This window comes from Macaca thibetana, chromosome 5 (genome assembly GCF_024542745.1).
Source record: "Macaca thibetana thibetana isolate TM-01 chromosome 5, ASM2454274v1, whole genome shotgun sequence".
NCBI classification, from domain to species: Eukaryota; Metazoa; Chordata; class Mammalia; order Primates; family Cercopithecidae; genus Macaca; species Macaca thibetana.
Genome location: NC_065582.1, coordinates 86,451,693 through 86,523,781, shown reverse-complemented (window position 1 = coordinate 86,523,781; position 72,089 = coordinate 86,451,693). Strand labels below are relative to the sequence as shown.

The 72,089-nt window shown below is 38.0% G+C and overlaps 1 pseudogene; it reads left to right on the top strand.

The window, feature by feature from the left end:
- Positions 1–30,928: 30,928 nt before the first annotated feature.
- Positions 30,929–69,962, top strand: LOC126954412 (zinc finger protein 705A-like; annotated as a pseudogene).
- Positions 69,963–72,089: the final 2,127 nt, after the last annotated feature.

The window sequence follows — 72,089 nt, the reverse complement described above, 5'->3', positions numbered from 1 at the left end:
GAATTCCTGATTCCTCCATCTAGCTAAATTCTCTTTCCATCAGACTAAGGCAAGTGGGGACTCCTGGAATAATGCAAGGCTTTGATGGCAAAGTCCCTGAACATGGGGAGGGGAGTCACACACATCCCTCTCTTCCTATCAGTTTCAGGCCAAGGAAGGATAAGTCCAAATTCTTCCTATCAAACTCTCACTAGAGACTAGAAATAGAGACTTTGAGCTGTGCCTTGGGCATCTCCTCAGGCACTGGAGCAGGTATAGTTCTGAGAAGAAAGCAGCATGGCCACATCCTTTTACCCAGCTCCTGCCCTATAAATTGGCAAAGGGAACTCATCTTTTACTCTAGTTCTACAGAATTTACTCCAAATTAAGGGGAAATTCTTAATTATAAATTTTAAGCATAAGTTGCAAATATGTAAGTTTAATGCCTCTGTTTAAGAGAGGCATTAATAAGAAAAGAATGATCTTTCTTCTAAGGGCACTGGTCTTTCAAGAGAAAAGTAATCTTACACAATTGATAGCAGAGGTTAGTGCTGTCATAAAATTTAATACATCCATTGTGCACCATTTAAATTATTTGACTTCACTCACTGACTGCTGTTTCTGCTAAATTGATGCCTCAGATCTAACAGTGACTTGCCATATTCTAGATAGGACTGAGAGGCCTGGTGCAAAATAACCCTGTAGTGTTCATGACTGACCCCTCAGCCCAGACAAAACCATGGAGATGCAGACCACACACCAAATTGAAGCTGACAATGTGAGGCACCTGTGATTACCACAGCCATCCAGAGAGCATCCTTCTCCACACACACAAATTTAGGCATGTGCCCTATGCCCTTTCTCCAATATGATTTTCCTCTCATCCATGGAACCACTAGAAGAACATTAACTGCCTAACTCTCCTGTTCTCCTGATAATGCCATAGATGAATTAGGAGCCCGTTTTCCTAATTATCCATGTATTGGTTTGTTTGGACAGTTACTCTAGTGAAATCAAGTCTTAGCAACAAAAGATAGAGGACCCAGACTAAGCAACTTGCCTAAACCTGAGGAGTAGAGTCACTTTTATCATGGCTCATTGACATGATACATTGACATATAACGCTCTCCTAAGACAGTTACACTTCCACTTTCTCCCTCCATTCCTATTCCTGGTAATTCCAAACCTCTCCTTCTCCTGTTCTTCACCTTCCAGATGTACTGGTTAGCACCTTCTCCTCATGGCTGAGACACAATGGCTTACTATCCTGTTTGCCAAACTTGCTTCCACTTCCTCCAAGTCTTTCTTCCTCACTCAGAGAATGAATGTCATTGCTTCTCAGTTTTTTGGCTAAGATTAAGTGAGAATGAATGAGTGAATATTAATTTTATCTTGTACTTATTGTAGTAACTTCTATATAAAATTTTAAGGAGGACAACATTTCTGTCTCAACACCCTCTTGCCTTTGGCAACTCAGACAAACATCTCAGGCTTCCATATTTTCCCTACTCTCTACTCTAACGTAACATGATTTCCAGGAAAGATAATAAATTACTCACTGTAAGGTACAAGGTTGCCAAGTTTATGCCTTTCCAAAGGTATCTGCTTCAACACAGGACCAAAATTTCAATTTCCAATTCTGGAAATGCAACATCAGTAAGAGATCTTGGAGGAGGACAATTTTCTGGTATCGTTTAAATTATACCCCTGTAAGCATTGTGTTCAAATAACAACTCACTCATGGTTCATAAAATCATTTCAATGGATTAATATCAGTTTACTTTTTAATGGAATGGAAAGAAACAAATATCAATGCACGTCAATTAGAGTAAGCATAAACATTCTTTTTTAGAATTTTCATTTCTGTTTTTTATAAATGTACAACATATACATGTATATGTAATTATAAATGAAATATATAAATGCATTTCTTGTCATGATCATCATCAAAAAGTTCGAAAGTTACCTGCCCCTCACCCCTAGATCAGGTTACCAAATGCTTTTGATTCCTCTTGTGCAACTTCACTAACATCCATCCCTGCTTTTCCATCCCTATCACTGTCCACATAGGTCAGATTATTCATTTCCATTCTGAAGATCCACAGTAATCACAAAGCCTATGTAACTGCTGTCTCTTAAATTTTCTGGGTGTTTACAGTTTCTAAGTCAAATTATTTCCTAATTCAAACTCTGAAATCTTTGCAAGACAAAAAATCTGAATTCCTGTGCCCAGCCCTCAACCATCTGACCCATTTTTACCTTACCAAACCTTATCTCCTGCAGTTACCCAACTTGCCCCCAGGCATTCTTCTCCTTTCTGCAGCAGATCTCTGCTCAAACCCTCCTCCTCCCACTTTTCAGCTTGAAATGGCTCCCATGCCTCATCCTCGCAGCATCCTATCAGTCCCCTGAATCCTCCAAGGCCCAGCCCCCTTCCCATGTCCTTCATCTCCCAGTGAATACATTCACTGACCACCCCATACTTCTGAGAAAGCCTTAAATCTTATTATTTTTAACCTTTTCACTAGTGCACATTATTGGTGTCCTCATATTTTCTGTTACTTTCTACGTTCTTATCTTATCTTTCCAAGGAGATTGTAAGTTCCTTAAAAGAAAATATATCTTAAGTTTTTCTCACTTGTTGCACTTAGAGCAAAGGTCCTCCATAAAAATGTTTTGATTGATTTTTCTACTGTACACATGATGCTAAGGTCACTGTGACCCAAGAGTTGAAAAATTGGCCATTAAATTTAAAAATACTTACTATCGTGTTCATTTTTTATTTTCCATATTATTTCATTTTCTAAACAAATAGTTATTATCCTTAAATCACTTGCGAGCAATTAATTTTAACTTTTTAACCAACTGTACTACTACTACTAATAATAATAATCTTGTCTCATTTTCCTTGCTTCAACCCTCTCTGCAGGAATTTTTAATATGAAAAATAATTTAAGTCATTAAAACAATAAATACTCTGAATTGAGGTGTAATGGGTGACCTTTATGATAGTTTCTTCTCACTAGAGAGATTGAATCACGGGTTACGTAAATACTTCGAAAAGGTACCTGTAGGGGGAATTCAAACATCAGATAATGATTGAACTTTGTGAATTTATCATTCCAACCTTGAAATCCTGTAATTCTAAATTCCACTTGCTGATTAAGTAGATTCTGAGCAACCAAAAGTTGCCTGTTCCCTCCTTGCCACCTCATCTCTGAAATGTGTCCTGTAATTTACTTACATCACAATGGTTCATTAAAGTAACGATAACAAAGCTTACAGTTAAGGATAAATTACAAGAAAACTAGCTCTTTAGTCTAACATTGTGTGGATTATCATTTGGATTTGTAAAAAATTATTATGTATATAGGTATTATAATATTTATTACCCTTGTCTGGGTTTACTTATATTTTAACAAAATGAATACTTATTTTTTATATTCTTAAAGTGGTAAGATAATGGACAGCCTGAGAAATGATAACAGTGAACCCCCACAGGAGAGACAGGGTTGAAAACACAGTGAAAATATAGTCCACATTTTATAAATCTCTGATTAAAACAGAAGAGTCATCAGTAAGATCTGTAAAAAGAAAAGGATGTCTCCTTTCATAACTTCTATTCAGCATTACACTGAAGGTTCTAACCAAGGCAATTAAACAAGAAAAAGAAGTTAAAGACATCTAAACTCAAAAGAAGAAGTAAAACTAGCTCTGTTTACAGATGGCATGATCTTGTATATAGAAAATCCTAAGGAATACACACACGAACACACACACACACAAACCTATTAGAGCTAATAAATTAGTTCAGTGAGTTAACAGGACACAAGCTCAATATACAAAACTCAATTATATTTCTGTACACTAGAAATGAATAATCGGAATACAACATTAAGAAAACAATTCCGGGCCGGGCGCGGTGGCTCAAGCCTGTAATCCCAGCACTTTGGGAGGCCGAGACGGGCGGATCACGAGGTCAGGAGATCAAGACCATCCTGGCTAACACGGTGAAACACCGTCTCTACTAAAAAATACAAAAAACTAGCCGGGGGAGGTGGCGGGCGCCTGTAGTCCCAGCTACTCGGGAGGCTGAGGCAGGAGAATGGCGTGAACCCGGGAGGCGGAGCTTGCAGTGAGCCGAGATCCGGCCACTGCACTCCAGCCTGGGCGACAGAGCAAGACTCCGTCTCAAAAAAAAAAAAAAAAAAAAAAAAAAAAAAAAAAGAAAACAATTCCATTTAAAATAACACCAAAAGGAATAAAATACTTAGAAATAAATTAAACAAAAGAGTTGCAAGACTTTGTACTGAACACTACAAAACACCATTGAAATAAATTTTAAAAGGCCTAATTAAATGGAGAGACATTTTATCATCACCAGTCAGAAGACTTAATATTTTTTAAATGGTGATACTCTACAAATTAATCTAGAAATTCAATGAAATCCCTATCAAAATCTCAGTTGGCTTTTTTTTTAAGAAATTGACTAGCTTATATCATAATTCACATAAAAATTCAAGGAATATAGAATAGCCAAAGCAATAATAAAAAATGAGGAACAAACTTGGATGACTTATATTCCCAGATTTCAAAACTTGGCATAAGGATACACACACAGATTAATGAAACAGACTTGAGAGTTCAAACACAAACTCATACATTCATTAATGAGGTAACTAATTTTCCACAGGGGTGCCAAGAGTGGAGAAAGAATAGTCTTTTTCAACAAATAGTCCCGTGACAACAAGATATCCACATGAAAAGAATGAATTTGGACCCCTAACTAACATCATATGCAAAAATTAACCCAAAATAGATCAAATGCCTGAATGTCCAGCTGGGAATATAAAACTCTTAGAAGAAAACATCTGTATATAAATCTTCATGACCTTGGATGAGACAATGGTTTCCTAGATTTAACACCTAAAGCATAAGAAAGAAAAGTGTATACACATTTGACTTCATCAAAATTAAAAACATTTTTACTTTAAAGGATACTTTTCAGAACATGAAAAGACAACTCACTGATAGAGAAAGATATTTGCAAATCATGTATTCAATAAAGGTCTAGTGTCCAGAATATATACAGAGGTTGTATGATTCAACAATAAAAAAAAACCAAACACCCAATTTAAAAAGGAACAAAGTGCTTGAATAGACATTTATCCAAAGAAGACATACAAATTAAAAATAAGTACAGGAAAAGTCATTCAAGATTGTTAGTCATTAGTGTTAGTCATTGGGGAAATCAAAACCACAGTGAAATATTACTTCACAGCCACCAGGATGGCTATAATGAAAGGAGGAACAAGATGTGTCGGCAAAGGTGGAGAAATTGAAAACCTCACACATTGCTGTTGAAATGCAAAATAGTATAGCCACTTGGAAACAGTTTGTCACTTCCTCAAAAAGTTAAACATAGAGTTACCATATGACCCAGCAATTCCACTCCTGGATATATACCCCCCCAAAGTGAAAATGTACGTTCACAGAAAAATTATACAGAAATCCTCATAGCAGCATTATTCACAGTAGCCAAAAAGTGGAAATAACCAAAATGTTCATCGACAGACATCTGGATAAACAATATCATTAGATAAATAATAAATCAGAATGTCATTCAGCCATAAAAAGGGATAAATTACTGATACTTGCCAAAATTTGGATGAACCTTGAAAACATTACGTTAGGTGAAAGAAGTCAGACACAAAAGGCCACATACTGTAGGATTCTATTTATAGGAAATGGCTAGAAGAGGCAAATCTCTTTACAAGGACAAAAGGTAGATTAGTGTTTTTGCCAAGGGCTTGGAGGAATGGGGACATGGGGAGTGACTGCTTATGGGTTTGGCGTTTCTTTTTCAGTGACAAAAATGTTCTGGAATTAGATAATGGTGAGGAGTACACAACCTTGTGAGTATACTAAAAACTACTGAATTGTACATTTGATTTAAAGGGGCAGGTTTTATGGTATGGGAATTTTATCTCCATTCAAAAATAATGAAAAAGAAAGATCAAACTACTTACAGTACATCAAACCACCTGTAGTTATCTGTGAACACACTTGACTTATGCTTGTAACCAGTGCTATCAAACTATCATTGGTGTAGAACCAATTTTTTTTTCAATTTCCTTTCGGTCTTGGACCGAAAAATACAATAAAAATAAATTACTAGCAGAACAAAATGAACACACTTAAAATTACTCTGTTAAATTGCTATGAGAGTTTCTAAAAGTTTACTCTCAGTTGCTGTGCTTATTTCATTATGGACTGGGTAAGAAACAGTCTGTAGACCAGCATGGGTCCACGGCCCAGACTTTGAGTATCACTGTTTTAGACTATATATTCTTCAAGGACGGAGGCATGTTTTATTAACCTTTGAACCTGCTCAGGTAGCGCAAAGTGGGCACCGGTAGGAAAGATTGCTCACTAGTTAAATTGAATCAATCAACCTACTTCTAACGGCAACTTCAGCAACAAACAATTCAATTGATTCAGGCCACTGGTGTTAGAAACTTGTTAGGATCAGCTCAACTCCTATTCAATAGTGTATAGGGCCATAGGTTCGTAATAGCAACATTATGCTTGCACATTAAATGGCAAATGTGCTTTCTTCATTTCACATGTTTATACCTTACCGCCATTAAGTGGGTGGCATCATTTAGGAAATAAATAACATATAATCAAAACAAAGCCAAACATAGAGGCAAGAGTCATTTCAGCTCTAAAATGGCAAATAATTTCAGTGTTGAACTTTGATATACAATTCATAGATTATTTACAGAAAGTGCTTCCAAATGTTGCTAAGAATAGCCCCAGTTTTTTTTTAAAGATGGAAAACAGTGTGGAATTTGAAAAATGTTTTAAAGTTCCTTTACCTGAAATGCCAGCAATTATGCAAGTAGCTACTAGACCTACAGAGTAAGTGTTTATGAAACAGAGTTGAATACTGGGCTAGGGTACCGTAACAGATTTTCTAATACCTGTTGATTATTATTGCAAAGGGCATGTAGAGCTATTATTTTAAATCTCTACACACCCTCTCAGCTAGTCTGAGAGGATTTTAGCTGAGAAGGCCCTGGGGACAAGATTTTTTCAGGCTTACTTATGTTGCTGATTCTATCTGAGGCCTGAAAAAATACACTCCATTAACTTGATCACCGCCAGAGAGGAAACAAAGACTCCTATGCGTGGTCTCCTTTAAAGAAGTTGAGCAGCGCTATGCTAGGTACAACGGAGTCAGCCAGCCTGGAACAGGAGCTGCAGCAGCTTTGCCCAGAGTAGAGCTGTAATTCCATGTTCCAAAATGTCTGGCCACCAAAGGACAACCTTTTCATAGGAGTGTGTTATTTCTTTTTATTTGTTAGAGGGGATGTTATTCTACTCCCTGAATGAAATAAATAAAGTGAGATTATGTGAGTCTGGCCAACTTTAGATCCTGACATATTAACTCTTAATTAGGCAACGCTGATCGATTATACTGCTGAAGAATTTGGAAAGCAAGTAAGTGCCTTCGAAAAGTTTCTCACATAAGTATAAGGATAGAAACTTTCATAAAGATGATTTAATATAGTGCATTATGTCATAGTACAGACAAACAGCAGGAATTTGCCTTGTTTTACAGAAATTTTACTGTGTGGAAAATGAGAAGTGCTAAGTTATATTAGCCAAGGAACAATTACTTGTCAATGTTTTTTATAATGACAGTTTGTTTCTCCTTTGGCATATGCGCACACACACAGAGAAGGACACACACAAACACAGAGGGACACACACACAGTATAACTTGACAAAGAAGACATTCCTTCAGAATGCTGGTACAATTGCTAGCATTTCAGGTAAAAGAGCTTTTCCAATATTTTTTCAAACTCCTTCCCTCTCTTTTTAAAAAACTGTGTATATAAAATCAATAGCTTAGCTTCAGAGTATAATATAGAACGAATGTATTATCTTAAAAACAGGTAAAGGGCTAGAATCAAACATTTATTTTGCGTTTCTTATATAAACTGCACTACTAGCCAAACAGACAGAAGATGAAAGCAGCATCTCTTTATGACAGGTATTTCAACTAATAATTGAAAAGCAAATGATAGAAATAGAACATCACCCTTTCGCAATCTGCAATGATTTAATGAATTGAGGCAAGGAGCATCAGTGTCTCCTAACATCAGAAAAAGACAAACAGCCAGGAATTATGGGTCAATAAAATCAAACCTGAGTCTGATCAAGTCCCTGGATTTAGCTGCCAATTTTCAGGACATACAGAAGACAAAAGAGCATGTTGAACTTCACTATGAGGATACTAAACAAAAAACAAAAATCCAGACTGCAGGACACTTCGTGTTAAACGTCCTAAGTTTTTCAACAGATAAACTATAAGGCAAAGAATGAAATGGAGGATAAGTCCATAGATTAAAAGACATATCAAATTTTTTAAATAGACAAAAACAATTCCAGTGTCTAATAATGCACACAAGTGATGAAACCATAAAAAAGGAAGCAACCCAGCCCGAGCAACATAGTAAGACCAGCATCTCTACAAAAAAAGAAACAGTTAGCCAGGTGTGGTGGCACACACCTGTGGTCTCAGTTGCTCGGGAGGCTGAGGTGGGAGGCTTGCTTGAGCCCTGGAGGTTGAGGATGCAGTGAGCTGTGATTGCACCACTGCACTCCAACCTGGGCAACAGAGTGAGACCCTGTCAAAAAAAGAAAGAACCCAAAACCCTAGGTAATGATCTACATACTGAATTATTTAGGAGTAAATATACTGGAGTCTGTTTATTATTTTGAAATAGATCAATCTGACTGATGAGTGGATAGTTAATGAAATGAACAAATGAATAGATATGTGATAAGACAGGTTTTGTAAAATATTAACAGTAAAATTTATTGGTGAGCATACAAGTGTTCACTGCAAAATTCTTTCCACTTTGCTGTATGCTTAAAATTACCATAATAAAAATGTTGGGCAGGAGGAGCAAATGAGATCATATCCTTCCATATTTAGAAATCTACAGACACTTCCCATGTCATTCAGAAAAACAAAACAGGAACTCCTTATGCCTGTGAGGACCTATGTAACTGGGCCCTAACTATCTCTTTGCTCTCATTCCATATCACTCTGCTACTTTGTCATTTTTTCCCAATGACCTTGGCTTTCTTTCTGTCCTTCAAGTATAACCAACTTTGTTTGTCCTCAAAATGCCTACATATGTGTTGTTTCTACCTGGGATGCTCCTTCTCCCAGATCTTCTCATTACTGCTCTCTTTTGGTTCCCTCTTGGCTCACCTGTAACCTCCTCAGAGGCCTTCCCTTATCAACTAATCAAGACTAACACAAATGCTCCCACATTCATGCTGTCACTTTTGCCTGATTTGTGTTCTGCATACCATTTATCTTCACTGGAATTATTTATTCATTTGTGAACTTCCTCACTTTAGAGTTCTTCCCAATGCATATTATATAATATCCCCAAGGAAATTTAGCGAGCTGCTGACATAACTAATCACCTGAAGAATATAACCAGTATGAAAGAAAAAAATCAAACTGAAAAGAATATACCACATGAAGAAGAATTTAAAGTCAGAACAATAAATATTCTCAATGAAATACAGAGGGTATAAGTAATATGAACCAAAATAAAGATGTCCTAAAACTTAAGGAAATATTATAATTGAACTAAAACAATAAATTCGGTAAATAGGATATACTACTAATGAGTAAGTCAATAATCTGGAAGAAAAGTTGAAGAAACTCCTCTAGAAAGTATCAGAAAAGGATGATCAGACTGAAAATTTTAAAAAATAAGACAAAACAAAACTAAGAGATATAACGAATAGAAGTAGAAATGCCAGCATCTTGAAAATAAGACTTTCAGAAAGAGAGAAAATAGCAATTTGAGGTGAAGAATTATTTCCCTTGTGGAGAAACTTAAGACTCTATGAGAAGACATTTTAAATGAATAATTAAAGTGATATCTCATGCTCTTGAACGGGGCAACTTAATTTTATAAAGTTATCAATCCTCAGCAAATCAATCTAACAGTTTTGAAATGATGCCAATAGAAATTCTAGCGAGATCTTATTAGGAACATGACGAAGTAATTCTAAAATTGATACGGAAGAATAAATGCCCACAAATAGCTAAAACAACTTAAAAAAAAAAAAAAGCAAGGAGAACTTTCTTGCTGGATACCAAAATATGTAATAGTGCAAGAAAACACACTATAATAGTGCAAGAATAGAAAGTATAACAATGTATCAGAGTAGACAACTCAGAAGATCATTGCATACATGAAAATTTACCGCTTAATGAAAAAGGCACAAATCAATGAGGATAGGGACGACTGCTGCAGTCAGTATCCATGGAAAACTAAGTCACTATATGGATAAAAGGCCTGACACCACATGAACACAGGATCATAGATGGATTGAAGATCCAGAACTGAAAGATAAAATGACACACTTTAGAGAGCTGGAGTAGGACGCTATCTGTAATTCTTAGACAAAAATCCCAATAGTACAAATTATAAGGTAAAATCTGACGAATTTGATTGAATGAAAAGTAAATATGTCTTTCCAGTAAATGACATCATAAGTAAAGTAAGCAAATAAATAGCAGATTGAAAGAAGTATGTGCAATTTGTAAAATGGATAAAGATCTAATATCTAAAATACACATGAATTCTTTAAAAAACAAAAAGACACAGTTTAGTTATGAACAAAAGAAACCAAACTCACTGGTAGTTAGAGAAACTAAAATTAAAACAACAAGGATTGTCACTTTACCAAGAATTGTCAAAAATTAGCAAACAGGTTACTGCCGTGTTTTGCCACAGATGTAGTAATATAGGAACCCCCATGCTTGGCTGGCATTAGTGCAAACTTGTGCTGCCTTTCTGGAGAGAAATTGAACAATCATACAAGTACATAGGGAACATGTACAAGAATGCTCATCACAGTATTGCCATTTTAAAAAATTGAAGACAATCTCACTATCTTCCACCAGGTGAACAGGTAAGTACAATATGATAGATGCCCAGTAAAAAATACTCCATGATATTTAGAAGGACCATGATGTTTCTACACACCATTACAGGGGTAGAGCTTACATCAAGAAGTGGAGTTTTAAAAAAAACACACAGGATGAATGATACAGAGTCTATAGGATAATTATATTTTTTAAAACAAACAAATAAATGGATCAAGCCCACACATAACTATTGCAGGGCCTGAGACAAGAATGTAAATGGAGGTCCACATGTATCTATAGATTTAAAAGTGATAAATCAAGCTGAAAGATTATTAAATGCAATATTTTATCCTTTTATTTCACAAAATAACTTCCTAATGATAAAATTGGAAAACATATACAAAGATATGTTTCTATATGTGTGGTGAAAAGTTGGCAAAATATCAGAGATGAGACTGGACTTAATCATTATTGCATACATCTGGGTGTTCTGTTGATGGGCCAACAATGTTTGGCTGAATAATTATTTAATATCACAAACCATTTCTGAGCTACCATGTGCACCTGTTGCAAACAACATGCTAATTCACAAATCTAAGCCACAATTTGAAGAGAAATCAAGGAAATATTCACCACTGGAAACAATACTTCATTTAGCCACAGTCTATAACATTCATACTATCTCAGAGCAAAGATTTAACATGGTAATTTGTCTTTTCGCTTACCTTTGTTTCCACTGTTCAAATCCTCCCTGTACTGTAATACAGACGTTATCTGCCCCAGTGCTGCCAACAGCACATGCACAGCTTTTCAGTGCATTTGAACTCAGAGGATACAAGTGAGAGATATCGAGAAGTACTTTCCCGGGGACTCAATGAAGAGTCAGAAGAGTGAATATTGAGGGTTACAAATTATGTTGTGCCAGCCCTGAACACTGGAAGGTGAGTGACAGAGTTTCCCAGGTATTCCATAATAAATTTTTGTTTTTGTGATATTCAGAACCCTCTAACATGGTGTCTAAGTCAAGAGCCAAAGGTCAAAGGATAACAACAGTAGGATACATGCTAAATATATTAATAGAGCTCCTATGGGAGGAAGCTGAACAGAATTATGGAATGAGGTTAAAATAGAGGAAGGAAGGAAGGAAGGAAGGAAGGAAGGAAGGAAGGAAGGAAGGAAGGAAGGAAGGAAGGAAGGAAGGGGAAGAAGGAAGGAAAGGAAGGAAGGAAGGAAGGAAGGAAGGAAGGAAGGAAGGAAGGAAGGAAGGAAGGAAGGAAGGAAGGAAGGAAGGGAGGAAGGAAAAGAAAAAAGAAAAGAAAAGAACCTAATAGAATAATGACGATGGTATGCCATTGAACCAAGAAGTATTATTTATTAACTCAACCTTCTCTATCTGTGGCCAAACAAAGGAGGAGGAGAAAAGGGTAAAGAATGAACCAAGTAGGTGGCTCTGCAGCTCAATGGATAGCTCATTGAACTTGCAGTGATGAAAAAAATGAACCAAGTATTATTTTCCTTTCCAGTATTTCTTGATAGCATTTTTTGAACAAAATTCCAAGAGATCATAATATAATAACCTTCCTATTTGATTTGTGCAGCATTATGTAAATCTTGCCATTTTTGCAAAAACATATGAGTGCTTCATTAGTTTTCCTTAGTACATAGCTTTGTACTTTGATATTCAAATCAATATCTCTCTCACTCTTTTTTTTTTTTTTTTTTTTTTTTTTTTGGTGAGACAGAGTCTCCACCCAGGCTGGAATGCAATGGCACCATCTCGGCTCACTGAAACCTCCTCCGACTGGCTTCAAGGGATTCTCCTCCCTCAGCCTCCCAATTAGCTGGAATTACAGGTGTGGGCCACTGATCCCACCTACTTTTTGTATTTTTAGTACAGATGGGGTTTCACCATGTTGGCCAGACTAGTCTCGAACTCCTGACCTCAGGTGATCAGCCCATCTCGGCCTCCCAAAGTACTGGAATTACAGGCGTGAGCCACTGTACCCAGCCACAAGTCAATCTCTTGAAGTACTGTGTATTCCATCATCTGGGTAGATTTTCATTGTCTTCTATTGGTTTAATTATGCCTAATGTACTTTCTGCAATAAAGAGTTGAGAAGTTCAACATTGTGTTCAGTGACTGCATGAAATCCATGTTTTTGCGAGATTTAGAATTTCACTTTGCAGTTTGTTTGTATTTTATTGTGACATCCAAAAATCAAAAAGAGCTCATGGAGGAGACACAAGACAGGCAGCAAAAATCCCTAGTGGTGCTAAAGGGGAAGGAAGCATAAGTGGAGATTAATCTTGTAAGTAGAAGTTCATTAGTAAATATTTTCATGTCATACAGACTTTTGGTTCCTTAATGCAAATTTATGATTTGGGGACTCCCTTAATGAAATTTGGGAGCAAGCGAGAACCCCCTATATGGTTATCTCAACCTCCTTTAGTGATTATTATTAAAACTGATTGACCCGGTTGTCAGAATGTTGGATTGTGACTCTCCTTGAGCTACAAATATTGATATCCTTTAATAAATATATCTTTTATTATCAAATATAGTAATTGCAACTCTTTTCTAATACGCTAGATCTGACAGTGAGAAGAGTTATGGTTAATTTTAAGTAAGATTGTCACAGAAAACATTGAAGGAAGAATTTCAGGGAACAACACAACCTAGAAGAGCAGCCAAATGTATAAAATGGGGCTGACTGGGAAGTGAATCATATTGACACATAATCAAAGGGAAGACTATCATTTAACCTGTTCAGAAACATGGATCCAGATTGTTAGCAGCATAAACAAATGAAAATAAAAGGAATGTATACTAGAACCACAAAAATTAAGCAACCAAGAAAACAAAATTCTAATTTGTAGTTTTCAATATTTGTTAAAATATTTGAACCCATAAAACCTGTACCAAAAAGTCTTTACCTTCCCTTGGCATTATTCAAGTCCTATTGTCCCATTTTATTTTACTCACATGTTTAGAAATTTTCTACTAGGCCCGACGCGGTGGCTCACCCCTATAATCCCAGCATTTTGGGAGGCCAACAGGGGCAGATTACCTGAGGTCGAGAGTTCAAAACTAGCCTGATCAATGTAGAGAAATCCCGTCTCTACTAAAAATGCAAAACTTAGCCCACCATGGTGGTGCATGCCTGTAATCCCAACTTCTCGGGAGGCTGAGGCAGAAGAATCACTTGAACCCGGGAGGCAGAGGTTGTGGCGAGCTGAGATTGCGCCATTGCACGCCAGCCTGGGCAACAAAAGCAAAACTCTGCCTCAAAAAAAAAAAAAAAAAAAAAAAAAAAAAAAAAAAAAAAACAGTCCTACTACTAAAATTATTTAGCGGCTGACTCAATTATTTAGGAGCTGACTATTCAAATAGTCAGTTGGATTTCTTGAGCATTTTTTACCCTTCTTCTCTTTTATTGTATGTTGGGCAATTCTGTCCTGAATTTCAGTAGAATACAGAGAAGCAGAAAGATTAATCACTCAGTTTCAGGAAGTCTAGTAAAAGTTTTGTGATAACAAAAGTGTATGCTATCCTCTTAGTCAGCATTCTCCAAAGAAACAGAACCAACAGGATGTGCAAAGAGAGAGTGAGAAAAGGAGAGAGATTTAAGTAATTGGCTCACACAGTTGTGGAGGCTGGCAAGACCAAAATCTGTAGGGCAGGCCAGAAGGTTGGAGACCCAGGGAATTGCAGTTTAGGTCTGAAGGCAATGTACTGGCTGACTTTCCACTTCTTTAGGGCTCAGTGACAGGGGCCAAGGGGAGTAATCTTTTTTTCTTTTATGGCCTTCAGCGGTTTGCATGAGGCTCATCCACATTATGGAGGGTAATCTGCTTTACTCTATCAGAGTCTACTAATTAAACTGTTAACCTCATCTAAAATATGTCTTTATGGAAACATCTGGAATAATGTTTGACTACATATCTGAATACAGTGATCTAGCCAAGTTGATACAAAACATTTATCATCACAGGTATCCAATAAAATTTAGTGAAATTTAGTACTGTTTGGAAGGGCAAAGGAATTTATCTCTAGAGTCAGTTAAACTTCAGTAGAAATCCATTACCCCCAAACCTCTATGTGACTTTAGACACTAAGCTAATAATAATTTCTTAACCTCTAAATATGGGAATAAATCTTTCTTTACTTCCTAGGATTACTGTGAGCATTAAATGATTTAATCAATATTGTTTAACACATCCTAGATGCTCAATAAATATTACCTGATTATTTTATTATTATTTTAACACATATTGAGGTTTCTTTAACCTCTATATTTTATAATTGAGACATGAAGCAGATAATTGTAAGACAAATGTATTTTTTATATTTTGTCCTCAAATAATATCAGCAAATTAGCAACCATTCTTTACTAGAAGACATATCAGAATATATCAAACTCTCTCATAAATTGACTGCCCAGTTGCCCAGTCTTTCTTATTGTAAAAGTAACATACAGCTATTATTGAAAAATAAGAAAATACAGGTAAACATAAAACACAAAATAATAATCAAATCTCTCTTTCTACACACACACACACACACACACACACCCCACATACACACACACCAGAATATCGAATTGGAAGCTGCAACTGAAAACCCAAGATACAAAAGATAACAGATATAAAACTGAGTTTGGAGGCAGACACTAAGATACAGATTTCAAAGGAACTAGTCAAGAAGTACATGCACAACACTTAGCCTTCTTCCTGGATTGAAAGGAGAACAGTTTGAGAGAAATTTATGAGATTTCTTTGGTGATAGCTCTTCAGATAGAGGTCACAGTAAGCCCGCAAGTGAAGGCTGGGGCCCTGCATCACTCACTCTGCCTTTAGGCATATTAAAGGCCCACAAGTAATTATGGTCCTTAATTAAATCCTCAGTACAAAATCCCTGGATTTAGTACCTTCTTTAATTGAATAGCATGCCTGGGCCAGACTAAAATATGGTAACAGCCCACAGTGACAGCTATTCAGACACTCATCATTTTGTGAGTGCAGCCTCTGTAGTCTCTAATCCCCATGATGGTAAATCACTAACTCTCTGAAGTAGGATTTTGTTTTTGTTCCATGTGCTTTATTTGTTTTTATTTTTGCCGTGGTGGTGCAATGTGGGGAAGAGAGGGCGCTCTTACACCAAACTCTTCTTCCCTTGATTTAGTAGGGCTGAAGACCACTGACAAGATTCATGGCTGTGACCCACGTTCACGTGCTAGGGATTGACAAGTACGTGTGTATGACAGTTTGTGCTGCACAAATCTCAACTGTCACTCTGGCCATCTTTGCCAGCTCATGCATTATTTTTCCATTCTGCAACATGGGAATAGATGTAGTCTCCTGCTCAAAGAAAAGAAAGGAGGCTGGAGTCTTTATTGAAATCTCCTCCAGGAAGGTTCAGCTTCTAATTTACTCCGTGGTATAAATCCTGGAATATATTTGCAGTACATTTAACTACTCAAGAGCCTAAAACCAGGGCTCATTGTGTGACTTGCTTTCCTTTGACTGTTGATTATTTTTTGTTTCTAGTTTGAAACTGTAGTTGAAAGTTCTCTTCAAAGAGAATATCAGTCAATACATAACCTCAGATCTATCAGAGCTAGACTGATACTCAGAGCTGATGGATTAGACAGATATGGTTGAAGGCCCTTCAGAGATGAGATACATTTCATCATTACCGGACTGCTAAGTCACCCTGTGACCCTGAGGAATCTTGCTTTATTACCACTTCCTAGGAAGTATGTCCTTTTGTCAAATCGGAAATCTTGCCACACCACAAGGCTCTAGCCTACAAGATGAAACTTTTATCTCACAGCAGCCTGTTAAGTCCTTGTCCTGCAACACTCAGCTTATTCTGGACGCCCTAATTGTGGGGATTTTCACATCAGCCACGTTCTGCTTTCTGCTTCCTCTTGAACCCCACTGAGAAGGTTCCTGGTGTGCCTTCTTATGTACTGAACATGGTGTCACAGCTTCCATTTTAAGTGTGTATCTTCCCCTGACCTCCCAATTTTTTGGCCTCCCCTTATATCTAGGCCAACAGCACAACAAAAAATAGAACCCTATTTTCTCTTACATAAATGGAAATTAAATGATCCAGGGCTAAACATCTGTTTCATGATTAATCATTATGGTACTATCATCATCATGGGCATTTAACATCCCTCCTTCTTGCACCATACATGCACACACACACACACACACGTTTTAGAGCTGGAAATAACTCTGATATGGGCAGGCATTTGTCACTTGGGGTAAAGGGCAAGGGAATTAACATTTTTTAAATGCTTACAAGACAGAGTAGCATCATGAGTCCTGTCATGCAGTGGAACAAGAACAGGCTGTCAAGTACAACAGGTGTAGTTTGAATCCTGCTTTAGTCACTCACTCATTATGACTTCAGGCCTATTACTTACCTTCTTTGTACCTCATTTCTTCCTCTCTTAAATGGGAAAATAGTTCATGCTTTATAAGGTAAAAAGATAAAAAATAATGAACATGCAACATGTAGCACATGATCAACAAACAACTATTACAATTGTCTCCACTTTTCAGAGTAGGAAACTGGGAGTAAAAGAAAGTAAACCAAGGCCACACAATTTGTTAATTTAAAATATAGTCATTCACACATGCACACACATGTTTTATAGCAGCACAATTTGCAATTGCAAAGGTATGAAACCAGTCTAAATATCCATCAACCAATGAGTGGATAAAGAACATGCAATATACACACAATTTGTAACACTACTTAGCCGTAAAAAAGGAAAGTCTTTTGCAGCAACTTGGATGGAGTTGGAGACCACTATTCTAAGTGAAGTCAGGAATGGAAAACCAAATACCTTATGTTCTCACTTATAAGTAGGAGCTAAGCTATGAGGATGCAAAAGCATAAGGCTGATAAAATGCAATTTGGGGACATGGAGGGGAAGGGTGGGAATCGAGTGAAGGATGAAAGACTACATACTGGTGCAGTGCACACTGTTTGGGTGACAGATGCACCAAAATCTCAGAAATCTTCACTAAAGAACTTATTCATGTAACAAAAAACTACCTGTACCCCAAAAACTATTGAAATAAAAATTAAAATTAAAAGGAAATTATGATCTCTCTCTCTATATATATGTATACATAGTCATTCAACTTTAAATTGCCTTTTCATTGAGATATATGTGCTTGATTGTGATTAATATGCATGTGTTTGTTTCTTCAAGCAAGATTTTTCAAATAAAGTGTTTCAAAGGACAGACCACAGGCTGGGGAAAATTCTGCATGCCTCCCACTTCTCAGTGGTTTCCTTTATTCTCCTCTCTCCTGGTGCCAAAACACCCTCTTAGATGCAAATTTTGTAGCCCAATCATTACTATAGGACTTTCCTGTAAGCTACCTGTCAATTAACTTTCCCTGGAGTCCCTCAAACCACTCTGTCTTGCCTATTTTAAATCCATCACTGGATGTGGATAAGGATAAACATTGTCCATAGGAAAAAAAAAAAAAAAAAAAAAACACTCAAATAAAAGAATGAACTATACCTAACAGTGGGATAGGGGAAGGAGAGATAAAGCTTCTAAGTCACTATTTACAGTTCAGATCATTTTTGAACAAAATAGCATTTACTGAAAGTCTTTTGATAGAAATATTTCCTATCCTTTTATAAATTTGCTCTTTCTTGTTAGGTGTTTCCTTTTTCTTTTTTTTTCTTTTGGTTTCACCAGTTCCACTATTGAGAAACTTATTAGATGTTTACTGAAAAGGCCTGGATCATATTCAGAACTTGTGCAACCTTCAAAATTCTTAGTTTATTCAATGTGTAGAGCTTCCACTATTGCTTAACTGCCACACCCTTTTCAAATTCCTTAGAAACTTGTAAATCTAAAACCAATCAGAGATGGTTAATTCATTTCATTCAGCCCCAACTGCCAAAATAAATTTTTTTTTCATGGAAAATTCAAGCTATTCCCAGATGTCAACCATAAACATGCATTTCTCTCCCCTTTTCTCCACTGTCTGGGTCATAAAACTAGTACCACATTCACAGTAAGAAAGTAATGACTCTAGTTTTAATCCTTCATCTTGCTTTAGGCTAAACTGGAGGTCAGCTTGAAAGGGTATATTAGTTCTAGTCAACCAACTTTATTGAGTGCTTAATATGCAGTAGGCATTTGGGAAAAGAGGATGAATAAACCCAATTTCTACTCTGAAGGATCTCAGTCTATTAATGGAAACACATTCATAGACAAATAATTATTAACAGTGAGAATCATTTCTACAGATACAAAGGAAAAGATTAAGCCTATGTAGCTTTTTGTGGCAGAGGTAGACATCAGGAAAGGAACTACAGAAAGTTGGAAGAGTGAACACCGTGTGCCCAACAACTATTGAATGGGTGAGCAAATTGCGGTACATCCACACAGTGGCATACCTGACAACAGTAAGAATGAACTACTGATACAGGCAACATCACGGATGAATCTCAAAAACATTATGCTGGCTGGACACAGTGGCTCATGCCTGTAATCCCAGCACATTGGGAGGCTGAGGAGGGAGGATGGCTGAAGTCCGGGAGTTAGACATCGGACAGGGCACTACAGTGAAAACATTTCTCTACAAAAAATTAGCCGAGTTAGTAGTGCATGCCTGTAGTCCCAGCTATTCAGGAGGCTGAGGTGAAAGGATCACTTGAGCCTGGGAGGCAGAGGTTGCAGTGAGCCAAGATCAGGCCACTGCACTCCAGCCTGGGCAACAGAGTGAGACTCTGTCTCAAAAACAAAAAAGCAAAAGCATTATGCTAAGTGCAATATGCTGGATATAAAAGACTACATAATGAATAATTCAATTTATGTGAAATTATTTTAAAGGCACAATTATAGTGACAGAAAACAAATCAGCAGATGTTGAGGCCAGGGGCCAGGAGGAGGGGATAGACTGCAAGGTGACATAGGAAAATCTTTGCAGAGTAATGTTCTAGATTACAATTGTAGTGCTTACATGACTATATATGTCTGTCAATAGCCATTGAATTGTACATACACTTAAAAATTGGTAAAATGTATCATATATATTGCATTGTACTATGCCTCAAGAAAGCTGACTTTTAAAAATGAATGAGTACAATTTTGCTATATGTACATAGGGCATAGGAAAGGCTGGAATAGGTTTGTGGAGGAGATTGCAGATAGAGACAACCAAGACAGAGAAACATATCAGGGAGAGGAAGCAGAAACAGCATCAGGGAGAGGAAGGGGTTCATTATGGGAATAAAAGTAAAAGAATGAGGAGGACTGAGACAGAATCAGATCATGGAAGACTTTATGGCCATTCTCATCTTCCTGTAAAAAGTGTAGCTTTGGCCTTCAACAGGAAGAAGCAAAAAGAGAAAAAACACACTCTCCTAATCGAAGATAACACAAGATACTCTTGAGGTAGATTGAGTCAAATATGTACTTGGAATAAATAAATATAATTATTTACATTGCAAAATCTAAAGCACTAGCAAGATTATTTCTCAGCAATGATGTTGGCTCCCAAGAGCACTCCAGAAAATACTCTATTTTGAATTAGAGGCAAATTCACTTTACCAGAATTTAGCAATGTCCTGACTATACACTAGTCTTGCAAAGTAGTCATTTGCCCTAGCCAAGCCCAGTTAAAAGTTTGTGACACTTTTACAACTAAATAATTTGAAAAAGTGAATTATCCATGATAAGTAGAAAAAATGAAAACAATATGTTACCTATCATAAAACTGTCTAAGCATAAGAGAATAGGACAAAAGAAGAAAAGTAGATTAGGATATAAAAAGAAACCTAAGTGAATAATTTTGTAAGAAAATAACTTGCCTCAACCACAGCTTTTGTCAACGGACTTCCTTCTATTAAACTATCTCTGAGTCTACCTATCTTGAGAGAAACTGGCTCTTTTGCCCTTTATTACAAGAGTTGACTCAAAGAGACTCAGGATCAGGGCTTGTCTTATACTCTGGGCCAGATCACAATAACCAACCCTCATACCAACACACACACACACACACACACACACACACACACACACTTTTTGGGTGTACGTGGCTTGCCCATGTGCTTCACCAGACATGCCTCCTGCTTCCTCCTCTAGTTCCAGAAAGTCTGTGTGTAAGCTCTGGCATCTGTCTCCCCACAAGAAAGAGGACCACTTGTAAGAGATTATAGGAGCCTCATTTTACTTTCTGGGAAATTAATATAAAAGATCCATAGGTTTTAGAGATAGACTCAAATTTGGAGACAGATGCAGCAATAAAAACCACAAAAGATCACACAAATGTCACTTGTCTTCACATTTAATACTTCCTCCTCTCCCTCTCCTCCCTCCCACTCTCTCTGTCTCTCTCTCCCTCCCCACCCAATCCTCTTTTGCATGCGTAGCTCCTTCACTTTACACTCAGGCAAAGAGAGTTGCCCAAATCAGCAAAGCAACTGTATCTGAAGTATCATGGGATAGAACTCCATGTCAATATGCAGATTGTCTTGTCTACACACTGGAAGGATGATGATGATATTAATATTAGTAATTATAACAATAATATTTCCACTCATTAAACACCTACAACTCACCACTCAGCACTGCTAGTCCTTACAATCACCTGCAAAGCAGATGCTGCAATTCTCTTTTTACAGATGAAGCACTGAGACTCATAGAGATAAAATAAGGTTCCCAAGGTCAAGTAAGGTGATAGTTGCAGAATGAAGATTGAAACGCTGATCAGTCTAACTCCAAATCTTATACTTTTTCCATAAGACACTGATAAGAAGTGAGGTAAGAAGGAAGGAAAGAACAAGAAGTCTATTCTGTGTCCAGACATATTCAGGACCACATAGCTCCAAAGTTAGAGAAGCAAGTGCTGATGAACAAGACTTCAGAAAAATACCTATGCTCTATTTATATTCTACCAGTATTAAATCTGGCCACTGGGGGAGTAAAGACTTCATTCATTGTATTAGTCTATTCTCCTGTTGCTATGAAGAAATAACCAAGACTGGGTAATTTATAAAGAAAAGAGGTTTAATTGACTCACAATTCCACATGGCTGGGGAGGCCTCAGGAAACTTACAATCATGGCAGAAGGCACCTCTTCACAGGGTGGTGGTAGGAGACAGAATGTGTGTCAAGTGAAGGGGAAAGCTCCTCATAAAACCATCAGATCTCGTGAGAACTCACTAACTATCGCAAGAACAGCATGGGAGAAACTGACCCCATGATTCAATTTTCTCCCCCTAGTCCTGCCTTTGGCATGTGGGGACTATTACAATTCAAGGTGAGATTTGGGTGCAGACACAGAGCCAACCCATATCACCCATCCACCAGTCAACAATTACGATAAGGAAAATAATAGCTCCACCAAGGAGGTGATATTTAATCCAAGTCTTAAAAATAAGTTGGCATTTACCAGAGGAGGGGATTGAACATTATTTCAGATACAGTACTTTCAGTTACTAAAGCATTTCCTAAATATTATGGCATTTAATAATAAGAAAAAGAGTGTGAGATAGGTGGGACTGTTATCAATACGTTCATTTTAAAGATTAGAAGGTTTAGGATACTGAGGATCAGATAGGCTGATCTTATACCTCATCACACATTTAGGCAATAGTATACGTGGAAACACACTGGAGATGAAAATTGGTTTTTGTAGGAGTTGGGTTTTAAATTTTAAGGCAGTAAAAGAGGTATTTGAAGAGCACTTTTATGCTTCTGTGCAATTCGCCCTGATTTACCACAGTAATAAGTTTTAACTTAAAGGCTTTTTGAAGGAATAATAATTTTGAAAATCTTCCCTATTATCTTCTACCTTTTAAGGATGCTAGGGTAAAAATGCTCTCCCAAAATATAAGTGTGCTTGAATGTGACCCATCCTGTCAGCACAGGCAAGAGTAATCATAACGTAAAGATAGATTTTTGCCTATGGCTTATGCCAATGTTTGTATTTGATGAGGATGTCTGACAGGCAGATCATATGCAAATATTTGAGCTGACCTCCTAGAAATGTGGGAACTGGGAAAGCAAAGATGAAAAGAAGGAGTTTAAAGAAAGTAGAGCAAGTTGTAGCATGTTTGGTGCAATTTGAAGGGAGAACCAGCACTGCTTTAATTGACTTCATGCAAATCATTTCACAAACAAACAAAAAACAGGACATGGGAGGCAGTATCAGCTATCAGGAAAACTTTTCTGTTGAGTCAGAAAAGACATGAGAGAGAGAAATGGAGCAGCATCCAGGGCAGATAGAACAGAGCACCAAGTCAAGTTTAGGAATGGTTGAGGCCAAAGGAAGCTGCAGAGTGGACCACCAAGACAGAGCTGATAGGATTATAGGAAGCTAAGAAATGACTTTTTGAATGGAAAAAATATATATATTTTTTTCAAGAGAGTAAAATGGCTTTTATTGGACATTATTGTGTTTCAGACACTGCTTTATATGCTTTATATTACTCATTATGTTTACAACAATCCCTTTAAGTCAAGTGTTACTGTCTTTATTGTATAGATAAGGAAACTAATGATGAAAAAGCTGAGTGACTTGCTCAAAGTCACACTACTGGTTGAGAGCCAGCTGAGTTTCAAACACAGTCTTCTGGCTCTGTTGCCCAAGTGTTCAGTCACTCTCCTCTTTTTCTCACTCTTGGAACCTTGACTTGTGCACTAAGCTATGTCCAACTTTCTCCAGATCTTCTGGTATGCTGTCTGCTATGGACTGAATTATGTCCCTCCAAATTCATAGGTTGAAGTCCTAAGCCCTATGGCTGTGTTTGGGGCTTTAAGGTGGTAATTAAGGTTAAATGAGGTCATAAGAGTGAGGCCCTAATCCAATAGGACTGGGACCCTTAGAAGACTGAAAGAGACACTAGAGATGATGGAATGATTGCACATGTGAGGACACAGTGAGAAGACGGCCATTTATTTGCTGAAGAGAGAGACCTCACCAGAAACCAACCCTGCTGAAGCCTTGATCTTGAACTTCCAGCCTCCAAATTGTAAGGAAATAAAGTTCTGTTCTTGAAGCATCCAGTCTACGGTACTTTGCTATGGCAGCCCTAGCCAACTAATATACTGTCTACCAGTAACAAAGGCCAGCCTAGAATATGGAGAATCAAATCAATACAGATATATGACCTGAAGAGAAATCTGCATGTGAAATGAGTGATGGTACTTGGCTCTGCAACTGGGGTATTGTGCTAGACCTGGAGTTATACTATGACTTTGGAAGGTAACTGGTGAGGAAAATTGAATGATAGTTTAGTTATTAAACTTATATCTATTGAGTTCTCACAATGATCCAGATGTGAGGAATCTAGTGTATAACCGGACAAGAAATACATGTAAACAAATAAATGTGATGCCAAATGAAAAGAGCTCTATAAAGGCATCGTGGATAGAACATGGAATTGGAACCAGGTTAATCTGTGTTCGGATTCTAGATCTTCTAACATTATGAAATAGGGAAAATTACCTAGTCTCCCTTTCCAAGCCTGGATTTTCTCATGTATAAAATGAGTTTAGGCTGAGGGCTGAGCACAGTAGCTCATACCTGTAATCCCGGCATTTTGGGAGGCAAAGGTGGGAGGATGGCTTGAGGCCAGGAGTTTGAGAAAAGCCTGGTGAACAAAGACCCCATCTCTACCAAAAAGAAAAAAAAAATTTTTTCAAGCATCTGGATATGGTAGTGAGCACCTGTAGTCCCAGCCTCAGGAGGCTAGTGTGGGTTGATTGTTTGAGCCCAGGAAGTGGAGGCTGCAGTGAGGTGGGCTATGATCATGCCACTGCACTCCAGTGGGAACAACAGAGTGATACCCCATCTCAAAAAACTTAAAAACAAAAATAAAAGAAAGTGAGTTTAACACACACCCCATAAAACCACTGTGAGATTAAACGACCTATTGTATGTAAAGTAAATTTAAAGTACATGGCACATGGTAGGTGCTCAATAAAGTGTGTATAGAGTCATCATTGTAATTATGTATGAGATCTAGTGAGGGCAACCACAAAATGGATAGATGGATTTCTCTATATAGAAATACCAAAGGAAGACTTCCCAGAGAAAGCAATATTTAATCTGAATTTTAAAAAATGAGTGGTTTATCTGGCTGACAGAGAAAAAATGTATTTGAAAGTGCAGTTCAGGTACAGAGAACAGCATGGGTAGAGATAAAAAGACATAAAACCAAATTGCAAGTTAAGAGCACTATATTTAATTCAACATCGTTGACCTAGAAATGGAAGGAATAGTGAATTAGGATATGGTAAACACTATTTATCACAAAGACCCAAAATAGCAGTGGCTTAAATCTGATAGTTTATTCTTCTTTCACATGAGAATTTGAGCAGGTATGGTTCCTCTTCTCTACAGAATCATCAGAGTCCTTGGTTCCTTTTATCTTTGTCTTCATCCGCATAGTCCAAGGTAGCTCACTACCAAGTCCACATTCCAGTCAGTGGGAAGGAAGAAAGACAGCAAAGGATGGAATCATCACTGTTTTCAAGGACAGAAGCCAGAAGCTGAACATATGCCTTCTACTCATATCCTCTTAACCAGGAGTTAGTTACATAGACACTCTGACCTGCAAGGGAGCCCAGAAAATGTGGTATATGCCAAGATGTTATTTTCCCATACCAAATTCTTACTTGCAGATTTTTACATTTTTGTTTCGACACTGCCAAAATTTTACCATAAGAACTCTTTTATCGATAGTATTTCTAAGGAGATTGCTATCTTTGATACACCACAATGTCTGCCACTAATTACTTGTTCACCCAAAACTGGCTTCTCTTGGTGTGACTACAGTTGGATTCGCTGATCTGTGCACTCAGTAATCTGCCCCATGTGCTCTCTAATCTCAAGTTCACCATGAGAAGAGGAGGACCTTTATCTCATTTGAACTGAGAGAGAGGAGTAATTTCCACACTGGGTGTCTGAGCAACAATGGGTTCCCTATTGAACAGAAACACAATGCCACATTGCCAAAGTAACCCTTTCAAATTCTCCCTAGGTCAGAAGTTTATTGTTTAATTTCATAGCCATTTGATGGAAGTTGCGGTTACCATTTTAAATGTATAGTGTACATTAGAATAGATAATTTACCTGTGTCACAATTAATTTGTAAACTACCTGGCCAAGCGAGGTGGCTCATGCCTATAATCCCAGCACTTTGGGAGGCCGAGACGGGTAGATCACTAAGTCAAGAGATCAAGATCATCCTTGCCAACATGGTGAAACCCTGTCTCTACTAAAAATATAAAACTTAACTGGATGTGGTGGCACATGCCTGTAATCACAGCTACTGGGGAGGCTGAGGAAGGAGAATTGCTTGAACCCGGGTGGCAGAGGTTGCAGTGAGCCGAGATCGTGCCACTACTCTCCAGCCTGGTGACAGAGTGAGAGTGCATCTCAAAAAAAAAAGCAAAAACAGAAACAAAACTGGCTGGGTGCAGTGGCTCACACCTGCATTCCCAGCACTTTGGGAGGCCGAGGCGGGTGGATAATGAGGTGAGGAGATCGAGACCATCCTGGCTAACGTGGTAAAACCCCATCTTTACTAAAAAAATACAAAAAAATTAGCCGGGCATGGTGGCGGGTGTCTGTAATCCCAGCTACTCGGGAGGCTGAGGCAGGAGAATGGTGTGAACCTGGAAGGTGGAGCGTGCAGTGAGCCGAGATCATACCACTGCACCTCCAGCCTGGGCGACAGAGCCAGACTCCGTCTCAAACAAACAAACAAACAAACAAACAATCTGACTAAACTAGTAATTAAAAAGAAAAAAAGTCTAATTTTTCAAAGTAAAAGAAAGATTGCATACACATTAAATGTATTTAAATGTCACAAGAAAAATTTTATCCATAAAAGGATAAATTACATTTCATCAAATAAAACCAAGAATCTGAAAACTATAAAGCTAAATATGGCAACAACTAAGTTCATTATTTCTTTAAAAATAATAGACACCAAAAGTCTCTTTGAGTTAAGACAAAAAGTCAATTAAGAAATGAAATAATTATTATAATTTAATTATAATACAGAATATCTAATGATATTGAAGTAGGTGATTAAGCCTAATAGTAATAAGTAATAAGAACCTGTGCCTTGTACTAGGTTCTAGGAGGAGTAAAGGAAAAAAAAAAGTATATGACTGTATTTTTTTTATATATAAGACAATGTATTGTAGGCCCAGCTGCCTAACTCAATGATTCTCAAAGTGCTTGCCCACTAGAATAACCTTGATGGCTCCAAAAATGCCCAGGCCAGACTTCAGCACCATATAAACAGGCTTCCTAGAAGTGGAGCCCAGATGCCTAGGTGATTCTAATATGCAGCCCTGGTTGGAAACTGCTGCCCTTACTAGACTATGAGCTCCTTGAGGGAAACAACTATGTCTGGTTTATCCCTAAGCTCATCATAGTGCCTGACACATATAGATACTCAGATGTTCAATAAATGAATGGATGAGGGGATGGATGGGTGGATGGATGGATAGATGCATGGATGGATAGATGGATGGGATAGATGGTTGAAAGCTAGCATTTCCTGCTCTCAAGGTACTTATTATCAAGTAAGAAAAATACAACTTAAACACAGATAGTTAAGTAGATGCAAGCCAGTAGATGTCGCATGATTACCACTGTATTTCACAACAGAGATTATGATCTGAAAGAAAGCCTAATTAAATGCTTACCAGGGAGAACTTTCATTTATAAGCCAAACAGGAAAGGCTTCAATTACACTGCTGATTAACACTTAATTTTAAAAGAGAAGGAAGGAGTCATCACATAGATCTTAACACTTAAAAGGAATAAAAATAAAAATGCTATTAGCAATGAGGGAATGCAAAGACTAAATCTTGGAAGTGAATTTTTGAGTACTATAAGCCCTGTTTTAATCTCACCTTCTCTAGGACAGACCATGTGTTTGGTTTTGTTGGACTGGATTTTGTTTGACTTGGTTTTATGGTAAATTTTCTTCCCTGTTATCATTATTTCCAGGTCACCAGGCCATTCTACTCTCTTTGAATCTACAATCAGTGCTTCCATCCAGCTAGATAATCCAGTATTTGGATATTAATCTTTCCAGGACACTCAGCCAGCAGCATTCTTACCTAACTCCTCCACACCCTAGTGCCACTTAGAATCTAAATTGAGCCCAGATCCTTTGGTACCAAACACTGCTCACAAGGGACTATGCAAATTAAATGACTCCTTTTGAACAACTAGGCATTTATAATTAATATACCTCCCAATGTAAATTAAATGAATTAAAATGTAAATTAAATGAATGTAAAATAAATATGCTGTGGAAACAAATTACATTTGGACAAGAATCTTTTTTTCAGGTCAGCTTGTATATTTATGTCTGATGAGGAAAGAGAATATTCTTACAGTTTCCTTGAAGAGGAAGTTATTAGAAAAATTTGAAATGTTTTTCAGCATAAAATTACATAACACATCCACTCAAAAACATCTCTAACAGAGTAGGGCTTATCAGAAAACAAAAAATTATATTCATCCATCCAGACACAGTGGGCAAATAAAATTCAGGCACAGAAATTGAAAAAATGATTTAAAGTTAGAGCTAAACTAGATGCAAAGATTATGCCTCATGTTTTTCAACTTTTGATAAGTAATGTACCAAGGTTCTAGAGTCCTCTCATTCTCAGAAGTAAGACCAATCCGGGGAGTGTTCTAACTCCACTCTGATTCCTGACTGATAAGAACCAAAAACGAGGGCCCGAGACCACACATGCACCACCTTTGGTGCAGCCATCAATGACAACGTCCCAAGCAGCAAGGCTGACAGCTGGCCTTTATTCTATATCTGTCATCAAATGTGCCAACATTTGACCCAAGCACTAACAGAACTTTGATCAACAACACAGCAACACTCCTCAAGTACTTGACCCTTCCTCCCTTCCAGAAGGGGAAACTTTGCTGGTTCCCCTCCTGGTTTGCTGATTCCACATCTCTGTTGGCCTTTTTCACCTTGTTTCTTAAGTTTTGTTTAATATTCTGTCCATTTGCCTCTTTTATGGCCTCCAAAAAATGAGTCTCCAGCATATCTTCTCTCCTTTTTAAGGTTCAGATCAAAGTCTCCAAATGCCTCCTGCTTATCTTCTCTTGGATATTCCAGTATCCAAAACAGAACTTGGTATCATCTTACTGTCAAATAATCTGGTCCTCTTTTCCCATCTTAGATTCATGACCTTACCATTCCTTCAGTCTTCCAGGCTACTGGGTTGGCAAATGTTCTGGATTCCATCTTAAAACTATATCTCAGAATTAACCTCTGAGATATGTCCCTGCTTTCAGTCTCTTTGCTCAGGCTCTCATTACTTCTCATCCAGGCTAACGCAAGAGTCTGCTAACTGATCCTCCTACTTGTTTTTTCCCCACTGTCACAATCATCCTCCTGGGTTTTCTTCTTAAAGAACAGCAAAATATAATTTTGTCACAGTCCTGCTTGTAAATTTTTGCTGACTATCCCTTGCATACAAGATTAAGTCCCAATTTGGCCTGGTGCATTGGCTCACACCTGTAATCCCAAAACTCTGGGAGTCCGAGGCGGGTGCATCAGCTGAGGTCAGAAGTTGTGAGACCACCCTGGCCAACATGGTGAAACTCTCTCTACTAAAAATAGAAAACTTAGTTGGGTGTGGTGGTGCACACCTGTAATCCCAGCTACTCAGGAGGCTGAGGCAGGAGAACTGCTTGAACTCGGGAGGCGGAAGTTACAGTGAGCCCAGATTGTGCCACTGCACTCCAGCCTGGGAGACAGAGCAAGACTTCATCTCAAAAACCAAAAACAACAACAAAAGAAAACTTAATCAGAAGGGCCATACCAGGCCTTTCCCAATATGACCCAGTTTACTTCACCAGGTGAGCTCTCTGATATGCCTCACCATACTCTTAAATGAATTTCTCTCTTTATTCCCCACACTAGATATGCCCTTCCTATATTTTACATATGTTGTATCTTCTGTGTAAAATATCTGATCTTCCCCACTCTACCTACACCTCAACCTGGAAAACTTCTTTTTTTTTTTTTTTAATTTAAAAAATACATCAAATGTCACCTGGCTAGAAAGTCTTCCCTAATTTTCTCAAGGTTTAATCCACCCACATTTGATAAGAACAAGCACGTAATTCCAAGATCCTCGGAAGCATCCTGCTATAAAGTATGTTCCTTGCAACAGACATGAACTGCGTCTAACTGGCTCACCACTGTATCTCCAGCATCTGACATTTTTCCCAGCACATAGTCCTTGTTCAGTTTATATGTATTTAATGAATTAATCTCTTGCTCTTTAGTCGTTAGAGCACAGAGACAAGGAACATAGTTGAGACAGGACTTTGGCAGAAGGGGGAATGTTAGGAGAAGAGGAATAAAGGATCCAAGTCAGTTAGTAAACTAAAAAGTCTAAGCAGACGGAAAAACTGAATTTGAAGTCTATCAAAGGGACTCCCTAGGAGCCCACAAAAAAGATAAGGTTCTAAGGCTCAGGTGTGAACAGAGAGAAAGTGGTTAAAAGTGCCAGTCCAGTATGAACCCCAGGCAGGTAGATTGTCTCCCTTTGAAATCCCATGGGTCTTTTACATGTAGTGTCTTGTATTACAATTTATTTGTTCACATGACTGAAACACCCAACAGACTGTGAGTTCCTTGAAGACAGCCACCTTATTCCTCCTTATATTTTGAGTAGCTGGTACTATGCCCACAACTTACCCAAGGTTTTACTATAAATTTCTTGTTCCATTAAAAAACCTTAGGCATAATAAATGATTGTGCAGGGGCTGAGTTTCACTGTTAGAACCACTAATGAAGGCAGACCCGGAGTCAGAGAATCCAAAGTATTAATGTGTTAAGTGGCATCATGAAAGTTCCAATCACATGAGATACCTGAGAACCTTGAGCTTGCTTTTCACAGATTTATTTTTAGGGCAATGACCCTGCACTTTGTGGCCCAGACCTACTTCTACTTGGTCCCAGTAAGTTTTCACCTTTAGAAGAGCTGAGAAATAGCTCAAGCTGAATAAAGTACCTAATAAAAAATTCTTGCCATAATTTAGTCAAGGTCTTCTTTGACTTTGACAGTTTGTTGACATTTGCAGTCTCTAAGAGTATGATCCTGCCTGATTAGACTGGGAATATAGTCAGCCCCATTTTTAAAAGACCAACTCTTACACAAAATTACTGGCCTATTAACTTTTCAGTATTACTCTTTGATACAACGCACATATGAGCTTCTCAGGTAAATATTTCACACGAGGACTCTTATGGAGTGGCCACAAATTCTTTAATCTTCCTCCTTTCAAGAAGTGAAGCCCATATTCTAGAATCTGTGTGGGCTCATGGCCCCTCTAACCAATGTGGTATAGAAGAGAAAATACCATCTGATTTCTAAGGTGAGGTCATTAAAAAGCCATGTAGCTTCTGCCTTGTTCACCCTTGGAGCTCCCTGAGCCAGATAGAAGAATTCTGACTACCCTGAGACCACCATGCTGGAGGGTGCACAGGCAGATGCTCCACTGACAATCCCCACTGAGCCGGTCCTGCAGCCATCTCAGCCCAGGAGAGACATGTGAGTGAAGAAGCTGTCTTGGAAGTAAAACTCTAGCTCCAGTCATCCAAGTCACCCCAGCTATTTGAATCATCCCAGCTGAGGTCCCAGAGCCACCTCACCTTTCCAAGTTATTCACCACACCTCATTTCAGGCCCGGACTTGTTATAACAAGTACTTGGTGTCCATAAGAAAAAAAAAATGTCCAAGTCCAGCTCCACTGAGATAGTGGAGGAGATGAATTCAAGACCCATAGGATTTGAACTGAACTTCCGGGGTCTCAGGGGCACAAAGATAGACAAACTCAGCAGAGATGTTGGCCTTGGGAGTCCATCTTTCCGAGCATTTTTATGCACCAATACTACCTCCAGCTTCATTTTATTCTTTATTTTCTTTCTTCATTATGTTATATAAATGAATTTTCCTAAGCCATCTTCAATCTTTTTGGAAATCAAAGTAAAGTATAAATACACAAAGTTATGTTAAAAAGATGTTGAAGAAAACAGCAGTCTGATCAATTTTTGTTGAATTCATTCATTCAAGGTAAAAGCAGTGATAAAGTCCTGCCTTTCTCTCTATTCTGAGGATAGGTGCTGTCTTATCTTTTCTACTGACAAGATGCTACAGATTGAATATTTTTGTCCCCCCAAGATTTCTATGTTGAAATCCTAACCCCCAAACTGATAGTATTAGGAGTATCTAGTGGTGGGGCCTTTGGTAGGTGATTAGGTCACGGGGGCTCTGCCAATTTATTTATGTGCACTAGTTAAAAGGGCACAATGGTATTAGTGCCCTTATAAAAGGGACCCCAGAGAACTCCCTCACCCCTTCTCCGATGTAAGGACACATCAACACATCAAGGAGATGGCTGTTTATATGAACCAGGAAGCAGGCCCTCAACAGATACCAAATTTTCTGACACCTTGATCTTGGGCTTCCCAGCCTCCAGAACCATGAGAAATAAATGTCTGTTGTTTATAATCCACCTATTCTATGGCATTTTGTTATAGAAGCCCAAGCATAAGGGATGATATCCCAGAATAAGAGATAATAACAACAAACAACTTGTTTTGTTTCTCAGATTGATGAAAACAATCTGGAAGCTGGTAGGGGGTGTTCAACTTATCTGTGATACATTCACATTATGGAATATTAAGGAACTCAATAGAGTAACATGTAATTGATCTGAAGGGATGTTTTGAAGGTGCGGAAATACAAAAAGTAAACTATAACCTTGTGCATATGGTAAGACCCGATTTGGAAAATAATAATAATAATAATAATAATACCACCAGCCAAAGCGCACACATATGCACACGAACATGTAGAAATATGTGAAAGGATTCTCACCAGATTGTTAGCACTTGTCACTTGGGGACCCAGAGATGGGAAGTGCAGGGGGTAAATGAGGTGAAAAGATTTTAATAGCTCATTTTGCCTTTATTTTCCTTTATACTATTTCACTTATTGCACTAAGTTCACATTACTCTTGCAATTTTTGAAGAGAAATTAAAGGGGGAAGGTTGTTGTTTATTTTTTAATGCCTTAGAACATGCTTTTTTTTTCCTCTTTCCCCCATCCTCCCATGGTAATGTCTATTGATCTACTCTTAGCATCCTAGGTGCTACAGCACATGATTTAGAATTTGAAATTCTTTTCACTTTTAAATAACTTTATTGAGGTATATAATATATGTATAATAAAATCTGCCCATTGTAAGTGATTTTCAGGAAATTTATAGAACTGTGCAGTGAAACCCACAATCCAATTTTAGGATATTTCCGTCACCTGGCAAAATTCCCTTGTGCCCATTTGCAGTAAATTACTCCCACATATGCCCAGATCTTCTGTTTCTATAAATTGGTCTTTTCTAGATATTTCATTACAATGGAATTTTACATTATGTAGTCTTTTAATTCTGGCTTTTTTCGGGAACCATAATGTTTTTAAGGTCCTCCATGTTGCAGCATGTATCAGTAATCTGTTCTTTTCTTTTCCTCCCACTCCCCCTCCCCCCCCCACGAGACGGAGTCTCACTCTGTTGCTCTGTCACCCAGGCTGGAGTGCAGTGGTGCGATCTTGGCTCAAGCAACCTCTGCCTCTCGGGTTCAAGCAACTCTCCTGCCTCAGCCTCCCAAGTAGCTGGGATTCAGGCGCCCACCACCACGCCTGGCTAATTTTCTTATTTTTCGTAGAGATGGGGTTTTGCCATGTTGGCCAGGCTGGTCTCAAACTCCTGACCCCAGGTGATCTGCCCGCCTCAGCCTCCCAAAGTGCCGGGGTTACAAGCATGAGCCCCCGCGCCTGGCAATCTGTGCCTTTTTATTGCTAGTTTTTATTTTTTTTTTACTTTTTTATTTTTTTTTTTTGAGACGGAGTCTCGCTCTGTCACCCAGGCTGGAGTGCAGTGGCCGGATCTCAGCTCACTGCAAGCTCCGCCTCCCGGGTTCACGCCATTCTCCCGCCTCAGCCTCCCGAGTAGCTGGGACTACAGGCGCTCGCCACCTCACCCGGCTAGTTTTTTGTATTTTTTAGTAGAGACGGGGTTTCACCCTGTTAGCCAGGATGGTCCGGATCTCCTGACCTCGTGATCCGCCCACCCTCAGCCTCCCAAAGTGCTGGGATTACAGGCTTGAGCCACCGCGCCTGGCTTACTGCTAGTTTTTAATTTTATAGACATATCACCTTGTTTAATCTTTTCACCACTTGATGACATTTCGGTTGTTTCCACTTTTTTGGCTATTATTAATACTGCTGCTGTGAACATTTGTGTACATACACCTATTATGTACCCACCAAACTGGAATTTGAAACTTCAACAAAGAAGGTGTGAGGTCATTGATAGAGGAGAAGGGACATTTTATTAGTGATCAAGGCACAATTCATTATACACATGTTGAGCCATTGAGAGCTCCTCGAACACACCATATTTTCGTACATAGCTAGTAAGTGAAACATTAGGTGGCCCCTCAGTACTTATTTTAATTATCTACCTCTTTTGGATAAATGCATGCAAAAATCCTAACATTTATAGTTTGTTAAAACCTGTAAACAAATACCCAATTAGCAGCAATCTCATTGAGACTATCAGAAGCTGAAAGAAACCACACTCAACTTCATAACTCAAGTAGAATTCCCCTTGCAAAAAAAAAAAAAAAAAAAAAAAAATCCATGGTAGTACTGGACTCAATACACAATTTTGCTACCATGTAACCAATAAAAAAAAGTTTGCATAAGGTCAACGACCTCTAAACACAAATTCACATTTCTGGCAAATAATCTCCAAGGTTTAATTGGTTTACATCAAACAACTCGAAACAGCATGTCAGTCATTTTTATTAGTACGGGGCACATTTCACAAGTAATTTTGTCTAGAGGGTTCACTGAGAAGCTTTCAAACTCAGACATTCCTCAGATGGATTTCTGAGATTTTTCTCGGGGTAATTCTGCTTTGAAAATCTTCCGGGCTAAAATTGCCAAAGCCACAGTCTACAGAGTAGACCTTTGGAACTTTGCTGATTGATCTGCCCTTATCCTGGAGCAGACCCAGAATTGTATTCTGAGAAAAATCTATTAACTGTCTATAGTGCCCCCAGGCCTTCTCCATGCAGAGGTAGGCCAATGTCTATTCAAGACAAAGGCTAGTTTAGGCACCTTAGTTTTCATAAGAGGACACTAACTTTTTCTCTTTGCTCAATTGAGCTCTAAAATACATACTTTTTGAAGTATATTAGCTTTACAATACATGTGCTTCAATCATAACACCAAATAATTGCTCTAAGGCATTTTTTCAGATAATAAAATACCTGACAGTCACTACCCAACTTTTATCAAAAGTCAAGATGTAAGAAATAATATTCATAGAGGACTGATTAAAGGAAATAAAGTCTACCCAGCCCAACAAACAGTTTAGATTTTTATCCCTGGATCAATCCAGGCATGCAATGTGGCTGAAGTATAAGTTATGGTAAGGGAGAGGCTGGAGAAGGTTGTAGAGAGGCAGACAGGCTTGGGATTATATTTAAAAGGCCTTATAGCCCATTTATTCAGTCACCATAAAACACTATGTCATCAAAGGATTTGAGATAGGTAGGACACTGTTACATAAGACCAGGTAAAAGGTGATTAACATCTGAGCAGAAACAGTTATAATTTGAATTTAAATTCAACAGGATTGAAAATTGGTTGAATGTAGGAGAGAAAGGAAAACAGTCAAGATGACTCCCATAGCATGGGCCATGAGTGGAGAATACAGGAGAAACAGGTTGGGGCAATAAGTTAGTAAGCTCAGTGTCAGAAATGCTGAGTTTGATAGCCCATGGAGCATCCCCAGAAATGACTTACTGAGTTATTATGAATCTGAAGCTTGGAGGATATGGGCTGGTGATACAGGTTTGAGAATCATCAGCTAATAAAAGACAATTAAAACGATAACGGCTACCTATGTACTATGTCTCCTAGGCCAAGTCAACTCTCTATGCCTCCATTTTCTGATTTGTAAAGTGAAGATTATCATACCTAATTGAGGGTTACTTAAGAAAATTACTATACTTTTGCTTAGTATGCTCTTGATATATGTCAGTTGTTTAAAAGACTAAATTAATTGTCAAGATTGCCTTGGAAGACCACATAGAACAACGGCTATTACACTTTTGGAGAGATATTAATGCTTTCAAGAATAGCTATAAACTATGGACTTTCTTATTAGAAAATTACACATAATCAAACACCCAAATTTTTGCACAGAATTTCAAGAGGTCTGTGGATCACTAAAGAACCTGGGTTTAAATTTTTTTGATGTATAGGGAGAAGAGGGAAAATCTGAGAATCAAATAGGAAAAAAAAAAATTAAGAAATGAGCAGAGTAGGAGAAGACCAAGAAGAGATTATCAGAAAGCCACAAACATCAAACAGTTTCAAGAAGATGTTGTGACCAATTTTCCCAAATCTGGCAAGTAGGGTCAATAAGATGAGTTAAAATGATCATTGGCAACGTTCACAAATTGTTTCAGTCTAGTGATGGGAGAGAAAATTAGAGATGAGTCAGTTAAGGAGTGAAAAGGGAGTGGAAAAGTAGTGGCAACTCATGGACAAAAAGGAAGAAAAAAGATGGAATGAAAGACAAAGGAGAATTTGTAGTTAAAAAAAAGGCTGATTTTCTGTTTGCTGTGTTTGTTTTGTTTTTTGGTCATGAGAATTTATTTTTTGCTGTTTTGGGGTATTTTGTTTGTTCATTTTTTAAGGATGAGAGAGCTTTGGGGTGTATGGACTCAGGATTGGCGCCAACAGAAGGGCTAAGGTGGAAGATGAGAACAGAGAGGGAATGACTGATGAAGCAACATTCCAGGAATGGAGATGGGAAGGAAACAAATGGAATCAAGGGCTCCAGGAGAGGGCTTGGCTTTGTGCTAGAAGGACACATCATCCTCCAAATATGTGGAAAGGAGTTAAGAAAGTGTCTATATATTAGTAAGCGCTGGGCAGGGCTGACAATTGATGGATGACCACAACTTTCTCAAGTAAGAAACAAGGTGGTTTTTGGGAGGCTGAGGCAGGGGAATCGCTTGAACCTGGAAGGCAGAGGTTGCAGTTAGCTGAGATCGCACCACTGCACTCCAGCCTGGTGACAGAGCAAGACTCCATCCCCTCCTCCAAAAACCAAAAAAAAACAAAAAAACAAAAAAACAAAAAAAAGAGAGAGAGAGAGAAAAAAAAGAAAGAAAAAATAAACCAAAAAAGAAACAAGGTGGTTTACTGAGAACATTGGCAGTTAAATGTTGAGGAAAATGATGAAGATTTGGAATAGAAGCCAAAGAGGATGATAAAGAAAGCTGAGCAAAACAAGTCAACTTGTATTACTCTGGATTAAGCTCTTGGAACTCATTTCTCACAAGTTTTTAAAATCTTGATAACCCCTGATGACAGAACACACCAAAGAAGTATTTTGGCAATTAGTCTTCCTGTTTCACTAGCAACTGTGTTTAGACAAAATCATTATAATTACATCTTAAGCATCTTGTAATATATTAGACTTACAAAACTGCAAACACTATACTAGATATTATGTATGTATATATTATATTTATGTGATATAGATCATATACATTATGGGATACTAACTGCCAAAATTTTACTTGATGTTTTGAAGTGCTTAGTGTTCAATGCTTATTTTAGCCAGCTGCTATGTTTTCAGAGAGTGATTTGTTTTAGTCTTCTCTTCCTTGCAGAATCATAAGGAACCTCAGCTTATGAGAGCAGTTTCTTCAAGAATCTGCTTATTAGAGTAAATAGAATGAATTTCATTTCGTACAGTTACTACTACAACATTTGATGATACCAAAAGCAAAGTGAAACCCGAAGCATGTTGACATAATAAATTACAACACTTTCCATAAGTAGCATTCTTTATTTTCTGAACCCAAAGGTCTGTGTCCTTTTGTAATGAATCAGCATCTCAGGCAAATGTTCTTGTGAGGAGGCTAATTTTTCCCACTGGATTTAGCACTTAAAACAGAAGCTGTCCCTACCACCAGCGCACTTTCTAAATACGAAGAGCCCTGTTATAAGAGTTTCATCTGAGTTGTTTTTCTTTTTTCTTTTAGATTATGTGGGAAATGTGTTGTACGTTTGCACTTAGTATTTGTGCGAATATTTTAAACCTTTTTTTCCATGTTGAAGCTTGTGTCGGTTATAGTTATATGAATAAGGAAGGGAAAGAGGTGAAAGGACAATATAGTTTGAAGTATTTAAAGCCCTAAAACTTAAAAAAAAAACAGGAATTAAATCTAAAGGCATTCAAGTTTTTTATGACTTATGAAAATTTAAAGAGCAGTACCGGCCGGGGCGCGGTGGCTCACGCCTGTAATCCCAACACTTTGGGAGACCGAGGCGGCGGATCACCAGGTCAGGAGATGGAGACCATCCTGGCTAACACGGTGAAACCCCGTCTCTACTAAACATCCAAAAATAACCAGGCATGGCGGGCGCCTGTAGTCCCAACTACTCAGGAGGTTGAGGGAGGCTGAGGCAGGAGAATGGCGTGAACCCGGGAGGCGGAGCTTGCAGTGAGCTGAGATCGCACCACTGCCCTCCGGCCTGGTCGACAGAGAGAGATTGTCTCCAAAAAAAAAAAAAAAAAAAAAAAGAGCAGTACCAAAAATATGTAAGGTTTTCTTAGAAAATACAACGTGCTAATCTGAAAAGGAAAATAATGTATTTGCCACATTTAACAAACACTTATGAACCAAGATAAAACAAATAGCCCATAAATTTGGTGTTGTCCCTTTAATGTACATGTCTATAGTGCCACCATGTGGTACTACCAGTGTTATAAATATTTCTAAATACAGTAATTCAGATATTCTGAAAGTTAAACACTAGATGGCAGTATATTTCCCTTTAAAATTGTTTATCCACGTTCAAAGGCAGTATCTATTTTTTATGGTATAACTTTGTTCAAAAGTAAAAAAAAAAAAAAAAAAAACTACAGTTTTTAAAATAATATGCTTTGTAACATAAACTGATTGCATTAAAAAGTATGCTTTTAATCATCATTTATTTCTCAAACAGAAGCAAAATATTAAAATAACTACTTGCTTCCTTTATTAGCATGCCCAACCTAGGCAAAAGAATCTCACCAATTTTTTCTTCTTCTACTAAAGTCCTGTGATTAGCACAGTAGGATTCAACTGTATTGGTTCTACATAATTACTAATTAACAAAATTTTACTAAGTAAAGACTTAGAGGCAGAAAAAACAATGAGAAATTTATGCAAATAGTCAGCTTAGGTTCATTTATGTACTGTCTTCAATGGCTAAAGAAGAAATATGGGCAGGGGAGGGCTATGACTTTCATTCTGTCTCCCTTTCATCCTGCTTCTGAGGCTAAGGGTTCTTTCTAATTTACCCTGGCAATCAGAAAGAAATACTCTATGCCATCCTGAAATACAAATCCAAGATGCATTCTTCAGGAGGTTTTCCTAGTTGCAAACAGCAAGTGCTATATCATATATCAGCATCCAACACAGTCATGGCTTTTTGTATAGAAATATGTCCTTTTCTTAATATAAACAAATTCCAGATTTTCCAAAACTGTCAAAGGATCACCAGACACACAAAAAACGTTAGCAGTAGCATGAAGCCCCACCTCTAGTTAGCAATTAATTTCTCCTTTGGGCTCTTGCTTCTGACATCTGCCTCTACTAGGTAGGTTTGAGACAAGAAGTAAAGGAATGTCCGTTTACCTTTAATATCCTAGCCTATTTTTGGACACAGACCCTGCCTTTAACACCAGCAAGCAAAACTACAACAGAGCTAACATATTTAAATAAGACTTCGCTAAATAAAAAGGAATAACTATAGATAGCTTGATAGAAACAGAATTACATTAACTCTATCAGAACTAGTTTCCTGATAGTTTTATGATTAATATGTAAAAATATTTAACTATCCCCTTGATTTTTGAGTACTCACTGGGAGAAAGTTAAACCATGTCCTTTCCCTGGAATGATTCTAATTCCTCACAAGAAAAAACTTTATCTCAGAAACCTTGAGTCCTGATAGAATTTGATTCCCTTGAAGATAGCATTGAGGGGTGGAAGGTGGCAAGGAAATAGCCTTTTTGTGCTTTGGAACTAAAAATATGTAGAAGTGACTCTCACCAATAACCCTCTCCTCACACACACGCAGAAAATCAGAACTTTGGGAAGGTGCATGAGGCAAGTGGGCTAAATTGTTTGAAAAGGGGCCTGTCATAATGAGTGGAGGGGTAAGTGGCTGAGCCCAAGTACGAGAGTCCTCCAAGAGGAAGAGGGAGGACCAGGCCGCATGTTCCCACCAGCTCCCAAACAGATGGTGACCAAAACTTCACCCCCAAATTGAACAACACTTCTGAACAACCAAAGGGTCAAAGAAGAAATTTTAAAAAATAACTTGAGACAAACAAAAATGGCAACACAACATACCAAAACTTACCAGATGCAGCAAAAGCAGTTCTAGGAGAGAAGTTTATAGCAACAAATGCCAATATTAAGAAAAAGTTAAGTTCTCAGATAACTTTATACCTCAAGGAACTAGAAAAAAGAAAAAAAAAAGAAAGAACAAACCAAACCCAAAGGTAGTAGAAGAAAGGAAATAATAAAGTTTAGAGCAGAAATAAATGAAATAGAGACTAGAAGAACAATAGAAAAGATCAACAAACTAAAAGTTTGTTTTTTGAAAAGATAAACAAAATTGACAAACCTTTAGCTAGACTAACCAAGAGAAAAAAAAGAATACTCAAATAAAACTACAAGTGAAAAAATAATTAATTAATACCACAGAAAGGTGATAGGTAATAAGAGGCTACTATGAACAATTGCACACCAAACTGGATAACCTAGAAGAAATGGATAAATTCTTTTTAACATAAAACTTACCAAGACAGAATTAGGAAGAAATAGAAACTCTGAACAGACCACTACCAAGTAAGAAAGTTGAAATACTGATAAAAAAAAATGTCCCACCAAAGGAAAGTCCATTACCTGATGGCTTCACTGGTAAATTCTACCAAGCATTTAAAGAAGAATTAATGCCAATTCTTCTCAAACTCTTCTAAAAATTGAAGAGAAGGAAACACTTCCAAAATCACTTCATGAGACCAACATTACCCTGTACCGAAGCCAAAGACATTATTTTAAAAAATCACAGGCCAATATCCCTGATTAATGTAGATGCAAAAATCCTCAACAAAAATAATACTAGCAAACTGAATTCAACAACACATTAAAATGATCACATACCACAATCAAGTGGGACTTATCCCTGGCATGCAAAGATGGTTCAACATATGTAAATCAATCAATGTAATCCACCACATTAACAGAACGAAGGGTAAAAATCATATAATCATATAATCATCTCAATAAATGCAGAAAAAGTATCTGACAAAACACTACATCCTTTCATCATAAAAACTATCAACAAATTAGGCAGAGAAAGAAAGTACATCAACACAATAAGACCATAAATGTCAAACCTGTAAATAACATTATACTCAATGATGAAAGTTGAAAGCTTTTCTGCAAAGATTAAGAATAGAGTAAGGGTGTCCACTATCACTACTTATATTTAACATAGTACTGGAAATCAGAGCTAGAGAAATGGGTCGAAAAAAAATAAATAAAAAGCATCCAAATTACAAACATAGATGTAAAATTGTGTGTTTGCAAATGATATATATATATCTATATATATATCTATATATATATACTGCAAATGATATATATATACTCTTATATAGAAAAAGCCCTACAGCTCCACCAAAAAAAGTATTAAACTAATAAACAAATTCAGTAAAGTTTCAGAATACAAAGTCAATATACAAAAGTCAGTTGCATTTTTATACCTAACAATGAACTAACAAAAAAGAAGTTTAAAAAATCCCCATTTACAAAATCAACAAAAAGAATAAAATACTTGGAAAGAAATGTATTCAAAGAGGTGAAAGATCTTTGAACTGAAAACTATAAATCACAGATGAAAGAAATTCAAGAAGAAACCAAAAAAAAGAAAGATATCCCATGTGAATATCAATATTGTTAAAATGTCCACAGTACCAAAAGCAATCTACAGATTCAGTGCAATCCCTATCAAAATGTCAATGGCATTTTTACATAAATAGAAAAATCAATTCTAAAATTCATATGAAATCACAAAAAACCCTGAATAGCCACACAATCTTGAGCAAGAACAAAGCTGGAGGCGTCATATTTCCCGGTTTCAAAATATATCGTAAAGCTTCAGTAATCAAAACAGTATGGTACTAACATAAAAGCAGACATATAAACCAAGGAAACAAAATAAAGAGTACAGAAATAAATCCATGCATTTATGGTCAACTACAAAGGTGCCAAACACATGTTTGTGAAAGGATAGTCTCTTTAATAAATGATGTCAGGAAAACTGGATATCTACATGTGGAAAAATAAAATTGTACCCTTATCTCACACTATATACAAAAATCAACTCAAAATGGATTAAAGACTTGAAGCTATAAAACTACTAGAAGAAAATAGGTGAAAGCTTCTTGACATTGCTCTGGGCAATGATTTTTTTTTTTACTATATGACCTCAAAAGCATGGTCAACAAAGGCCGGGCATGGTGGCTTGTGCCTGTATTCCAGCACTTTGGGAGGCCAAGGTGGGTGGATCACCTGAAGTCAGGAGTTTGAGACCAGCCTGGCCAATGTGGTGAAACCCCGTCTCTACTAAAAAATACAAAAATTAGCCAGGTGTGGTGGCAGGTGCCTATAATTCCAGCTACTCAGGAGGCTGAGGCAGGAGAATTGTTTGAACCTGAGAGGCAGGGGTTGCAGTGAGCCGAGACCATGCCATTGCACTCCAGCCTGGGCAACAAGGAGCAAAAACTCCATCTCAAAAAATAAAAATAAATAAATAAAAGCATGGGCAACAAAAGCATAAATAGACAAGTGGGGTTGGATTAAATTAAAAAGCTCTGCACAGCAAAAGAAACAACAAAGTGAAGAGACCATGTATGGAATGGGAGAAAATAAATGAAAATCATACATCTGATAAGGGCTTAACATCCAAAATATGTAAGAAACTCAAACAACTCAACAGTAAAAACAAGAAACCCCAATATGAAAATAGGCAAAGGACCTGAATAAACAGTTCTCAAAGAAGTATAAATGGCCAACAGGTATATGAAAAAATGCTCAGCATTACTAATCATCAAAGGAATATAAACCAAATCCATAATGAGATAACACCTCACAACTGCTAAAATGACTATTATAGGCTGGGCGTAGTGGCTCACACCTGTAATCCCAGCACTTGGGAGGCCGAGGCGGGTGGATCACAAGTTCAGGAGATCAACACTGTCTTGGCCAACACGGTGAAACCCCATCTTTACTAAAAATACCAAAATTAGTTGGGCATGGTGGTGGGCACCTGTAATCCCAGCTACTTGGGAGGCTGAGGCAGAATTGCTTGAACCCAGGAGGCAGAGGTTGCAGTGAGCTGAGGTCAAGCCATTGCACTCCAGCCTGGGTGACAGAGCAAGACTCTGTCTCAAAAAACAAAACAAAAAAAAAAACAAGAAACAAAAAACAAAACACACACACACACACACACAAAAGCTATTATCGAAAAGTCTAAAGATAACAAATTTTGGTGGATTTAGAAAAATGGGACTTTCGCACACCATTTATAGGAATATAAAATGGTACAACTATTATGAAAAACAGTATAGAGTTTCCTCAAAAAACTAAAAATAGGACTACCATATGATCCAGTAATCCTACTTCTGGGTATATATCCAATGGAAATGAAATAAGTATCTCAAGGAGATATCTGCACACATGTGTTCATTGCAACATCATTCACAATAGCTAAGATATAGAATCAACCTAAGTGCCCATAAATGGATAAAGAAAATGTGGTATTATACACAATGGAATACTATTCAGCCATTAAAAATGAGGGAAATTCTGCCTTTTGCAACAACAAGGATGAACCTGGCAAGCCTTATGCTAAGTGAAATAAGCTGGACACATAAAGACAAATGCTACATGATTATAAATACTCATATGTGGAATATAAGCAAGTTGATTTCATGAAAGTAGAGAATAGAGAGGTGGTTGCTGGGGGCTGGGGGCTGGGCAAAAGGGGAAGATGTTGGCCAAAGGGTACAAGGTTTCAGATATGTAGGATGAATAAATTCTGAAAATATAATGTACAGCATGGTGACTATACTTAATGTACTGTATACTTGAAATTTGCCAAGGGAGGAGATCTTAAGTGTTCTCACCACACACACAGGCACACACCCATGCACACACACACACACACACAATGGTCACTATGTGAGGTGATAAATATGTTAATTATCTTGATTGTGGTAACCATTTCACAATATATAAGTGTATCAAAACATCATATTGTATACCCTAAGTCTATATGATTTTTATTTGTCAATTATAACTCAATAAAGCTGGAAAGAAAAGACCCAAACGTAGGCCCCCTAGATATGGCAGAATATCATATATAGAATGCACTATGGGAGCCTGGGCCCTGGTCGTGGGCCTGGGAGCCTCAGCAGAAATCTCTGTGACTGGGTTTAGCACTAGAGAGGAAATCACAGAAAATACCTCCTCTCTTTGCCTGGACTGCAGGACCATCCTGGGCAATAAAAACTGATAGCAACAATACAGACTGCATGGGAGCTTCTCCCCATTTTTCTGAGTGAGTGAGGCCTAGGTTTCTCATGCAATCCAAAGGGGACAGGGTGTCCCCTGACAATTTATTATATTAAAATTGAATTTCTGCTGGGGGTGGTGGCTCATGCCTGTAATCCCAGCACTCTGGGAGGCTGAGGCATGTGGATTGCTTGAGCTCAAGAGTTTGAGACCAGCCTGGGAAGCATGGTGAAACCTCGTCTCTACAAGAAATACAGGAAAATTAGTGAGGAGCGGTGACACACAACTGTGGTCTCAGCTACTCAGGAAGCTGAGGTGGGAGGATCGCTTGAGTCCAGGAGGTCGAGGCTGCAATAACCAGTCATTGTGCCACTGCACTCCAGCCTGGGTGACAGATCAAGACCCTGTCTTTAAAACATATATATATATATGTAGAACTTCTTGTCCATACTAAGGAATGGAGGGATGAACCAGACAAATAGTAGGGAAATGTGACATTTAAAAATACTGAGTATAAACTGAGCAATGTCATTCTTTACATAGATAATATAGCTCACACATCATGATGTGCAGTCCTTGAAGCCTGGCTGCTGAATCAAGGCTCTAGCATCCAAGTGAGTGACAGGCACTGTCGTAGGACTCACCAGATATGATTTGGATATTTGTCCTCCCCAAATCTCATATTGAAATGTAATCACCAAGGCTGGAGGTGGGGCCTACTGGGAGGTGCTCAGGTCATGGGAGCAGATACATCATGTCTTGGTGTCGTCCTTGTGATAATGAGGACGAGATCATAGTTATTTAAAAGTGTAGGGCACCTCCCTGCACCTTGCTCCCACTCTCGCCATGTGATGTGCTTGCAAAGCTCCCTGAGGCCCCCAAGAAGCCAAGCCAAGATGCTGGTGCCATGCTTGTACAGCCTGCAGAACCATGAGCCAATTAATCCTCTTTTCTTTATAAATTACCCAGTCTGGGTATTTATAGCAACACAAAAATGACCTAACACACCACCTCTCGTAAGTACAAGCACAGTGTCTCTGAATTTTTTAGATAAAGAGATTAAGACTCAGAAGAACAGGTGAATTTCTTCTTCCAACCAATGTTAGTCCAGTTCTAAGAGGGGAATTTCTTCTTCCAACCAATGCTGGTCTAGTTCCTGGCTGAGAATCTCCATTTCTCAGAGTGGCTGACCTCAGGGATTAGCACTCCCTTGATCAGAGATGATATCTACAAATAGGAGTGTGGCCTCCCAGCCTCCATAAAATCTCGCAATAAAACAGACTAACCACCTTTACTCACACAGAAGACAGAAAAAAACAGTATACAAATGTGTATTTTGTTATATCCCCAAATCCCATCATTAAAATTTGACATAGCATAATAATTATTAAATATTTTCCTTTTCAGAGGAACACTTCTTGTTCTAATCTTTAGTTCACCCTGCAGTAATGTTGGAGAACAGCTGTGGAAAGAGGAAATAATCCTTCTGTTCCCCACCCTACCACCTCTATCACTATTAAACACATTTTTGTTTTCAGGCTCACAAATTTCTGAACGTGTATTCCCCATACAGTTTTACAAAGTGACTCTTTTTTTCAGATCTTGAAATTAATACTTCTTGAATTTAGTATGCAAACATGCAAGTATTCTGGAAATGCAACAGATCCCAGATGACTAGCTAAACCTTAGAGACTGTATGACAAAGCACTTTGAGCTCCCAAGACATGTCAAGGCCTTCCCCGAGAGTGGCTTTCCCATGCTTGTAGTGTTGGGTTAACATTTCCTTTGGGTAATTTGAATACTTCAACTTCCTCAGGCTGCAGGTCCTAAATACATGGAGAATGGTTTACTACCTCTTTGAGTTCTGGCTTATTAATTATAGCAATTATTTTGTTCACCTCTACAGGATGTCAAAATGTCATTTATCTGCTTAATCAGCACATCAGGAAATAAAAAGCCATTGCCTATGTAAGAAATACTGACCTGATGAAATATCTTGGAGGCATTCCTCAGTACTAATTAAAATAATAGACATTGTCACATGGTGCAATTATTTTCCAGAAAACAGCTGACGTGTACACACTAAGCTTGGCAAAATTCCTGGCCAATTTCGCAAGAATGTTTATTCCAAACTGAGATCATCTTTTTTAAAAAAGAAAAAAGACACAGACAAAGGGGGTAAGGAGTGAGGCGGAGATGAAAGTGCAGAGGAAGCAAAGGAAGGGTAGGAGAGAGAAAGGAAGGAAGGGTCAAAGGGAGGGAGGAAGAAAAAAAATAAGGAAGGGTTCTTAATAAATCAAGAGAAGACATTAGATTTTAAAGCTGTCTTTTCTCTATCTGACCAGATACCTACCTAATCCTGCAATGAAATTTTATTAATTACAGAGGAGGTAAAATATTTCATTTTTACCAGAGATTCATTAATTTAAAATGTTCTAACCTCAAATTCACATTACAGAATCATAGTATTAGGGCTTTTTCAGATTTTAATAATTTCCCTAATTAACATAAATGATTTTAAAGGAAATTAATCAAGAAAGAGTTTATTTCAGAAAGGTTTATGGCAGAGGAAAATATAGAGTGAACATTTAGGGATAAAGATAAACATTATAGAAATGCAGAGTCATGACTGATGCATTCCAATCTTGTGTATGCCTGGAATACATCTGCAAATCATCTGCTCAGCCTTCAGAATAGTCTGTACACACACAGATACAGCCACACATACACCCAGAGAAACCCAGGCATTGTCAAGCCTAGAGGAAGCCAATGTTGACATGTCAGTCCCTTATCTGGTAAGAAGGAAGCATGAACTGCTCTATCACAATTTGCCTCTGATTTCTGGATCCTACTAAAAAGCAAGGAGGATGAAATTTTTTTTCTTTTCTATTGATTCAGAATCTGGAATTTTGACTACAAAAAGAAATTTTTTTTTGAAAGCTTGCCATTAGTCTAAGGCAAGGGGTTACTTAGGGATTGAAATGTATTAGCTGCTAATGTTTGGCTTAGTGAGAATATCAGGATTTGGGAAATAGAGTTTGTAGTTTGCTTAAAATTTACTGTAGACCTCCAAATATTAAGATTTTAACATTTGTATTATTAATGATAATATTATTCTTTTTAAATCTGCATTCTGTTTTTCTAAATGTTGGGTTCTAGAGAAATATATTTGAATAGCACTTGCAACTTCCATGAGTTTCTTACCAATAGTAAAGTTATATGGTAAGAATCCCAGATAATGCCTTCACAATTCAATTTGGAAGATGATGTATAATTTAAATATATTATGTTAAGTTTGCTTTAAGTGCTCATTCAGCAAACTATGTGCAAAAAAATGCAGATAGAATGATGGATAGTTAGATTAAATTATCGACTTCCTGAACTTTCCACTTTATAGATTCTCATTCTGAAAGGATTTCAATTAAGGGGAAGAAGTAGTGTAGTCTTAATATAAAAGTATGAAGTAGGTTATGAATAAGCTTTTATTTTGTGAGTTTCTAATCAATAAGCTCATAATTGTTCATGGTAACTCTTTTGGGCTAAACAAGATTATCAACATCATGACATTTTCTCCTTGCTTGGTCTTCATTTTATAGAGAGATTCTTCCCTCAGGAATAAAAAAAGTCAGAAAAAAATTTCCTTAGGTTAGGTACAGTAAATGAGTGAATTATAACTGTACCTTCATTAACATTTTAGTTGTATTACAGTCAACAAGGAAAAAATGGTCAAAGGATATTTATTATGTTTACAATGTTAACTCTTTCACATAACCAGCCTCTTTTTTTCCCCGAGTAAATGCATTTTATCACATTTTCTTGCAAATTCGTATCTTCTCTTCTTCCCTTCACAAAAAAATTTAACCCACTTACATTCTTTAAGAAAGCATTGATGAGACTAGAAATGATCAGGATTACAGATGTCAAATTAATGTAACATATTCCTTCAATCCAACATGCATTGAGCTTCTACTACACGCCAGGTGCTTTGTTAGATGCTGGAGATGCAAGTTAAATAAGATGCATAGGGCCTTAACTCAAGGAGGTGGCAATCTATTGGAGAAGACACTACCAATCGGAATACAATGTGAGCTTTTTACTGTGGAAGTATAGCAGTTGGAACACTTTGGTTGCAAATGACAGAAAACATGATTCAAACTGGCTTAGACAACAAAGAAATGAACTGGTTCACATGACAAAATTGGAGAAGGGGGAATGGTACATACAGCATATCTCAATCCAGAGATTCAAGTGATGTCACTGGAATTGGTTTGTGCACCTCTCTTATTTCTACCTTCATCTGCATTGGATTTGTTCTCAAGCTCCAGTGAAGACTGGCAACTCCCAGCTCATTTCTTACTATGTATTATTTGAGAAGATTACTCTTTTAGTAACTCACATTGACAGAGGGGTCAGATTTGTAGAAGTTAATAATGCATCTTTATTTCGTCTTTCCTTTCCTCTTGGTTCTGCACTTCTGCTTTCCAGAATCATATTTCTAAGTAAACTTCCTGTACATAAGTCTTTGTCTTAGGCTCTGCTTTGGAGAGACCCAACCTATGACTGGGATGTTATTCCAGCACACATTAACCCCTAAATTTGCCCCTGATCTATTATCACAGACTCCTAACAACCATGTTTCTACGATGTAGTCATGGTTCCCTGGTCATACCTGATAAAACTAGGGAAAGAAGCCTAATAGACAAGATGGGCCGCTCAGAAATTTCCCCAGGGGTTGGGAAATGGATTGAGGAAAAGTTGTTCTCACTGTGGTGGACGAAGCTTAATGACTCACTTTACAACTTTGTTGGAGCACACTCAGAGAGCTGATGATCAGAACTGAGGAACTTCATCCATAAGCAGTTGTCAAACCATTGGGAGTTGGAAATAGACCATGGTGAAAGTACCTACATTAGAAAAATCAGCAGCTGTTACAAATCCGGTCTTTTTCCACACAGACAGCCAATTTGCTAGCACACCACTGCCTTCTTCCCTTTGTAGTATTCTAACACCTGAGAAAGGATGAGTGCCTTTGTTCTGTTTACAGAGCAAAGTACAGACCAAGCAATATGAGTCAGGCAAAATCAAATAATCCCCAAACTAAGAGCTTTGTTAACTCCTGTTGGGGCACACAACTTTGGGCTGAGGTCTCTCCTGAAATGAAGACCTCGCCTGAAATGAATTATTCTTATAAAATAATTTTCTCTGGGCCCACAGCGCAGGTTCCAATTGATCTAGTAACCTATTTTTGGGCTTAGAAACTAAACTGAGCTTCCCAGAGACCATCTTTGGTCTGGTCTGGTTACTACCAGGAGACAAAGGACAAGTGGCAACACAGGTCCATGAATTAACAAAAGACAAGAGAGACATGGGACTGTGCCACCCACAATCTGAAGCCATGACCTCATCATTAATTAGCAAACCTCAGTGTATTGCTTGATGTCACCAGTAACATAAACCAGTCCTCCTCCTATGAGGAGGAACATGTCACAGGAATAGGAAGAAGAATGGAATTGTTTCATCTGTTGGGGTTCAGAAACCAAAACATGGCACTGTGATGTGCTGAACTGAAGAAGCAGCCTTAAGGTTTCTTTGACCTTCCCCCTACCTCCTTTCGCTCAATCCTGTCTCTCTCAAAGCACAAGATGAAGTTGTTCTCCGAAGATCCCTTTTCTGCCTGAAGTCTAGACCTGGTAATAAAGGAAACAATGACCTCTGTTTTCTTCCTTGAGTTTTTATTAACTGAACTAATATCACAGGAAGAAAAGCTGAAGTCTGTCAACAAACCTGGACAGACTTTTGTCACAAACCATCGTAGGTTCTTCAAGCCCAATGGATTTTGTACCAGGCCATTATATGCTCTCCAAGCTCATTGAATTCCCCTGAAAATCAGTTACTATGCTCCGAAAATCATCCACACTTTTCCATTTCCCTTCCCCAGTTACCGACTGGGATACTGGGTAATCACTCTGTGGTTTTTCTCCTGTGCACACAAATAAATTTGGATGCCATTTCTCCTATTAATCTGCCTTTTGTCAGTCGATTGTTCAGCAAACCTTCAGAGGGCAAAGGAAGAGTTTTACCTTGGCTCCTACAACTTCAATACTGCTCTCTTCTGGAGACAAAAGGAGAAAAGTCTACTCCTCAATAAAAATGTGCAGCTGCCATGTTATCTGCCACGAGATCTGAGGAACAGAGGAAGCCACTGCTGAAGAGAAGAATAAAGCAAGACATGAGATGGACAGCACTGCTGCTTTAGGTTCCTGGTAGCTTTCAGTTCCTTCAGAGGCCCAGCACGTGAAGCACTTAGTACAGTATGGAGAATGGCATTCTATGAATGTTGATGACTATTAATGCCAGCATACTATTGTCGATGACTATTAATGCCAGCATACTATTTCAAATATTATAATTTTTAATTCATTTAGTCAATCTCCTCCTATTAAATATTTAGACTGCACTTTTGGTTCTCTCTCCAATGTATGTATATATATTAGAGAGAGAGAATTATATAATCATACGTGTGTGTGTGTGTGTGTGTGTGTGTGTGTAATTATTCTGGCACTCATTAAGGCAGTAAGGAAGACTTTATTCAAGACTGTTTATAACCAAGGAACAGAGTGAGGGGATCAGTGGATGGAAAATTACTAAGAGGAGACATCAAGGTAGGAGGATTCTTGCTAAACTGACCTAACAGGATTCTTGCTAAAGGTGGGCCAAGGACTTATAAATCAAAGGTAGGGGATGAACTTGGTTATATATCAAGGGTGACCCAATATCAGTGGGACAGGGGGAGGGCACAGATTTTTACTGAACTGAGCTATGCAAGAACAGGACAGGCACCCAGAAAGCCAAGGTCAGAGCTAGTTGAGAAGAGGACTCAAAAGCATAACTAAAGTTTGGTCAAGGAGGGAGTCTTCGTTGAGAGAGAAAAAAAATTGTTTGATTAAAACAAATGTCTAGTAATAGAATTCAGTGAACATGTATGAAGCATTTTTATAATTTTTGTTACACAGTATCAATGGATTTTTGAAAGAATTGAGCCTATTTACAATACAAATACATGACAGTATGAGTTTCTCCAATTTTTCACAGCTTCTTTAGACCAATTCGTAATATATGTAAGTATACAGAATTCTTCAGTCATTCAGAAAAGAAAAGGTCTAAGCACAATCATCCAATTTTTTTGTTTTATCAACAAAATTGGATGTTTTCCTCATTAAACTTACAGTGCTTTTGAAGTTATTTTGGAGTTGCAGCCTTTGTAACAGAGGTCAGGCATTTTTGTTCTCTTTGTTGTCTGAAGCACACACTGGAATTTATTTTATATGAACTGGTTTCTACTTTCTAACCAATTGTTCCAGTAAAATCTAGACCACTGCTACATGCAAGAGAATCAATTTCCTGACATTAATAGTCTACATGTTTGTTTGTTTGTTTCTAACCAATTTCCTGACATTAATAGTCTACATGTTTGTTTGTTTTTTTCTAACCGACCCAATCCGGAGCGAGGTAACTCCTCAGTCACAGTTTATTTTTTGCCCAGCCTTTGAACCATTTACTAGGTATTTACCTAGTCATTTTCTTGATTCAGCTTCCTTCCCATGTGCCTTATAAATAATCACTTGAAGTAGCACAGCAGACGCAGGTTTAATAAGAGAGCTCTCACCATCTTTGCCAGATGCAGCGTTTTCCAGTTTTCTCTTAGAAAATGCAAATGATTGGAAACAGTTATAACAACGCAGTTTACCCCACACAGATAACTTGAACATATCACTAGAAGATTCCATAGTGAAGTGCCCACATGGTATGGAGAACGATATTTCCCTGTTCTTTTACTGAAATACCTCTGCATTATTTTCCTAAAGCAGAGAATTACTAACTTAGACAACGGGCAGGCAGTTCATGCCATCTGTGCGTTCACAATAGCTAATGGTAACAGCCAACCTTTATTGAGCCCTGACTATATGCTTGTCTCTGTTTTAAGCATTTTCATGTGCTTAAAATATAATTAAATTTCATTTAAAATTAATTCAATTAATTCTCTCTAAACCTATGAAGTGAGGATCATCAGTATCCCATTGTACAGATAAAGAAACTGAGGAACCAAGAAGTTAAAAACTTTGCTCAAGGTCACATAACAAGTAAGGGGCAGAGCTAAGATTCAAACTCAGACCCTTTGATTCCAGACACCAAGTTCTTAGATGTATATCTCAAGGACAAGAACCAAACAACAGGCTGGGCATGGTGGCTCAGACCTGTAATTCCAACTCTTTGGGAGGCCAAGGTGGGAGGATGCCTTGAGCTCAGAAGTTCAAGACCAGCCTGGGAAATATAGTGAGACCCCCATCTCTATAAAAACCATAATTTTTTTTAAAAAAAATTAAGAAACAAACAATAAAGCCAAATTTTCTGCAATGACACATTAGTGATGTTTCCGTTTACTTATCTAAAACCTTAAAAACACATTCATAAATTCATTCCAACTGCTCTAGAAATTTCCATTAGCTTACAATCCAACCTCTAAAACTTAGTATTTACCCTAAACTCTAAAAACTTAAATATTTTAAGCTTCATTGGTTCTTTGGGATTATTTTAAAAGTCAGCAATATACTTTGTCATTCTTAGATGTCAGGCAAGTTCGAATTTATTGTCAGTCCTTGTATTCGTAAATTGAAACTCACTCATTTGCTAATATGCCTTTACACAGCAGCTCTGCCGTCCCTTTTCCATGTAATTGTTAGACTTTCCCTAACATCTTTACACACTTTTTTAAAGATGTGTTGACCGGAACCACAAAGGATATTACTGGCTTATATGTAAAAGTTTCTTGCTGAAGTATAGGGAAGTTTTATTTTGTTTTTACTATACTCCTCATGATGAATGTTCTTGACCTTTTTGGCAATGGAGACAGACATTGACTCTCCTTGGAAATCTATGTCTCTGGGATCATAATAAAATGTCTAGAACTGTGATATCATGGAAAGAACTCTAGCCTGTACATGGGTATCCCAGGCCCAGTTCCCTGCTTTGCCAACTTTCAAAAGTGTGATTATGGAGAATCTATCTAAATCTTGACTTCCTTTCCCACAAAAGGGAGCACTGATGAACCACTTTATATGGGTGGGTTAAGGACATGGATACTGAAGCCAAACCACCTGGTTCAAAATCTAGCTTAATTGTCTATGGGTGTTAACTTGGGCAACTTCACCTTTTTGTTCCTCAGTTTCCTCATCTGCAAATGAAAATTATAACACTAATACCTACTTAGAAGCATCAAATGGTTGTTAAAACCATCAGATGAGTTAATAAATGTAAAGCACTGAGAATCTAGAACATTGTCTGGAACAGTAAGTGTTAATTATTGTTACATTACAAGGATAACATGAGAATGAATTAACATGTAGCACCTGAACTATTAGTACACACCTAAACACTATTTCATTTATGCAGTCATCTACAGGGAGCACTTATTACATGCAAGGCAGTATGCTAGACACAGGCATATAGACCAACAAGTCACTTGCCCTCACTAGTTATATTTTCATAAGAAAAGAAAATAATAAACCAGTAAATAAATATACTACAAAATAATAACCACAAGATAATAAATATCTCAAAGCTCAAAACTATTACTGTTAAAAAAAAAAAAAAAAAAAAGAATGGAGTTCTGAGAGTACTCACGAAGTCACAGAACCTGAATCTGTCTCAGTCCAAAGTCCCAGGCTTTTTCCACGACTTTTTACAACCTTCTAGCAAGCAATTTCTACAGAGTGAAAAGTACCAAGATGGAAGCCTGCACATGTGGTGGCACTTTATTTTTTCCAAATGCATTTTCTTTCTCTTGCCATTAGCCTCAAGGCCCATATACAGACCTCTCCTCAGGCAAAGAATGGCCTGATACCAGGCATACCTGCAGCTCCCCTGCAGCTGGTACGCACGCTTTGGATGCAGGAGCTGACTTTGAAGATACCTACTTTAGGTAAGCATCTCATTACGATGAGTAGAATAATTAACAACCACCATAAGTGCTTTTCTGTACTAAAAATCTTAATAACTTTAGGTGAGTTAAAAATAGACAAAACGTTCTTTCTAATAAAAAATATGCTGTTAATAACAATTAAGTGAAAAGCAGATAAAATAAAATTAACAAGTGATCCAACCCCTTCATAAATTTGCACATGGGTGATCTCAGTAAAACGTTTGTTTTTGTTTTATTTTGTTTTGATTTTTTGTTTTAGGACCTAACTGACTTGTGATAATTGCTTTCTCTTTCAGGAGCAGTTACAGATATTTTGTGGCAGGAAGTCTTCCCTTAAGTGCTGAGTCTGCACTGCAACAAACACACTTTTAAAGAAGTAAACTGTATAAGCAGTAATGTCTTCATAGCCAACCACTGGTTCAATCATTTAAAATGTTTTTAATCAAGGAGCCCTAGAAGAGAGTTACCCTTATAAAAAGCCCCCTGATTACAGGCATGAGCCACCACGCCGTTTGGGAGGCCGAGGCGGCTGGAATCACCTGAGGTCAGGAGTTCAAGTCCAGTCTGGCCAACATGATGAAACCCTATCTCTACTAAAAACACAAAAAATTAGCCAGGTGTGGTGGCAGATGCCTGTAATCCCAGCTACTCAGGAGGCTGAGGCAGGAGAGTTGCTTGAACCTGTGAGGTGGAGGTTGTAGTGAGCTGACACCACGCCATTGCACTCCAGCCTGGGCAACAAGACCAAAAACTCCGTTTCCAAAAAAAAAAAAAAAAAAAGCCCCCTGATTCACAGCTCAGGAGTAGGAATTCACACAGTTGCTAAGCCTGAGCAATCTTAGAAAAGAAAGAAGGAAACAAAGATGTGAAAAATTTATTTTGCATTGACTCGGTCAGAAAGTAGTGAGAAGTCTGGTCACAGAATAATTTTATTTAGGAAAACAGAAATCTATGGGACAATAAATTCTATAGCTACATGGAAAACGGAAATAATAATTACAGCTTAGGTCCTTTAAAGCCATGCTTCTGAGAATCTAATGTGCATATGAATCACCTGGGGATCTTATTAAAATGCAGATTCTGATTCAGTAGGTATGGGGTAGAGCCTGAGATTCAGTAAATTTCACAAGCTCCTTGGTGATGCCAAGGCTGCTGACCCCGGAACCACATTTTGACCAGCAACATATAAAGAGAACACATTTGCTTATTGTAAAGGTTGTATCTACTGTTAAGTTTAAACACCATTTCATAAATTAATGTGAAGAATCGGGCATCTTTACAAATAAAAGAGCTAGGAATTAATTGTTCATTCAATCAACATCATTGAGCTTACTACATGCTAGGCCTTATGGCGGGTACTAGACATTCAACAATAACTAAAGCAAAAAGTACACTTGGGAGGCTGAGGTGGGCAGATCGCTTGAGCTAAGGAGTTTGAGTCTAGCCTGGGCAACATGGTAAAACCCCATATCTACCAAAAAATATAAAAATTAGCCAGGCATGGTGCCATGCACCTGTGGTCCCAGCTACTCAAGAGGCTGAGGTGGGAGGATCACTGGAACCCAGAAGGCGGAGGTTGCAGTGAGCTGAGACTGCACCACTGCACTCCAGCCTGGGTGACAGAGTGAAACCCTGTCTCAAAACAAAACAAAACAAAACAAAAACAAAAACAAAACTACCCTTGATCAATCTACTTTTGACTGTTCTTTCAAGCGAGCAATAAGCACATGGATTACAAGAATTTTTGTCATTCACAATTCAAAATGTATCAATCATGCTTCTCGTGTTGTTTTTCTTGATGTAACATTTTTAAGAATGCCTCAATTCAGATTGTTTACACTTTTTTTTTTTTAAGATGAAATCTCACTCTATTGCCCAGGCTGGAGTGCAGTGGTGCAATCTCGGCTTACTGCAACCTCCACTGCCCGGGTTCAAGCAATTCTCCTGCTTCAGGCTCCCAAGTAGCTGGGATTACAGGTGCCTGCCACCACGCCCAGCTAATTTTTGTATTTTTAGTAGAGACAGGGTTTCACCATCTTGGCCAGGCTGGTCTTGAACTCCTGACCTCATGATCCACCCGTCTTGGCCTTCCAAAGTGCTGGGATTACAGGTATGAGCCACCGCGCCTGGCCTGTTTACACTTTAAAGATAATTAGCCATTTAATCCAGTGAATTAGCATTGCTCTATTTTATATGAAGTAGTAATACAATTTTAAAAGTTTTCATATGCATGGCATAGTTTACCAGCAGCTAGCTACCTTATTGCAAATGTTACTGGGTCATTTCAATTAAAATTAAAGCAAGTATGTAGTAATGTGGCAAGAAATGTTTCATTTAATTTTGACTTAGTATGGCCAAGTGCTCAGGTGAATGTCATGGCTTCTGCCTCAAATTTGTATGTGTAGTATAAATAGTAGGAAAACTTATATTCATCAAAGAGTTCATCTGTTTTTTTTTCCCTCATGAGCATCAACTACTGCCCTGCTGCATAGTAAATGGCAAAACAGAATCACCAGAAAGTTTCAAAATTCTATCAGGTTAGACATACTAAGAGAACAGATGACCTACTCAAGATTATTTTGCTTTCCCAAAAGTGGATAACTCTAAGCAAGAAGGGAGAATAAGTACATGAAGGGCCATATTCGAGTAGTATATTTGCAAAGAGCATCTGAACCAAGTCTTTTCTTACCAGATTTTACCTTTTTAAAAGATGCCAGGAGGTGGCAGCATATGTTACAGCTGCGTGAGTTTACTCATTTAGCACAGGTTCTCAGAAAGTCAGGTGTATCAGATTTGGAGGAGAAGGGTTGGTGACAAGCATAGGTTGTCAGGAGTCTGTTTAGATTAAGAAGGCATTGGGACAATATTATAACACAGTTTTATACTTGAAAGCAAAATAAATCTGGCATCATTGGTGTTCTATTAGATCTTAAAATCTTGGGTAGCCATATACAAAAATTAACTCAAGGTGGATTAAAGACTTAAATATAAAACCTAAAACTATGGAAACCCTGGAAGATAACCTATGAAATACTATTCTGGATATAGGATCTGGCAAAGATTTCATGATGAAGACGCCAAAGCAATTGCAACAAAAACAAAAATTGACAAATCGGACCTAATTAAAATAAAGTGATTCTAAACAGCAAAAGAAACTATCAACAGAATAAACAGACAACCTACAGAATGGGAGAAAATATTTGCAAACTATGCATCTGACAAAGGTCTAATATCCAGAATCCATAAGGAATGTAAGCAAAAAAAAAATGAAGAATCACATTTTAAAAAGTGGGCAAAGGACATGAACAGACACTTCAAAAGATACACGTGTGGTCAAAACAAGCGTATGAAAAAATGCTCAACATCACTTATTACAGAAATGCAAATCAAAACCACGACGAGATACCCTCACACGCCAGTCACAATGGCTATTGATAAAAAGTCAAAAAATAACAGATGCTAGTGAGGTTGCAGGGAAAAGGGAATGTTTATACACTCTTGGTGGGAATGTAAATTAGTTTGGACATTGTGGAAAGCAGTTTGACGATTTCCTTTTTTTTTGAGACGGAGTCTCACTCTATGGCCCGGCTGGAGTGCAGTGGCGCCGTCTGACTGCAACTTCCGCCTCCCGGGTTCACGCCATTCTCCTGCCTCAACCTCCCTAGTAGCTGGGACTATAGGCGCCCGCCACCACGCCTGGCTAATTTTTTGTATTTTTAGTAGAGACGGGGTTTCACGTGTTAGCCAAGATGGTCTCGATCTCCTGACCTCGTGATCCGCCCACCTCGGTCTCCCAAAGTTCTGGGATTAAAGGCGTGAGCCACTGCTCCCGGCCATACGATTTCTCAAATAACTTAAAACAGAATTGCCATTCGACCCAGCAATGCCATTACTGAGTGCATACCCAAAGGAATATGTTAAATAAATTGTTCTACCGTAAACACACATGCACGCATATGTTAATTCATAGCACTATTCACAAGGGCAAAGACATGGAATCAACCTAAGTGCCCATCAGTGGTGGACTGGATAAAGAAAATGTGCTACATGTACACCACGGAGTACTACAGAGCCATAAAAAAGAATGTGATCATGTCCTTTGCAGCAACTTAGATGGAGCTGGAAGCCAATATCCTAAGCAAACTAACACAGGAACAGAAAACCAAATACCACATGTTCTCACTTATAAGTGGGAATTAAGTGTTGATTAAATATAGACACAAAGAAAGGAACAATAGATACTGGGGCCTACTTGAGGGTGGAGGATGGGAGGAGGATAAGGATCAAGTACTATGTTTATTACCTGAGTGATGAAATAATCTGTACACCAAACTCCTGTGACACATATTTATCTGTATAAGAAACCTGTACATGTGCCCCTGAACCTAAAATAAAAGTTAAAAAAAAAATCTTCAGTAATGGGAATATACAGAAGTTATCTGTATCTTCAAAGAACAGAGAGAGGAAGACAAAGGAGAGCCTGGATTTTAATTGAGATACATATGATTAAAGTGTAGTTCTAGAACTGTCTCCATAAACAATTTCCTTCACACATTATATTTGCTAAGGGTTTGGTATGGTGCCAACTACAGAGTATGAAAACTCAGTAAATATTTATTTCCTTTTTTTAACCCATTCCCACTACTGAGAAAGATTTGCTCTAGGGCAGCTGTTATTTCATTAACCAACAGCAGTGCAATTTTTGCTTCTCGTACTTTTGTCATAGGAAAATCATTACAAATATAACAGTCATAAATGTCTGGGAAATCATAGCAGATGAACCTGGCAGACAGATAATCAGGAATGAAGTAGCCCTTTCTGAGTAAGAGTTCAGACTAAGAATAAGAATCTCAATGACTGTGATTATTCTAGTTGCCACAGCCCTGCTCAGTGTTCAGTTTTAAAGGCTTCCCGCCTTATCATCAGTCTGTCTGTTTACCTATATTCCTACTTAGAAAGATGTTCAACATATGCATCACTATTTTAAAATTATGAATTAAGACACACTAAAGAAACTCTTTTTTAGTTTTTTTTTAAAAAGTTGATCTGCATTTATCCTGTTGAGATACACTCTTAAGACTTGAGAATATATGCATTAAAAGCCCTACTATTCTTCTTTTTCTATAAAATTCTACCTCATCATCAATGTACTATTTTCATTATTAGAACATATATCAAAACTTCAGAGACCAAAATTTATTCTGGGATAATGTATTCATTTTTTTTCAAATCTTGTGAATTCTTCATCTAGCGTAAACTAAAAGATGAACAATGAATCATGTGTGGCTTGGTATGACTCAAACTTCTGAAGAATAGACCTGTTAATTGTCACATATTCTTTCCTAGGAAAGAATTTTTGTGACCCAAACTGCTTTCAAAAAATCCACCAAATTCTACTAACACTGAGGTTTCAGATGGGAAATTTAGAGCTAGAAATGGTATATAGAGATAATATAATCCAACATTTTTGTATGACAGATGGGAATATTTTAAAAATTCAATTAAAAATATTTGTAATTGTAAGAATATTATTTGCTACATCCATGTAGATGATTACTATATATATTTTACAAAAGAATTTTTAAATATTTGCTTTCGATGTCTTCTTTTTAGGCCAAAAAAAGGCTATATTGCTAAAAATAAGAATAAACTATGAATTGTATATATCCATATGTTTCATTGCTTGATATGACTGTTTCATGAGATTCTATCTGGCTCAACCTGACACACGTTTAACTACAGCGGGCTTAAGAAAAGATACTAATGTTTATGAATCTGTATGGCTTGGAAAGAGGAGAAAATGCTTAGGGTGGCACAAATATTTGGAAAAGCAAGAGGAAAAATATAAAATGGAATAATACAATTTTGTGGCAACATGAAGTGCAAGCAAAACCTGCTATGTCAGTTATTAGAAATCAAAGGGAGAAAAATACTCTCCATTCAGTAACAATAGGAAATTAAAAAGAGATTTTTTTTTCAGGGACTTGAGGAAGCAGGTTAGATTTGCCTAATTTGCTTCTCCCCAACTTTCCATTAAAATACCTATGAATATCATTCTTTTTAAAACTGGCAATAGTTCTGTAAACTCAGAAGACTTTATGCCAAATTTGGGGTGGAATTTTCACTAAAGATCAAGGGAGATGGATAGACTATTTAGCAATTTCTTCCACATCCTGAGCCATACTGACAGTCCTGAAGAAGAGGGAAACATAGTTCAACTCATCATCTACTTGGTAAATCAATTAATTTCACTTATCTTCAAACTGCAGGCACTGAACACTTGCAGATTCCTCAAACACGTAAAAATAGGTATCTAATATCCTCCACCACAATTCAGACCACAAGTGAGGGAGTGGGCCCAAAACTTGGACATAAAAATACATATACTTGGGATGAAATGTATTCATACACTTCAATATATAATTTATGTAAGCAGGCAATTGCATTTTTTAATTATCAATGTGATTTCCTCATTCTTTTTTGAGACACATGACTTTCACTTAGTCTTCCCTAAGTAATTACTTGCCAGGGTTACAAAATAAATGCAAAAAGAACTGGACAGGTCACGGTGGTGCATGCCTGTAATCCCAGCACTTTGGGAGGCCTAGCTGGGCAGATTGTTTGACCCCAGGAATTCGAGATCAGCCTGGCCAACATTGCAAAACCCTATCTCTAAGACAAAACAAAGATTAGCCAGGCATGGTGGTGCATATGCCTGTAGTCCAAGCTACTTCGGGGAGGGGAAGAGGGAGGGGCTGAGGTGAGAGGATCACTTGACCCCAGGAGGTCCAGGCTACAGTGAGCCATGATGGAGCCGCTGCACTACAGTCTGGGCAACAAACCGAGACCCCATCTCAAAATAAAAAAGAAGAAGAAGAAGAAAAAGAAGAACTGGGGTATCATCAACAGTTGCATCCAAATATAAGATTTTGTAGCAAGACAATGAACAGTCATGTAAGTCAGTTTAGACCATAAAGTTTTACATCAGTAAAAGGAAAGTTCTCCTAGGCCCTGGGAAAAACAGGAGCTAGAATAGCCAGAAGAGCAAGATTATATTGTAAGTATTTGTAAATAATTGTTATACAGTTATTAAATTGAATGCAAAAGCCAAAAAAATCTTGATATGAAATTGACATATTTCTTTTAAAAATAAATATTATACTAACTCCATAAGCCCTGTTACATGACAAAGACTGAATTGTTGCGGGGGAGGGGGTGGGGAATTGGAGTTGAAGTAAAGTTCTGCTTTCCCAAGTTCCTTTGACCACATCCCACAAGTGTTAATAGGAAGTAGAGTGAGTTTAAATTTTAGTCACAAACTCAAATGCAGCATATCTTTGTCTCTTTTCTGTTGCTTATAATAGAATAACTGAAACGGAGTAATTTTCAAAGAAAAAATATATATATATATAAATAAATATATATATATATATATAAATATAGAAAATTATACATTGAAAATTAAGCTTCCAACACGGGAAATCTGGAGAACATTCAAGCCCTAGCATTCCACCCCAGCCCCAAAAATTCATTTCTTTTTCACATGCAAAATACACTTACTCCATCCTCATAGCCCCAAAATTCTAACTTGGTCCAGCACCAACTCAAAAGCCCAAAGCCTACAGTCTACACAATGGTAGTATAGGATTAAGGCAAACATTCCCATTCCAAAAGGGAGACATAGGCAAAAAGAAAAGAATAACAGGCCCCAAGCAAATCCAAAACCCAGCGGGACAGACACTGCATCTTAGAGCTGGAGAATAATCTTTTTTGAGTTCACACACTGCCTCCTGGACACACTGGAGCAGGGGCTGGGCCCTCAAGGCCTCAGACAGCTGCACTCCTATGGCTTTGCTGGGTGCAGCCCACATGGTTGCTCCTTTGGGTTGGAGTCCAGTGCCTGAAGCTTTCCTAAGTAGATGTTGCATACTGCTGGTTACTTCACAGTTCTGAGGTCATGGTGGCAGTCTTGCTCCCAGGGCTCCACTAGGCTTTATCCTAGTGAGGACTCTCTGCAGTGGCCATGGCTCCACTAGGCATTGCCCTGGTGGGGACTCCCTGCAGTGCCTCAACCTCACATTTCAGCTGCGCATTACTCTACTGGGGTCTCTCTGTGGTGGTTCCAGCCCCTGTGATAAGTCTCTGCTTAGGTCCCCAGGATTTCCATAACATTCTCTGAAATCTGGGTAGAAGCTGCCAAACATTTATAGCTCTTGCTCTCTGCAAGCCTGCAGAATTAGTACCACGTGGACTCCGCCAAGGTTTATACCTTCCGCAGCTGCAGTTCAGCTTTGCCTTGTGTGGGGTGCAGAGTCACAGGCAAGGAGCCTGCTGCAAACCTGCAGGGAGCCTCCCTGGACCTGTATCCCAGTACTACTCTGCTGTCCCAGGCTTGCAGGCCTGCGATGAGAGGGGCAGCCCTAAAGATCTCTGAAATGCCTTCTGGGTCTTTCTTCTATTCTCTTGATGATTTCTGTTTTCTGTACCAATCTCCTTAGCAGATGGTCTCTCTAGGCCATACTCTTGGATTCCTCTCCTGAAAATGCTATTTCACATAGCCAAGCTGATAAATTTCCAAATTTTTCTACTGTTTCCCTTTTCTCTAGAAGTTTACCATTAGCAGTTAGAAGTAACCACACAGCAGCCTGAACACTTTGCTGCTTAGAAATTTCTTCCATGGGATATTCTATCACCCTTAAGTTCAGCTTTTCACAAAGCCCTAGGGTGTGGCTACACAGCTGTGTTCTTTGCTATGGTGTAGCAAGGGTGCCCTGTGCTCCAGTTCCCAACACCTTATTCCTCATTTCCATCTGAGGTCTCATCAGCATGGCCTTTGCCGTCAACATTTCTATCAACATTCTGGTCATGACCACTTCGCCAACCTCTAAGGACTTCCAGACTTTCCCTAGTCTTCTTATCCTCTAAGGCTTCACCAGAATCTAGGCTTTTTCTAGCCTATTTTTCCAAATTCTTCCAGCCCCTGTCCATTACCCAGTTCCCAAGCAGCTTCCACACTTTCAGGTATTTGTTATCAGCAACACCTCACTTTTCACTACCAATTTTCTGTTTTAGTCCATTTTCTGTTGCTTATAGAATACCTAGAATGAGTAATTTATAAATAAAACAAATGCATTTTGTACAGTGATGGAGGCTGAAATGTCTCAGGGTGAGGGACCAAATCTGGTGAGAGCCTTTGCGCCGGTGGGGACTCTGAAGATTCCCGAATTGGGGCCACAGGGCATCACATGGTGAGGAGACTGGTTGTGCTAGCTCAGGTCTCTCTTTTCTTGTATAGGCACCATTAATCCATTAACCCTTTAATCTGTTGTTCCATTAATGGATTGATTCATTCCTGAAGGCAGAGCACTCATGATCCCATCAACTCTTAAAGGCCTCATCTTTTAATACTGCCGCATTGGGTATTAAGTTTCCAAAACATCAAATTTGGAGGATACATTCAATCATAACACAGCAGAAATACAGCCTAGTTTATTTTTCTACAAGTCAATTTAATATCTGTTTCAAGTCCCTATTCCACCAGGAGTGGAATTTGGGGCTCAACTCTTCTCCTCTTTAATTAAGGTTGTTTACATAGTGCCAAGGAATGAAGCAGGTCTGCTCTTCAATGTCGGCCATCTACATAGGCATCTGCCAAGACATCCATCATCTCGTCTGGTTTTCAGGGCTTGATCATCATCAGTCCAAACAAGGTGACATTGAGATGTCACACCACCCAAAGGCACAGGCACTCTGGGGCCCTTCAAATGATAAGTTATCATTTGAATCCCTAGATCTAGCCTTTGCTTAAGTATATGTTTTGGAAATCCCTGTTATATTAATAATTCTTATTGGTAATATCTTTCTTGCTTCATCTTGTAGTTTTGCTTGTCTCTACTTTTCTCAGGCAGTCTCTATGTACAACAAGATCAGCTTCTAGGAAATCTAGCCTTGTATGTTCCTTGCATATTGTAATCACAGAAATAGAGAAACAATCTTTCTTCCAACACACAAATCAAGACAAGATAAAGGACTCTGATTTCCCAGTTTTGGTAAATTGCCCACCTCTGGCCAGTTCTTGAGTCAGAAAGATAAGCCACTCTGATTGGTCAGCTCAGGCTATGTGCTATCTCAGGTTAAGTTTCACAGACTCACATCTTAAGACTCACTCAAAAGATTCCATTGAGAGTGATTTCTTAAGTATATGCTTCTGAGAGAAAACAGTAAGGGAGTGGGGAAAGCTAAAGAAGGGGAAAAAAGCCTTGCAATTTCCAAAACCTGATATGAGAGCTGTGGATCATAAATTATACCTCCTAGCATGTCATCCTGCGGCAAAGAAGCCCTGGGTGTGGAGAGATTGGAAGGCCATAAAACTTCCAGGCACTTTCAGCTTTACATGTAGACAAGGCAGACCCAGTGCCCAAGGCCCAGCCTCCAAAGGGCTCAGATGCAAAGCCTTACTGGCAAAGCACACAAAAGCTGGGAATGGGCTTACAAAACCGGCAAAAAGGAATCCCAAAGAATCGAAGTGGAGTATCCAGTGTCCACTACATTTGCTCAGTGCCTTTGGTGGGGAAGATACAGTCTCTTGATTAATGCCACCAAAACATTCTCAGGGTTAGAAGAAGGGCAGTTCTCAATGGAAAGAATATGAAGCCAAAAACCTAAGTGACCACTTGTATCATTCAAAGTCTGTGGTAAGGCTGTTAGATTTTTCTGGGGCTATAGTATTTCTGCACATTTCCTTTTGTCCTGATAATTTTTGACCGTAGGTGTTGATGTTAGTCATGCATAAAGTTTTATAACTGTTATAACTTCATTGTGCAATGTAGTGTTCATGATAAAAATAACCCTGCTTTTAACCATTTAGTGTTTTGACCCTTGAGATCTATGTTGTCTGAAATCATTAATTACATCTGTTTTTAAACGTTGCCTTATAAATCTTTGTCCACCCTCTTTAAAAAAAAATATGTTTGTTTTATGGAAGATATCACAACCAATCCCAAAGAAACATGGAAGTGTATTCAAGTCTTCTACGAACACCTTTACATGTATAATCTAGAAAACCTAGAAGAGATGGGCAAATTTCTGGAAATTTATCCTAAATTAAATCAGGAAGATATAGAAAGTCTGAACAGACCAATAACAAGAGGCAAGATTGAAATGGTTAAAAAATAAAAATAAAAATAGTCCAGGACCAGAAGGATTCACAGCTGAATTCTATCAGGCATTTAAAGAATTGGTACAGGCAGGGCGCGGTGGCTCAAGCCTGTAATCCCAGCACTTTGGGAGGCCGAGACGGGCGGATCACGAGGTCAGGAGATCAAGACCATCCTGGCTAACACGGTGAAACCCCGTCTCTACTAAAAAATACAAAAAAACTAGCCGGGTGAGGTGGCGGGCACCTGTAGTCCCAGCTACTTGGGAGGCTGAGGCAGGAGAATGGCGTAAACCCGGGAGGCGGAGCTTGCAGTGAGCCGAGATCCGGCCACTGCACTCCAGCCTGGGCCACAGAGCGAGACTCTGTCTCACAAAAAAAAAAAAAGAATTGGTACCAATCTTACTGACACTATTCCAAAAGACAGAGAAAGAGAAAATCTTCCCTAAATCATTCTATGAAGTCAGCATCACCCTTATACCAGAACCAGGAAGGGACACAACAACAACAAAAAAGAAAACTATAGACCAATATCTCTGATGAACATAGATGCAAAAGTCCTCAACAAAATACTAGTGAACCAAATCCAAGAGCGTATCAAAAAGATAATCCACCATGATCAACTGGGTTTCAGACCAGGGATGCTTTAACATATGCAAGTCAATAAATGTGATACACCAGACAAACAGAATTAAAAACAAAAATCACATGATCATCTCAAGAGATACAAAAAAAGCATTTGACAAAATCCAGCATCCTTTTATGATGAAAACCCTCAGCAAAATTGGCACAGAAGAGACATACCTTAAGGTAATAAAAGCCACCTATGACAAACCCACAGCCAACATTATACTGAATGGGGAAAAGTTTAAAACATTCCCCCTGAGAACTGGAACAAGACAAGGATGCCCACTTTCACCACTTCTAGTTAACATAGCACTGGAAGTCCTAGCCAGAGCAATCAGACAAGAGAAAGAAATAAAGGGCATCCAAATCAGTAAAGAGGAAGTCAAATTGTCTCTGTTTGCTGATGATATGATCGTATATCTAGAAAGCCCTAAAGACATATCCAAAAAGCTCCTAGAACTAGTAAATGAATTCAGCAAAGTTTCAAGGTACAAAATTAATGTACACAAATCAGTAGCTCTGCTATCCACCAACAGTGACCAAGCTGAGAATCAAATCAAGAACTCAAACCATTTCACAATAGTTGCAAAAATAAAATAAAATACTTAGGAATATACCTAACCAAGAATGTGAAAGACCTCTATAAGCAAAACTACAAAATACTCCTGAAAGAAACCATAGATGACACAAACAAATGGAAGCACATCTCATGCTCATAAACGGGTAGAATCAATATTGTGAAAAATAACCATACTGCCAAAAGCAGTCTAGAGATTCAATGCAATTCCCATAAAAATGCCACCATTAGCTGGGAGATGTGGCTCATGCCTGTAATCCCAGCACTTTGGGAGACTGAGGTGGGTGGATCACCTGAGGTCAGGAGTTCGAGACCAGCCTGGCCAACATAGTAAAACTCTGTCTCTACTAAAAATACAAAAAATTAGCTGGACATGGTGGCGGGTACCTGTATTCCCAGCTACTAGGGAGGCTGAGGCAGGAGAATCTCTTAAACCCAGGAAGCAGAGGTTGCAGTGAGCTGACATTGTGCCATTGCACTCCAGCCTGGACAACAAGAACAAAACACCATCTCAAAAAAAAAAAAAAAAAAAAAAAGCCATCATTCTTCACAGAGTTAGAAAAAACAATCCTCAGATTCATATGGAGCCAAAAAAGAGCCCACATAGCCAAAGCAAGACTAAGCAAAAAGAACAAATCTGGAGGCATCACATTACCTGACTTCTAACTATATTCTAAGGCCATAGTCACCAAAACTGCATGGTACTGATATAAAAATAGGCACATAGACCAATGGAACAGAATAGAGAACTCAGAAATAGAGCCAAATAATTACAGTCAACTGATTTTCAGCAAAGCAAACAAAAACATAAAATGGGGAAAGGACACCCTATTCAACAGATGGTCCTGGGATAATTGGCAAGCCCCATGTAGAAGACTAAATCTGGATCCTCATCTGTCACCCTATACAAAAATCAACTCAAGATGGATCAAAGGCTTAAATATAAGACCTGAAACCATAAAAATTCTAGAAGATAATATCAGAAAAACTCTTCCAGATATTGGCTTAGGCAAAGACTTCATGACCAAGAACCCAAAAGCAAATGCAACAAAAACAAAGATTAATAGATGATACTTAATTAAACTAAAAAGCTTCTGCACAGCAAAAGAAACCCACAGAGTGGGAGAAAATCCTCATCTATCCATTCGACAAAGAACTACTATCCAGAATCTACAAAGAACTCAAACAAATCCGCAAGAAAAAATGAATAATCCCATCAAAAAGTTGGCTAAGGACATGAATAGACAATTCTCAAAAGATAATATACAAATGGCCAACAAGCATATGGAAAGTGCCCAGCATCACTAATTATCAGAAAAATTCAAGTCAAAACCACAATATGATACAACCTCACTCCTGCAAGAATGGCCATAATAAAAAAAATAGATGTTGGCGTGGATGTGGTGAAAAGGGAAGACTTTTACACTGTTGATGGGAATGTAAACTGGTATAACCACTATGGAAAACAGTGTGGAGATGCCCTAAAGAACCAAAAGTAGATCTACCATTTGATCCAGAAATCCCACTACTAGGTATTTACCCAGAGGAAAATAAGTCATTATACAAACAAGAAACTTGCACACACATGTTTATAGCAGCGCAATTTGCAATTGCAAAAATGTGGAACCAGCCCAAATGCCCATCAATCAATGAGTGGATAAAGAAAATGAAATATATGAGTTCTGGCTAGGAGGCTTCTCATTCCATTCAAATTGTTACAAAGTTCAGCTAGACAAGACCTTCCTGTGAAGTTTTACCCCCTACTCATCTGGCCACCCTCCTGATGGATGCCTGTGGTGCCAGGCAAATGGGCTACTTGGGGATCCAGTGAGCTCCCAGTGCCTTTCTGCCACTTCCTCTACTTCTGTATTTCGCTCAGCTCAGCTCTCTAACTTGACTCAGCTCCAGCTTTTCTTAGTGCCTGAAGCATCTGCAAGTGAAAATCCAGAAGAAGACAGACAGAAACTGAGCTCTTGACAACACATTCACTAAAGAAAGTGACCTTTGAAGATGTAGCTATTGACTTCACCCAGAAGAGTGGAGCTTTCTCTTGATGGACACATCCAATAGAAAGCTGTACAAAGATGTGATGTTGGAAAACATTAGTCACCTGGTGTCCCTCAGGTATCAGATAAGCAAATCCTATATAATTTTGCAGCTGGAACATGGAAAAGAGCTGTGGAGGGAAGGCAGAGAATTTCTTCAAGGCCAGAGTCCATACAGGGAAAGTGCCCTTAGGAAAAAACATATGGTATCCATGCATCCTATCATCAGAAAAGACACATCCACCAGTTTAACAATGGAGAAATCTCTCATTCCAGAGGATCTCTTTGAACATAATGATTTGGGAGAAGATTGCACTCACAGTTCCACAATGACTCAATGTTTGTTAACTCATAGTGGAAAGAAACCCTACATCAGCAAACAGTGTGGAAAATCCTTTAGTAATCAGTTGTCCCCAACAACATAAATTCATAAATTCATACTAAAGGTAAATCATATCAGTGTAATTTATGTGAAAAGGCTTATACTAACTGCTTTCACCTTAGACAGCACAAGCTGACTCACACTGGAGAGAGACCACATGCATGTCATCTATGTGGAAAAGCCTTCACTCAGTGTTCTCACCTTAGAAGACACGAGAAAACTCACATGGGAGGGAGACCATATAAGTGTATCAATGTCGGAAAGCCTTTATTCAATCCTTAAACCTTGAAAGATATGAGAGAACTCACTTGGAAAGAGATGTTATGAATGTGATAAAAGTGGGAAAACCTTTAGTCAAAGCTCTGGCTTTTGTGAGCGCAAAAGAATTCACACTGGAGAGAAGCTACATGCATGTCTTTGTGGAAAGCTTTCAGTCTATCTTCGGACCTTAGATGACATGAGAGAACATGCACTGGAGAAAAGCCATATGAATGCCATTTATGTGGGAAAGACTTCAGTCAATGTACTAATCTTAAATAGCATGAGAAAATTCACCCTGGAGAGAAAATTACAAATGTCTCCAGAACGTATTCTGACTTTAGATGACATGGTGTTAGGAATGATGAATGTAAGGAAAGTGGAAGAGACTTCAGCTATAGTTTTAACATCTAAATATTCCAAAGGACTCAAATCTTGAGGAAATACTGTAATCAACATGGAATATACTTCAGTTACCTTTATTCTTCAGTCCACATCAATGAATGGAAGAGAAATTGCATGACATGTATGTAGCAAAGACTTGTTAGTGATCTGATCATAAATGACATGAGAGACCTGAAACTGTCAACATAATAAACTAAAAGTCTTAAGCAATGACTTTGACTTAAAACATATGGGACTTTCAGGTAGAGAATCTCTAGCTCTGCATGTATATACATAACATATATACATATGTCATTGGAAAAAAGAAAATGTGTATATATGTGTATATACATGTTATATATATTTCAATATTTGTAAGTATTATTTTATAATTATTTTGTATGTATTATTTTGCATTATTTCAATATTTGTAAGTATTGATCTTTTGGAAAAGTTTAATGAAATTTCTTATATAATTCTGCATTCAATTTTTTCCCCAGGTCATTTTGCTTTTATACATTTACATGCCACATTTTTATGAATCGACATTTTCTCAAATTTCTGAATTATTTTGCTAAATTATGTGTTAAGAGTTTTTTCTAGAGGTCCACCTTCTTGACTCACTTTTCTGATGAGAAATCTATCAGGTTTCTCCCCAGTGATTTTCAGGTTTGATAGCTCCTCAATGTGAGAAACTTAACATCAACTAAGAAATGAATTACCATTGAAGATTTTTCTCCTTTCAAGATGCTGACCGTGTTTTGTCCAGTGTGAAATCTCACATGTTCCACAAGTGCTGCTCTATGAAGAAAGGATTTCTCATGATTTTTCATTGCATAACTTCTCCAGTAAGAAGTATTTGGTATTTCAAGAGAATTCATTGCCCTCGGAAAGACTTTCTGTTCTTAGTTAGCTTATAAAGGCTTTCCTCTCTTATTTTCCATTTTAGCAGCATTTTATCACTGTGTTTTCTTGTGAACATCAAGCCTGGTGGTTGGCTGAATGTTCATTCACAGAAAATACAAATAAAGGTTCATCCAAGTAAAGTTTTCTTATGTTATTTGACAATAAATTGCAAATAAAAACATTTTCACACTGAATGCAGAGCTAGAGATTCTCTACCTGAAAGTCCCACATGTTTTAAGTCAAAGCTGTTGCTTAAGAATTTTAGCTTATTATGTTGACAGTTTCAGCTCTCTCATGTCAATTATGATCAGGTCACTAACAAGTCTTTGCCACATACATGTCATACAATTTCTCTTCCATTCATTGACATGGACTGAAGAATAAAGGTAACTGAAGTATATTCCATGTTGATTACAGTATTTCCTCAAGATTTGAGAAACAAAATAATGGCATTCGTTGCAATGTGGCTGGAATTGGAGACTATTATTCTAAGTGAAGTACCTCAGAAAGAGAAAACCAAACATCGCATGTTCTCACTTATCTGTGGGAGCTAAGTTATTAGGATGCAAAGACATAAGAATTATACATTGGACTTTGGGGACTTGGGGGAAAGGGTGGGGGGTGACAAGGGATAAAAGACAACACATTGATAAAGTTTACACTGCTCAGGTGATAGGTGCACCAAAATCCCAGAAATCACCACTAAAGAAATTATTCATGTAACCAAACACCACCTGTTCCCCCAAAACCTATTGAAATAAATAAATAAATAAATAAATAAATAAATAAATAAATAAAATTATGTTTGTTTTAGATGTGCTTTTTGGAAGCAGCAAAGTTTTTTTAAGCAGTTGTTTTTTAACCATATTTGGAGAACTCTGTTTTAACTGGGGACTGTAACTCATTTAAATTTATTATCAGGACTGATATCATTTGTGTTGTTTTGCTATCTGTGGTTATTGTTTCTTTTTTCTTTCTTTCTTTTTTCTTTCTATTTTTCAGGTTTCTATGCCACTTCCTTTGTTTTCTGTTATT